This window comes from Gossypium hirsutum, chromosome D09 (assembly GCF_007990345.1).
Source record: "Gossypium hirsutum isolate 1008001.06 chromosome D09, Gossypium_hirsutum_v2.1, whole genome shotgun sequence".
Classification (NCBI taxonomy): Eukaryota; Viridiplantae; Streptophyta; class Magnoliopsida; order Malvales; family Malvaceae; genus Gossypium; species Gossypium hirsutum.
Window position 1 is genome coordinate 26,323,201 of NC_053445.1, and position 72,089 is coordinate 26,395,289.

The following is a 72,089-nucleotide window of genomic DNA, read 5'->3' on the forward strand; positions in this document are numbered from 1 at the left end:
TTAAAAGATGGAAACTATCGTAATGAAGGCCAGAGCCCAAGTTTATGCATTTAAATTTCAAAACACTAGTTTATGACAACTTAATTATTGTAATTAATTAAGACAATTATAATGGAGGAGGTTGGGGAGGAGTTTTCTTAATTTGAATTATTGCTCCCTAATGAACTCTAGCTGTGGGTTCTTGTAAAATAAAATATAAATTTATATCGTTGGCAGGGTTTGAAAAGGACCTTGTTTTTGACAAACATACATTTCAATCATTGGTTTGGTGATTTTCTAGCATATAATGGGATATTGAGAATATAATAGATTTATATGTAGCGTATATATCATAAGGAATCCACGTTGGGTAGGTTTCAACTTTGAATTCTAATTACCAACTAGAAGTTGGTAGTTTATTTTCTATTCAGAAAAGAAAATGGATTATATGCTTTTGTTAAAATTAAGGTTGAGTATTTTGATGTTTATACATTTTGTATAGGATTTACACACTATTACTATTGGTTTCAATATTCAATTTGACACCTTTGTTTGGTTTCAATCTTCATTTTGGTATTTAATATTTGAGTTTTATTTGGTTCTAATTAAGTATCTGAATTTGACTTCAATATTTAATTTGGTATCTAAGCATTTTTTGTTATCATAATTACCTTTTTTACTACAACACGTGTCAAACATTTATTGAACCACAAGATGTCATTTGGAATGGATACCAAATTGTACATTGAAGCCAAACTCAAGTTCCAAATTGAAAAAAACAAACACTCAAGTACCAAATTGAACATAGAAACTAAACTTAAGTACCAAATGGTATATTAACTCTTTTATATAAAAACATAAAAGACAAAAATGCCTAATAATAATTGTTATTTTTCAAAAAGAAAAGACTTTTAGTATTTTCCCAACTAAATTATTTTCTGATCAACTCATTAAATTAACTCAATCAAGCATTTAATAACAATATAAATTACTAGTTAATTTGGCGTTGTTTTAAAATTAGAAATATTACAAGCTCAAAAATAAAACAATAAAAAATATTAAAAAATAATTATTAAATTTAAGTTCTAAAATCTATTTTTTATATCATTTAAAATTGAGTATGAAATATTATTAAATTATTGTATAAATGAATATTTTTATTTTACAATTTTATCTTTTTAGCATTTCAAGATAATTTCAACAAAGTTAAATTTTAAATGTGAAGTCTTAAAATAATAATATAATGTTAAAAAAATAAAATAAATAGAAAAAGATTCACTCTTAAGGAATAAGTAGTTGTTATCTACTTATCATTTCAATTTTTTTTATAAAAAAACTTCTATCTCATAATTTTTTATTATAGATTATAAAAATTATTTAAAAAAATTAAACCATTGAAAATATTAATTTTGAGTTGATTTAAAATTTTAAGTGGATAGTGAAACAAGGTGAGTGTGGTTGGAAGAAGAATTTTAACATTTTTTAAAATTTTAAAATGCTAGCATTTCAATTCAAATGTTAGGATTTATAATTGATTTGTTTGGATAAATAATTGTTTTAGAAAAAATTAAGTTAATGGAATTTTACAAAATAAAAAATAATTATAAAAGAAGAATAATTATATTAAAAATAAGGGTAAATTACATAGATAGTCACCTAACTATAAAAATTTTCATTTTAGGCACCCAAAATAAAAAAAATACAATTTAAGCACTCATATTACATGGTTCGGTCACTCCCATTAAAATAAAAAACAACAACCTGACATGGCAGTTAAAAGAATCGGTATAATAATAAATTTAACCCTCAACTTTTATATATTATATCAATTTAATCTTAATTTTAAAAAATTGACCCTCAATATTTACATATTATCTCAAGTTGATCATAATTCTAAAAAATTCAAAGAAATATATAAAAATCCATAAATAATTTGAAAAAATATAATAGTAAATTTAAAATATATAAAAATGAAAAGATATTTTTTCACAAGAAATAATAATATACAAAAATAAATAAATGTTTATTAAAAGATATAATAATAAACTTTAACACACTTCTCTTCGTTTGTCAATAACCACTCTTCCGTCATGTCAGTCCGATGAAACTCCTATCAATTGCTGCCTTTTGTGTTTATCGTTTTCTTATTAATCTTTGTTATTTCTTTTAGAACCGTAAAAACAAGATCTAATATAAATTTAAAACTGTAAACCAGGATCTGTCATGTCAAATCATCAAGAACAAAATGATAACAGAACTAGATGTGGAAGCGTACCTGAATCCGTTAATTCCTTGAAGTTTTTCCGATCTTAAGGATTTGATATTCCAAATTAGTACACAAGAAATTCAGAGAATATTTGTTCTTTCTTTCCTAAGGAATGAATATTAGAAAAGTTATCTTGTGTGTAACTTAGGAACCATAACCCTAATATATATAACTTTGGCATACTAGCCCTAATTTCCAATTAGCCTATCATTAATTAGAAATTAGTTACTAGAGTATCTACACATATTTGACCCATACTTTATTTAATAATTAAAGCCTAATAAACCTTAATCAAATTAGATCACTTTTAATTTGGGCTAACCTATTATGATAGTAAATAATAACATGTAATTACTCTTATTGTATATGTGATGTCCATATGTTCCAACAATCTCCCACTTGGACCACATATATATACTAATTACTCTATAATTACATGTCATTATATAACCTTATGAGCTCAAAATTTTTCTATCATATCCAAAATGTATTCTGAACAATCTCTTCCATTAATTATGTTAACATAGGACCAAGGCGACTTTCGTTACATATATCGTAACTAAATCCATCACTGATCACGTATATTAACGCAACCAAATGACATAGATCAAGTATGAATGTGTAGAATGGAAATTAGATGCAATATGATCTAAACATGTCTATTTCCAACTGGTCCTCTTTAAACTTAAGTGAGGTCAATATCAAAATAACAGAATAGATTGAATAAATTGAATACTTCATTTCTGACCAGAAAATAACCAAATACATAATGTCTGAAACAAACATAAAGTGAATAAAATACAAACTCACACTAAATTATGATATCCTTAAATAATGTAACACCCATATTAGCGGTGTGCTCATGAAAGACCTTAGGTGGCAAACCTTTTGTTGTTGGAATGCAACAACGTTGACTTACTGTCACAAAATAATTTGAGTGGTCTTTCTACATTCTCTAAAATGCGTAACCCAGTGACAAATTTTTGCAATTATATTCCATAGTTTGATGCCTCATAGCATGCTACAAACTCTGCTGCCATAGTGGAAGAAGCTACAGGTGTCTATTTAACACTTTTCTAGGATATAGCTCTTCCAACTAACATGTAAATATAGCCTGATGTAGATTTCTTGCTATCTTGGCACCTAGCGAAATCAGAATCAGAATACCCTACGACCTCCAAATGATTTGATCTCTTATAAGTGAGCATATAATCTTTTATTTTTTTGAAAATACCTCATAACCCTCTTGGTTGCTACCTAATGGTCCATACTAGGGTTGCTTAAATATCTGCCTAACATCCCAACAATGTATGCAATATTTGGGCGTGTACATACTTGAGCATACATTAGACTCCTAACAGCTGATACATAGGGAATCTTTTGTAATTCTTGAATTTCAACGTTACTTTTAGGGTATTAAGTAAGACTAAATTTGTCTCCTTTAGCGACAGGGGTGCCACCTAGTTTACAACTTTACATGCCAAACCTTTTGAGTATTTTATCGATATAGCTCTTTTGTGACAATCTAAGAATACCCCGAGATCGGTCTCGATGTATTTGAATTCCTAAAACAAAAGAGGCGTCCTCAAGATCTTTCATCTTAAAATACATAGATAGAAACCTCTTGATTTCGTGCAATAAGCCTATATCATTAGCGACAAGAAAAATGTTATCGACATGTAGAACAAGAAATATGTACTTACTCCCACTGAATTTGTGATACACACAATTATCAACAATATTCATCTCAAAACCAAAGGAAACAATTACTTGATGAAATTTGTGGTATCATTGACTGAAAGCTTGTTTGAGTTCATAGGTGGATTTTGTCAATTTGCAAACCATATTCTTTGGGTCTTCCTACTCAAAGTTTTCTAGTTGCACCATGTAAATTGTTTCTTTAATGTCACCATTGAGAAACGCAGTCTTAACATCGATCTGATGTAAATGAAGATCAAATGAGCAACAAGCGCCATGATTATCCTGAAAGAGTTTTTCGATGAAACTAGAGAGAAAGTCTCTGTAAAATTAATACATTCTTTTTTAGTATATCCTTTAGCTACAAGACGTGTCTTATACCTCCCACTATACCATTTGCATCTCTCTTGGTTTTAAATATTCATTTACAACTAGTTAGTTTTACACCTTCAAGTAATAGGACAAGTTCCCAAACCTTATTGTATTGCATAGACTTATACTCATCTTTCATGGCATCAATCTATTTTTGAGAATTAGAACTTTTCATAGCCTAACGAAAGTTGATTGAATCATCTTCCATCATTCTATTATCATCCTCATGTTCTTGGAGAAATACAACATAATCGTCTGGAATATCATTTCTTCTTTCTCTTGTGGATCTCCTTAATGTCATTTGTTTTTGAGGTTGTTGAGGTTGTTCTTCTGGAACAATTACCTCATCTTGAATAGGGAGTTGTTCAACATTGTCTTGTTGAGGTTCTGGATTCACTTCTTGACCAATGATAGGTATGAGAACCTGAACATCATCAAAAGTGATAGTAAGAACAGAGTTAAAATTCAATTCCTCCTTAAAAGCAATGTCTCTATCCTTATTTCTCCCTCCAAACTCAACATCCTCAAAAAAATGTTTCATTTCCCGTCTAAAAAATATTCCTTATTATGGGATCATAAAACTTATATCCCCTAGATCACTCAGAATAACCAATAAAATAGTTGTTCACTGTTTTGAGGTCTAATTTCTTTTCATATGGCCTATAAGGCCTTGCCTCAATTGGACATCCCCAAATCTGAAAATGCTTTAAACTAGGGTTTTGACCTGTCCAAAGCTCATAAGGTGTTTTTGCAACTGCTTTAATGGGTACTCTATTCAGAATGTAAGTTGTTGTCTTTAATGCTTCTCCCCAGAGGGACTCAGGTAAGGTAGAATGAGTAACCATGCTCCTTACCATATCCTTAAAAGTCTTATTTTGTTATTTTGTCTTTCAACTACACCGTTTATACTAGGTGATCTTGGCATGGTGTACTGTGGGACAATATCGCGTTCTTCTAAGAATTTCACAAATGGTTTTGGACATTATTCACCTGAGCCATCATATCTACCGTAGTACTCACCATCATGATCAGATCTGACATTCTCAATCCTTTTTTTTAAGTTGATTCTCAACTTCAAATTTGTAGGCTTTGAACACATCCAAAGACTAAGATTTCTTATGAATGAGATATAGGTGTCCATAATGTGAGTAATCATCTATGAATGTTATGAAATATTGTTGATCATTCCAGGATGTCGTAGGGAATGTCCCACAATTATCTGTATAAATTAATTCTAAGATGTCTGAAGATCTTTTAACACCCAATCTCTTGGTTTTAGTCTGTTTTCCCTTAATGCAATCGACATAAACATCAATGTCTGTGAAGTCAAGGGACTGTAAAATACCATCAGAGATAAGACGTTCAACTCTAACTTTTGAGATACGACCTAAGTGCTTATGCCATAATGATGCTAAATTTTCCTTATTTAATTTACGTTTAATACCACGTGATTCCACATACAAGGTTTCATTATATGATGCAACCGTTTCTAGCAAATAAAGGTTGTCATAAGTATTTAAATAATCAGTTCTAACAACATTTGAATTTAAAGACAAACTAAATTTATTGTTTTCGAATGAACAATACTATCCAAATTTGTCCTACGAATAAACATAAACTAAATTCCATCTAAATGAGGGTACAATAAAAGTGTCTTTTAAATCCAAATAAAAACTAGTTCCTAATAACAAGCTAAAATGTCCAATTGCTTCCATTTCTACAGATTTTCCGTCATCGACGAAGATGTGTCTTTAACCATCACTTGGCTTTCCATAAATTAGGCAACCCTGCATAAAAACACTAATGTAGGTAGTAGCACCAGAATCTATCCACCAAGTGTTTCTAGGTACTGAAGCTAAAATAATCTCAGAACAGACCAAATTAAGAATTATACCTTTCTTTACACGCCAGACATGATATTTGGTATATTCTTTCTGCATATGTCCAGACTTGTTACAAAAGAAACAACTCTCTGTAGCTTGCTGTTGTTTCTTTTGAGCTGGACCCTAGTAGCTTCATTTTGATGTTTTCTTTTCTTGCCTTTATCTTTAGGGGCATTGGCCAAATAAGCATTTTCAGACTTACCACGCTTCAACCTGTCTTTCTCTTGCACACAATGAGAAATGAACTCATTTAGAGTCCATTTCTCCTTTCAAAAATTATAACTAATTTTAAATTGATTGAACTATGCAGGAAGCGATACAAAAACCATAAGAACAAGAAATTCCTCAGAAAGCTCGATCTTAAGTGCCTTACGTCTTAAAGCAACATGGAATATCTCCATAATGTACTCCCTCACGTTTTCTTGACCCTTATACTTCATAGACATCAAAAAAGTTAGAAGTGATGTCATCCCAACCTTATCGTTTTTAGCAAAACATTTCTCAATTTCGTTAAGGAAACCCTTGGCCTGAGTAATCTCTTCAGATTCTGTACCCTTAAAGGCTTCTAGAATATTGTGTTTCATTATCATTAGACTCATGCAATATGAATGATCCCATCTCTCAAAATCCCTTTCAACATCAGGGTTGTTGTCCGTAGTGAGAGGTGCAGGTTGTTCTTCCCTTAGTGCAAGGTCTATGTCCATACAACCAAGCACTATAAGTAAGTGCCTTTTCCATTCCTTAAAATTAGTCTCATTAAGCATGGGTATAGAATTTATATTAGCAGATATTATGGCAGTAGAAGAAGATCTAGCTGAATATAGAACAAATAAAAACAAGCTCACATCAATATTTATAAGTAAACAATAAATTCAAAATAATGGCAAATCCCATCTCACTATACCAAACATAACATTAATATCAAGTCTTTGGACATAATATTAACAGTAAGTGATACTCTTGTTGTAGAAATCAAACACTGATGATAAATTATGTCAAACAATTAATTAATCTTTGGACTAATTTATTGCTCACATAAAATACCTTATAATTGTCACACATTTATCACCACAGATGTCGTTGAAATTCTACCAAATATTAACTTATATTTGGTTCAATTAATAAACGCATGAATCACAAAAACATATAATAAAAAAATAATCTGTGCCGAGTCCTCCAGGTGCTGAGTCCGGGTCCTAACCTTGTGAGTTATTTGTAGATATGGAAAAAAAAGGGGCGAGTGAGCTTATGAAGTTTAGTGTAAGTCTGATCACAAGAAAATTAGTGTAAATAATAGAAAAACATGCGAAATAATAGTTTTTTAAAAATAATCACATTTGTATAGCAAGTCACAGTAACAGTTTTATTGATTAACACATCACAATAGCATTTTCGCATTCACAGTTTTGTATGCACATGTTTATGCATGGCAAGAAAATTTTAGTATATAAAAAAATAGGTCTTACCTAACTCTGCTACACACTTCACTAGGAATTCCCCTGAACTCAAACATCTTTATACACCGGGTTGTGGTTTAACCACCACTAGGTTGTAGATAAACTGCCACTGGGTTGTGGGTGCACAACATATTTGCAGATAAAAACTGCCATTGGGCTGTAGATGTATAGCAAATTCACAGATAAACTGCCACTGGGTTGTGGATACACAAAATATTTATAGATAAAAGCTGCCAGTAGGTTGTGGGTGCACAACATATTTACAGATAAACTATCACTGGGTTGTGAATGCTCATCAAATTTGCATATAAACTGCCACTCTTCCTCCGTACATATCGTCCCACCCCATGCGATGCAATATGTTATGCTTTGTAATAGAACAATTCAATATTAGCAGTAGACATGCTTAACATGTACTCAATTCATCACTAATAGTAGACATGTTTAACATGTACTCAATTGATCACTAATAGTAAACATGCTTAACATGTACTCAATAGGGCGGTAACAATATTATCACTAACAGTTTATTAGTTTCACTTTGACAGAAGGCATGTAATATTTACATACCATGCGATGTAACAATAGCACTTTAGGAATTAAATCATATATTCTAGAAATAACACAATATCAGGGAATTAATTAAGCGAATAGAAACTCTAAAAACAATTCAATGAATATACAAGGAGTAAACTGCATATAACATAAATTTTTGGGCAAAATTGTAAAACAGAGGTCACACAGCCGTGTGGCCAAGCTGTGTGAGAAGCTATAGGCCATGTGGAAGGGTTACACAGCCGTGTGGAAGAGCTGTAGCTGTGTGATTCACGAACTAACCTAGGTTTTATAGAGGCACATGATTGTGTGGTGGTCCTGTGGTCTACATGCAATATCGAAGATCGTGTGGCCCTAATCCTATGCACAACCACCATCTATTTTATTGGGAAAAGACACACTTTTCACTGGGATTTCAATCGACATTCCTCTCACCTGATTCTGGTTTGACTCACCTAAATCCGGTCCTTCAAACCAAACATATACACAATTAATGATTGACGTCAAGATTGGTGAGATTTGCAAAAGATTTATCAAGATTTCAAATAGATCAATTCATCGAATTAAATATTAAGGCTTGGAGATTCGTAGGATGAAGTTACTAATCGAATCACAGGAACGAGGTGACTTACTATTTCTCGGCAAGAATAGGGATGTTATTGATGGAAATTACTAAACCAGTAGAAGAATGATTGAATAAGGAATGATTTTGATTCGAGTAAGCAAAATAATGAACAACAAAAAGATAAAAGATATGATGCAAAGAAGAAGAAAGAAAAGAAAAATGAGAAGAAATGGAGAGAAGAAGGAAAAATTCTAATAGGAATTGTAAAGTAACAAAATGCCAAGTCTAATTAGGAAATGATGGTTACATACCTAGTGTTTGGAAACCTTAGGGGCGGCATGGTAAATATCCTAATTCTTCCAAAATTAGAAAAGAAATGGAAGGGAAGGGAAGAGAGTGGATCGAACTTAGGTCAATGGGGGAAAATATTAGCACTTTAACCTTTAGGACTAAAGCCTATTTATTGTTTAATCTCTATTCCCAACCATATATATTTTGGTGTGGCTTTTACCCTAGGTTGCTGAAAATTGAAGGAAAGGAAATGAGAGAAAGAAAGCTCGAACTTAGATCTCTGCGGAGGACTTCCTAACACTTAGCCTTTAAGCTTAATTCATTCATTGTCTATGCATTACTATTAACCCTTATGTTTTGGGGCATGAAAACTCTCCCCTCCTTAAATAAATTTCATCCTTGAAATTTACCTAGTTCAAACAAATAAGGATACTATTAACGAAATGTCTCTTTCGGTTCCCATGTGGGCTCCTCAGTGTTATGGCTCCTTCATAAAACCATAACAAGTGGGATCCATTTCCTTCTCAGAACCTTTACTTTACGATCTATAATTTGTATGGATTCCTCCTCAAAGGACAAATCTGGTCTCCCCTTAATCTCTTCTATTGGTACAATATGAGAAGGATCGGATTAGTATCATCTCAACATAAAGACATGGAAGATGTCATGGATATGGTCTAGTTCAGGAGGTAAGTCTAATTGGTATGCCACTAGACTGACTCTCTTGAAGATTTTGTAAGGTCTGATGAACTTAGGACTTAGCTTGCCCTTTTCTTCGAACCTCAACACTTTCTGCCATGGACACACTTTCAGGAAGACTTGATCTTCGATATAGTATTCTATATCCTTCCCTTTTGAGGTCTGCATACGAATTATACCTATCCATATCCGCTTTCAGTCTATCCTGAATTAATATAAATTTCCCCTTAGACTTTTGTACCACTTCGGGACCTAAAATTTTCCTTTTACCCAGTTTCGTCCAACATAGTGATGTTCGGAACTTATGACCATACAAGGTTTCATAGGATGCCATTTTATACTTGATTGAAAGCTATTATTATAGACAAATTCAGCTAGGGGCAATTGTTCTTCCCAACTACCTCGAAATTTGATAATACAACCCCTTAGCATATCTTCTAAGATTTCATAACCCGCTCAGATTGTCCATCGGTTTGTGGATGGAAGACAATACTAAAATCCAAATGAGTACCCAATGCCTCATATAGTTTTTTCACAAATCGAGATGTAAAATAGAGATCTCGATTTAAAATAATTGATACGGGTAATCAATGCAATCTTACAATCTTTGAAATATATAACTTAGCTAGCTTTTGTGAAGAGTAATATGTATGGACAAGTAAGAAATGAACTGACTTAGTTAATCGGTCTACTATCACCCATATTGAATCTTTCTTACTGGATGTTAAGGGTAACCCACAAACAAAGTCCATTGTTATACGCTCCCACTTTCATTGAGATATTTTAATCGGTTGTAGCAACCCAAAAGAAAACTAGTGTTTTGCTTTCACTTGTTGACACGTTAGACACTTGACTACAAAATCCATTACTTTTTGTTTCAATTTGGGCCACCAGTGTTGGAAAAATTAGGTTTAGAAAAACGCAGCGAAAGATAAATTTAGGGAAAGAAATTTTACCATTTCGATTCGTCTAGGACGAACGCTTTGACTGAGTAGTCTTCTCCGCTATCCTTAAGTTCACGTCTGCTGAGTGTGGGATCACTTCGAATTAGAAAATTTTCCACAAAATTATCAATGGGGCAATTTCAAAATTTTTCTAAACTTTTGGATCAAGTTGTAAATAAAAAATATCTCTAAAAATCTTCTAAAATAATTTCTTCTGAGAATTTTCTCTCTACAACTTTCTCTTGAATTCAAGTGTATGAAAAATAATGACTCATGGCTCTCTTTATAGAGGGAAAGTTTAAAGAGTTCAATGATGATTAAACTTAATCACTTTAATATTCAATTAATATAATACTTATTAAGATAAATATTAGATTAAATTTAATATTAAATATTATAAAATTAATAATATTTATCTACAAGATAAATATTAAATTTAATTTAATATTAAGATAATCACTTTAATATTAAATTAATAAAATACTCATATTATAAGTATTAAATTTAATTTGATATTAAAACTATTAAAATAATATTATTTTTGGAATAGTTAAATTGAAATAAAATTATCTAGTAGAGTCCCAATAGGAGTGTGATTCCTCCATTGCTCAATAGCCAAAATACCACTCACCAGTGACCGGAATGTTACCGCCGTTGTCGTCAGCACTATCATGTTCGATGGTGCCAACGCAAGTGCAACACCCCGAGCTGGTTCAATTCGGGCCAGTGACGGCCCAACCAGTCCGGTCCTGGCATCGATTGGATCGTCGGTCTAGGTTCACATACTAGGCTTGATTCGACTAATTTTTAGGTCTCAGTCTCGATTTTGGGTTCTTGGGCCCAATTCTCATTCTCAAGTCTAATTTTCAAGTTCAATTACCCATTAGGCCAATTGTTTGACTTGAAAAATAATTTTCAAAAATATCATATTAATTTTAATTAATTTGATTAATTTAATTTTACTTGATCAAAATTAATTTTTCCAAAAATCATTTAGATTTTCCAAATTAATTTTTTAAGAAGATTCTTTAATCAAATTCTTTAATCAAATCCTCTATTTGAACAATTCTCACGACCTCCTAATTTAATTCCATATCGAATAAATCAACTAAATTAAATTATTTCCAAAGTCGTCGAATTTTCTTCTGATTCAAATGCAGTCTGATCAAGATTTTGTTGAGCTAGCGGTGGGACCAATCAAACATATACAATTAAGCTCGATTAATTGCAATTATGTCCAGAAACATCGTTCTGATAATTTTCAATTTACTTAATCATGGAGTCAATCCACAAGTACCATGATTGAAAACTTATTATGGTATACTCTTTATAAGAGTAATTCAACCAACTGCTTTGTCCAATGATCTCGTCATGTGTGTGTTATCCTCATATGATATCTTTGATTCCTTTGAGTTGCACTCAATATAATCCTATTTTATCTCATTGTCACCATTGTGTCTTCTTAATGATTAATATGACCACTGTTAACAAATGACTATGATAAATTGCTCGTTCGAGAATAAACAACTTGTGGTCATGTTCCATATTTATCAATTCACACAATGTCAATGAGAGGATATCGTCAACTCTTTAATCGAGCTATGAATTCCATTGTTGATAGTAAAGCCATGTCATACACAAGTCATGTACCCAACATACCGGTTATGGGCTTGATCATCTTTAGAGCATAAGCCTTCACTTTTATCAAAGCACATGAGCTACATACGCATGGTCAGTGACTAACTCAGGATTTAGGTAAATCACATCATGAACATCATAAGTGAATTACTTCACAAACGAATTCAAAATTAATTCATCTTGGGTCCAGTCCAATGTATCATTCTTCCAATGAATACATCTATGTCCCTACCTGTGGAGTCAATTGCTCCGACAGCCAAGACTAGCCATCTCCCCAACTAGAATTGTAGATGACATAATAATCCTTCTAAGTATTTGAATCAAATGCTCACTTTGATTGTTTTACGAGATTACAGACTCGTTTAGATTATCTACTAAAGTAACTTGTCTTTCTCACAATGTAAATGTTCTTACAGTGCCACTTATCATCAGTTTGAACTTAGACAATCAATAAACTAATATTTTCTTGTCACAATTTCTCTATGCAAGCAAAACATGAAACAAAAAAAAACATAAAAGACATAATAGTGAAATGTGAAATTAATTTTATTTATTTATTCATCGTTCAAATACATAGAAAATAATTGCACCATGTTTGGTTAGCATGAATAACCAAACGATTCTTAGTTGATTCAGTGATAAACAGTTGTTCATTAGTTTGGTTCATCGGATCCTTTATTCGATGAAATCTCATTCATCTCGTATTCCACCTTCTCCTGTAATGGCCATTCCCCACCAAGCCCAAATAATAGCACTACATAGCCTTCACTAAATAAAGAAAAAAACATAACCTCATATTCTTGTCGTTTACCACTCTGCTTCAGCAAACACCTCAAGCGACCATATCCCCAGCCTTGTCTCCTCGTTCTTATTTGGTTATTCACATCTTACGATGAGCATTGACAAATATCTCGACATTGTATAAAGCTTCCCTAAAGTTGAGATGAGTAAGGTTATTATTACCCTCAATCTCACTTCCATTGTGAGAATTTCATCTCTTTGCTTTTCTGCTTGTATTTTGCTAGTAGGGAGCTACGAAAAAAAAATAAGTTTTCAAAAAACAATTTGGTCGATTGGTTGATCTGATTGTTTTAGGTCAATTTAGGGTTAAAAGTATAGGCTTGTTTTTTTAATTGCATTTGGTTTTTATGGACATTTCTGTTTATTGCAATGGATTTTAGGTTGCTTGTCTTAATAGTAAGGGATTTCAATTTCAGATTGAGATTTGTTGTTTGTGGTAAATAGGTAGTTAGGGTTTTCGATTTTGAGTTCTGAATCAGTTATAGAGTTTTTAAGCAAGAAAAAGAAAAAAGATAGAGACAAGAGAGATGAGAAAATCGTTCAAGGATTCTCTCAAGGCTTTTGAAGCTGATATTCATTTCACCAATACCCTATAATTTCTTCTTTCTTTTTCTCTCCCTTGATTTTCTATAGATGAGCATGGCAAGTACTGATTCATCATGATTTTTTTTTCTTTTTATTTGTAGATAGCTAGGGATTTCAATTTCAAGTTGGGATTTGTTGGGATTGTATCTGCAAAGACTACAATTTCTTCTATTCGCTAATTGCTCTATTAGTGCATTAGTGATTTCTCTTTGGATTCTTCTGTTGATTTAGGCTTTCCTTTTTTTTGGCAAGTTTAATTTTTTTGTTTTGGTTTCTTTTTTTTGGGTTTGAAGTTAAATTTTAATAGTAGTGAAGTTCATTACTTTGCTGCTTGAATTTGCTTGTTTGCATATTTGGTAGAACGTAAAATGTTTGATCATTTGCCTTAATGAAAATTGAACATTATTTAACTAGGTAATTTTTATATTCCTGTTAAACCAAAGTTCTTTTTTTAATTAATCTCAATTTTCTAAAATTTGAATATTTGATCATTGGTTTCTGGTTAAGTAAAGCCTTCTCTTTTGGAAAATATAAGTTTTAGTTTCCTATTTGTGTTGTTTATGTTACTCTGCCTTATGCTATAAGTTTTTTTAGTAGTTATAAATTAGAAGATTTAAAACCATAGTGGCATTGCTTGAAAGGGTTCAACACTTGAGGCTTTATAATATGCTTAATTCTCACTTCATGCAAGCATTTTCTTTTTTTCTTGTTATGTTGCGGATAATGGAACGGATAGGAAATGTGGTCATTGGCATACAATAATTTTATATGCAATTATAGATATTGGGATTCAAATCTGAGATCTACTGCCCTATGCATGATTTGAGATTGTCCAATTCTAAGATAGGAGAATAGGTGGAAATCTTGGGTTTTACAATATGAGATTTAACTGTGGTCGATCACACATCTTTCAACTATATTGTTTGCATAATATGAGTTATATACATACACATACTCACAAAAGAGATCATAGTGTAAGATAAGAGATTACATATACAAGGATTCAAACTTGAGATCTTTTGAATGTCATAATGTAAAACATGAATCAATTAAGTTAGAACACCGAATTTCACAATAAGATATTTAACTGCAATTCTTGATTATGCACCTCTCAACTCTTTGCTATGCATATTATTACTCATAAGCAACCTTTGCTTGACTTTGTTCCAAATTTTTGCAACAAATCCATTGGTAACTTCCTTTGTTCTCATGTTTCTTGCATTTATATTAGTGTTTAAGCATGTTAAGTGTGAATGTATATAGCAACATAAACAATATATTCCAATATACCCATTTTTTATATGCAATAATAAAATGGATAGGAAATGTAGTCATTGGCATACAACATAATAGAAGGTTAATTTGTTGATGTTATTTCATGTATCTAGTTTATGAAACTTTGGTGTTATTTGTATTGTCTTTATGTATCGTATTGGACTTGTTGAATCACAACTTTAATTTTTTTTCTTTTGATTCATCATGTTTCATAATTTTATTAAGTGTCTACCTTCTGATTCATAATATCTAACCTAATTTTAATTTGCATTTGTTCTTAAGATAGTTATGTCAGGCTTTTCACAATCAAATGCAACTTCTTCCCAAAATTCTCGAGGAACCAAAAGAAAATGGGTTCTAGAAGAAACTGTTGTGTTGGTTGCATGTATGGTCGACTTGCAATGTTAGAACTTTTAATGCAGATATGAGATTCAAGGCTGATTATTTAAATGAGTTGGAAAGAATGTTAAAAAAAGTTTGATCTCATGCTATGTTGAAGGCTAAACCTAATCTTGAATCGAGGATTAGGAAATTGAAAAAGGACTGGGCAATAGTTTAAGACATGCTCAGAGGAAAAGAAAATAGTGACTTTGGTTGGGACGAACATTGACAGATGGTTGTTGCTGAAGATACTGGGTGGAACTCATATATAAGTGTAAGAATTATTTCATGTATTTATTATCTTGTTTTTACCAAACTTATATCTAATATGGATTCTTTTTTTTATAGAGTTATAAAGAAACTAGTCAATTCAGACATTGCAATTTTCGTTATTATGACCAAATTTCTTTCATATACGCAAAAGATCTAGCCATTGGGAAAGATGCTCAAACAACTACTGATGTTGTTGAGGAAATAGATGTTGAGGATGTATCTAATATAAAGAATCCTGAAGAAGGAAACATTTACCATGGATGTGAAGCTGATGTTTCCTTGGATGAGATGGATGTCTCGGCTACACAATCGCAACTGTTGAAGCCAAACCAAGATGATTCCACATTTTCAAAGAAAAAAAAAGATTTCTGATGTAAGTGAATAATTTTATTCTACTTCACTTACTGATGTCTCGGCCACATACGGACTGTTGGCCTTGAATTAAGTAGGAGCGTTGCCTTCGAAGTGCTAATTCAAGAGAAGTCAGAAATCCTCATTCAAGAAAGTGCCCAAAAATTATATTTCGCTCTAGGTAAAGGAGAAGGGTTAGCTGAGGATGAACACTTTCTTGCGTTAAGCAAGATTTTAGACTATCCAATGCAAATGCTTGTTTCCTTAAGTTTACCTTCTTCTGTGTGATTGAAATGGGTTAGAAGATTCATTTCTACCCATTAAAAATCAAGGTTGTGTTAGTGATGTTTTGGTAACTTTTTGTATATGTAATATTTGAATGATATAATGACATGATAGAATGCCACAAACTGTTGTAACTTTTTGATGCTGTAAAATTTAACATATAGATTATGACATATAAGCTAATGACATCATGTAACTTTTTATTAATGTATGAACATTATGTTTGGATGTAAAATATAATTCTCAAGTTATTTATTACTTCATTATTTTACTTTTTAGTTTAGAGGATAATTACATTATTTGTTTCGCTAATGATATTCTAGCACATTAAATATGCATTAGAATTTAAAAATAATAAAGTAGGCTATTTATTATTTTTATAATATTATATATTATTTTTATTAATTTATATTTTAATAATAATTATATTAAGAATGTTATTAAATTATATATTTTTTATTTTTATTAAATTATATTTAATAATAATTATATTAAAATATGATTAAATTATTTATTTTTATTTTTATTTTTATTAAATTACATTTAATAATAATCCTATTAAAATTTAATAACAATAAAAATAACAATAATCATTTACCTAAAAAAATTCTGCTAAGGGTACTCTGGTCATTTCAACTTTTTTCCTTATGCTACTACAAAATCTACTCCATTTAACTAAACACAAGAATACTATTAAAGTTCTATTCCATTCTGGTCAACCAAATAGTTGAATTACTGATTACAACTTTATTCCATTACAACTGTATTTCAGTACAGCTCTTTCCAGTACAGTGAACCAAACATAGTGTTACATTTTTACTACAATATGGGCACATTTCTCACCAGTTAGAGCAAAAAAAATTGAAACCCTATATATTTAAAAAAATTTCAAACCAAAATAATAATAATAAATGATACATTAGTATGATAAATTTGAATCATTATTTAATTTATTTAAGTCCCCAAAATTATTATTTTAAATATTTTAACTTTCTTTATATATTCTTTAGATTTTTTTTTTAAAATTATTATAATTTTTTAAAAAAATTGGAATTTTTATAAATAATTTAATTTTTTTTTTGTAATTTTTGTTGAGAGAGAGACCAATTTGCTCATTTTCAAAATTGATAGGGACCAAAGGAATATTTACACCAATTTTTTATTCGAATTATTCAAATTATTTGAGTTATTCAAATTGTAAAGTTCAACACGACTCGAACTCGGATTACTTATTCGAGTTGACTCGAATAACTTGATCCAGTTAACTCGAAATTTGAAAAAAAAATTCGATTTTTTCGAATTGAATCGAGCTATTCTCACCCTTAATAATTATTATTTAATACACTAGAGGTGGAGTTTTTTAACTTCCCAAGTGAGGTTAAGATGCCTCCATGAGTCTCATTTATTTAATTTTTATTTTTTAAAAATATTAACATGTGGCGGTATCTTAGCCCCGCTTGTGGAGTTTAATTTTTTTTTACAATCAATGTACCAAATAATTATTCATTCTTTATTAAATTAATTGAAGGAAAAACATTTGATTCACTATCAGTCGAATTTAAAAATTCCACAAGTAAGGTTGGAGTGATAACAAATATATGTAAAGTATGGTAAAAAACTTTTAAAAAATAAATATATAAAAGAAACGAGACATGTGACAAATTTGTACCTCTGCTTATGAAGTTAAAACTGTGTAATGCTAGTATATCAAATACTCACTCTTAATTGAAATAAAATGAAATATACTAATGAGAATATCATCTATTTTTCATCATATTATAAAATTCACATTTAAAAATAATTATAATATTTAATTTAGAATTATTAGCTTAAAAAATTGAAATAAAATAGAAGCTGTGATAATTGTACATTTAAAAATAACTATAATTGTAACGCCCCAAAACTTAACTGTTTGATTGTTGATTTTTATTGTAATTAAATCTTTGTATTTGTGGCTATGTGTTTTTTGTATGTGTTTGAGGTTAAGGGTTTGAGTTGTGCCTTTATAAAGTTTTGCTATTTTATTTAAAAATTAGTTTCACCTTTGTTTCTCTTCTTCAGACTCTTTCTTTTCCTTTCTTTCCTTTATTTTACTTCCTTGTTCTTTTTCTTTTTGCTTGTTTTCGTAACTATTACAGGTCGAATTGAGAATTCTAGTTTGTCGTTGCATCGATCGAGAGGTAAATTCGTAAGTTTTGTGGTTGAAATTTTGTTAACTCTCGTTGTTATTCGTTTCTGTCAAATGTGGATTTTCTGATTATTTTGCCCGAATTCCTTGTCTATGTGTTCGATTATTGTTCGTTAGGAGAAGATCTTGTGGATAACATTTCTCTCAATGCCCGCAACTCGTGATTTGGTTGTCTTGTGCGAAGGCTTTGAGAGTTTCAGAATTGCCCTTGCACCGATGCTACGTCAAGTGGGTACCAAAAACCCCTTCTTCTTTGAGTTTTATTCGTTGAAAAACGGGACTGTCGACGCCACACGGCTGTGTGTGGGAATGTTTAATGTAGGTTTCACATGAGCCAATGACATAAGCGTGTGTGTAAATCGTGTGGAATCATAAGGGCCAGCTATCTAGACCGTGTGAAACCACACGGGCGTATGGACCAATGTTTGGAATTTTTCCCTCGGACCACAAGCGTCGTTTGAAATTAATGCAGTCCTTCTGTGGGGTCCGTATGAACTGAGTTAAACTGTATAAACTGTCATTCTGTGATCTGAAACTGAGTGCTGAAAATTTGTGTGCGTATTGCGTATGGAAATTGATAATGATATTGATTTATTCTGTACGAGTATGAATTGTATATGAATGGTCGCATAGGCCTCTATATTAATTGTTATTTGAATTTGCATCTACATTGGGTGGGAACTGATTATAGGAGGAAGTATTCTGTTCTGAAACAGTGGCTAAACCATTAGTATCTGTAATCTAATATGGCAATTAGTTTGCAATTACTGAAACGTGTCATACAGACACTATGTGGTAGTAGGGCTGGATGAGTAATAAATACTCAAATTAGTGTGTGGGGTTGGTCGAAGATGGTGTGTAGTGGATGAGGGTAGGAAAATTGCATCTGTTTTATATCTGACAATGATTCAATTAATTAGTTGTGTGATCTAACCTGATTTGTTAAATTGAACGAATTGTCTCTAAATCTGACTCACCTTCTGAATTTGGAAACCTACTGGGTTACTCAAAACTCTATTCGAATGCATAATTAGTCCCTTTATTGGAGTATTAATTCATTTTATTTGTTGAATGAGTTATAGGTAATCCACAACTTGAGCAGGTCGGCGGATCAGGAGCTCGGTCATGCTGTTTTATCACGTTTAGTATTATTAGTTAATTTCCGTATTTTCAACTTTGTAAGATGTTAAACTTTGAATTGCATTTTATGTTTTCTTTTAAATCCTTTGTGACTCTGAAGATTTTAAAAGCTAAGTTTTGAAAGTTATGTTGAGAAATGTTCAATGGGACTCTCCAGACTTGGCCTTGTCGTCTAGGCTAGGTATGAGGTGTTACAATAATTTAATATAAATTATGATAATTATAAAATTAAAATAATTAAATTTTAAATTACAATTATTAGTTTAAAAAAGTTGCGCTAATTTTAAAATAGAGTTATTATTTAAATAGAAGTCTAAGCATAAAATATACAAAAAAAAAGTTGTGATAATTATAATTATAATTTACAATTATTAATTTAAAAAATTGTGCCAATATTATTGATATAGAATAGAATTATTATTTTAATATAATTCTAAGCATTTTAATTATCACTTAATTAATGTTTGAGTTAATTATGTGAATTAGTTATTATTTAAAATTATGTTACTTTACATTAATTACATAAAATAAAATTATATGGTTGGTTGAATATGTTATGTTAAAAATGCTTTAATTATTATTTAAAAAGTTTCTATTATAGTATTTGGATTGATAAATTAATATATTTTAATTATATTCAATAATTCAAATAAAATATTATTTTAGGTTAATTATTATAATATTTAAAAATTAATTAAATATGAAATAAGCTAGTTAATTAATAAAACACAAGAAACATAAAATTCCATCAACTGGTAGGATGAGTCCATCCAGAACTATCATTAAATATTCCAAATTCGTAGTTTTGTAAGAATGGGACGTTTCAACAATGTCTTATTTTTGTTGGAAAACATGTATGATATGGTTGTTGATTCAACAATATATTTGTTTATAGTAATAAAATCATGCTAAACAGATATTAATAAGATTTTGGAATATATTTCAATATATAAAACATGTTTGAAATTGATTGGTTGGGGGAGCAAGTGGTTGTAACATGTATTTCTTCTTCATTCTAATGCACTTACCTAATTAATGTCTAATAATAGCATTATTTCATGGGTTTCATCTTCTCAATCCACATTAGTTTTTCTTTTATATTATTTCAACAACATATGTTATCATTTATTTATTCCATCAAATTTGGTAAAAGTCTTGCACAAAACCTCGATTTAATATATGCTTTTTCACTTTCCTTTTTCTATTATTTTTAGTTAATAATATTTTCTATATTTGAGTTTGCTCTTTAAACTTGATAAATGTTTACAACTTAGTTCTGAACAGTAAAATAGTTTATTGATTTAATCTTATTTTTGAATAATTCATCTTATTATGTTTGGGTGGATTTTTTTTGGACGACACTTTTCTTTTGATTAGTATTCTTTAATATCGTAATCCTTTTTCTGGGGCCTTTTATTAATATAAAATCTTTATTGGCTTACCAAGAAATTTCTTTAATAACAAATTGGAATATACATACTTGAGAAAAGAAAGGTAATCAACAAGAAGAACAAAATTTACTGATGTAAGAGCTCAAGTGCTCTTAACAAAGTGGCTCTAAACCTATCCACATCAAGGTTCACATTCTGTTTCTGCAAATATATGGACTTGAATTCATACCAACCCCGTTTCTGTACGGCATAGGGATCGTTCAATACCTCATGATCCGGTGGATATTGTTGTATCAAGCTACTCTCCTCCGTTTTAATTTTATATCCAATGTATCTTAGGTTCATGTCCTTGGATGGCTCTCCGAAGTCGGTTTTAGCCAACCATTCGAACCCTCCGATGGGAATAACTTGTATCAAAATTGCATTCTCAGGGAGAAAAACCATGTTGGTCAACCCAGCTCCATGGACTCCCATCATTACGTCACACGAATTCACCATTTCTGCAACTCTTGCTACGTGCGAATCCACCTCCGTTACCACTACTTCGTAGCCTAACCTTGTTGCCATCCCAGAAATGGCGTTGGTATTTGTAAATGCTCGAGTACTCTTTCTTGAAACAATGAGAAGCCTAGGCCTTTTCTTCCCACCATTATCCTTCATGTTGATGGCGTTTTCTTTTTTCAAGGAATAAGCACTTCTCAAAAACTGCCTGAACTCTTTCATAGAATAAGGTGATTTTGATGGATCAATCTTCAGCTCTTTAGGATAACGCTTTAGGCCAACTATCACACTTGTGAAACAATGAACGTTTACTTCTTTATCAATGTCGACCAACTCATATCTAGAAAGCTTCTGTAGTATATTTCGGAACTTTTCAATCCACCATGGATTTTTATCAGTAATGAGAAACTTCACTTCTCCATCAAACTGTCGAGAAGTTAAATATAGAGGAAGCACGATGTCGGTGTAGTCATGGAAATTGTTTCCTGCATATCCTCCGGTGGAGAAAATGATGGCTGGAACATTATGCCTTTGATCGCATTGAGGTGCTTCTTCATAGGCATCGACACCTGATTTTATAGACCATTTGGTTATACGTTTAAATGCCTCTTCGTCTCCTCTTCGAGCATAAGGGCCGATAACCCACGAGCTATTTGCTACCATGGTATCAACAGCCATGAAAACTGTAGAAGATTTTCCATCAACTCTTATATCTCCATTCATCTCACAAAATTCTGTGCTTTCTTCTACATGGCAAACTGTCTTCATCTCCTTTTGCTGACTGCTGTTTTTATTATTGATCACCGTGGTGCCATTGCTTATTGTTTCGTTAGTGCCGGTTGTATTACTTTCCTCCACCATTTCAATCTCAGAACTGCTTGTTTCGGTCACAATTGTTGTCATGGAACTGCTTATATCACCACCCCTTAGCTTCTCAGAGCTGAATGAATCCATAATCCGTAACATGTTGAGACCAACATCCATTGACATCCTCATATTTACTGCAATAAAACAAACATGCTACATTAACTAAATAACATAAAAAAGATTAAAAAACTAACGTAGAAAAATCAGAACAAATGAACTACTTACGAACTGGAAGAGGACCCAAATAAGGCTTGAAGACAATGCAGAAGCTCAACGCAATGAGCAAACAACCAAGAAATGCTCCATATCCTAACTTCTTTTGGTCATAGCGGCTAAAGCTTCTAGCAAAAATGGTCTCATACGTTATTTTCTCACCCATTTCTTTTCCTTTGAATAAAACTACATGCATTCAACTTAAGTTGATATAATTGTCATTTATATATATGAAAATGCAAGGAAATGAAGATTATAGTTTTAAATTTGAAATGTCGGAACACTTTCGTTGAAGTAGCCTGTGACATTTCAACAAACAGGGAATCAATGGGAGGGTTTTGGGATACTCTATCTTTTGCGTAGGACAATTGGAGGAAGATAGGAAGCGTTTATCTTTGAATTATTGGTGCCCACGATTTTGTTTATAGTTTATCTTGTGGGTTTTCTAAATTCAAGGGAGGGTTTTGACAAGGACTTTTGCGGTTGACTGTTGGGACAAACACTACATATATATGATTGGGTTGTTGAGTTTTTGCGAAAGAATAGCCGGCTTTTGAATCCACCATTGATAGGTATCAACCAACGCCAAGGCTTTTCTTTCTTTTTCTTAATGAAAGGAATTTTATTAGAAAATAAAGTAGAACCCTCTTGGTACATCAACAACCCGTCCATGCTAAAATTTATATTCTAAAATAGTGAATTATTTATAAATATATATAATCCTCTTTCATATTTATAAAAATAAAGAAAGATCACAATGTGAATTATCCATATTCTCAAATTTATTGATTATGTATTCAAAATATTTGTATTGGAAACATGTATACTGAATGAAACAAATTTGATGGGTAAAAAGAAATTTGTATAATCAATTTGTTCAGAAAAGTGGACGACTCTTTAGATATGCAGCGTGAGTAGCTTAGTGCTGAATTTTGTGCCTAAACTATACCTGTTTTTCTATTTTGGTATTAAAGGTGTTCTTTTTTTTTTTAGATTAGTACTTAAATTATCATTCCATTATCTAGTTCAATCCTTTATTTTATTGGTGCCAATTAAAATGTGTAACGTGAAACCTTTCAACCAATCGAAATATGTTATGTGGCACTTAGGTTATTTAAAATAAAAATTTTGATCAACCATTGACTAGATGTTGATTGACATTAACTATTGTTGATCGAAGTTGACCATCCACATGATGTTATTAGAACATGTCACATCACCTTTTTTTAATATTATACATAATATATTATTTAATTTTTTAAAAATCATATATAATATATAAATAATTCAAAAAAATTAAAAATATAAAAACATATAATTATAAATTTTAAAAAATCAAAACATTATATAAAAAATATTTTCTTAAAAAATTATTTAAAAATCAAAATATTATATAAAAATTTTAAAAATATAAATATAAATTTAAAAATATTATATAAAAATTGAATTTTTTTTTCATAATTTTTATTTTTTCAGAAACTATAAATTCTAAAAATTCAAAATATATATTTCTAAATTTCCAAAATAGACAAAGTTCATAATATATATATAAAGTTTTAATTTTTTTTACAAATTTAGATATTGTTATGAAATAAAAAAGATAGAAAGTAAAGAATAAAGAGAATGAGAGAGCAAAAAGAGTGCTTATTTTATTGATCAATCGGAATATTTATACTGTTTCTCCAAAGTCTCTATTTATAGGAATAAGAAGTATAAATGAAGTAGAGATATACTTCTAATGACTATTAGAATTTAAAGTACATCAAAACTTATCTTGATCTTGTTGGACATCCACTTAATAAAATATTCATAACATATATATTTTTTTGAATTTTTAGAATTTAGAGTTTTTGAAAACAAATAAAATTTGACATTTTTTCAATTTTATAGAATATTTTGATTTTTTAAAATTTATACATATATATTTTTAATTTTTTAAAATTTTTTATATAATATTTTTATTTTTTAAAAATTTTAATTATATATTTTTTATTTTTTCATTTTTAAATTTTTTTAACTATTTATATATTATATATGATTTTTTACATTTCTAAACAATATATTATATATAATATTAAAAAAAAAGAAGGGTGACGTTGTGTATTCTAATAGCGCCACATGGATGGTCAACTTGGTCAATGTCGGTAACATCTTGTGGTAGCGCCACATTTTGATTGGGACCACATGATAATCAGTTTTTTTAGCAAAAAAAAAAAGCTAAACCGAGTAGCGGAATGATAGTTTAAATATCAATATGAGATAAAAAAAAGTTTAAATACCAAAATAAAAAATATATATGTGTAATTCAGGGCCAAATTAAGCATTAAGCCTAAAATCTAATTGTCTTTTAACATTATTTTTTTATTTAAATCTTACTTAGCAATTTTATTGACTATAGTAATGGTTTGTTAACCATCAATTGTCAACCGAAACTTAGCTCATTGCTAGTGGTTGGGTTCGAATGTATTAAAGCGCTTTTTTTTATTTAAGAATTGAGAGAAGTTATAAGTAATTCTAAATATTGTATAAAAAAATTATAATATCAAATTAATTAAATATATTTTATTGAAACAAAATGTTTATATTTAAATATTCAATTAACATTAATTCTAAATTCCAGTCCTTGAATAATCCGGATACGTATCCAGCTACCCCATACAAAAGAAAAATAATTAAATGTTTAAATATTAATATTGATGTTAATATGTTTCTCAGAATTAAAAGTTTTAATATTGATGTGTATATGTTTAAGTGAGAAAACTCGCATCTTTACGTCGTTTGCATCCAAATGGACCAAATGTAAAAGACATTGAAAGTTCAAAGAAATTGGAAAATAATTAGTAGAATTATCATCCCACAAATCTATAGTTATATATAACGAGCTCGTTTATATATGTACCCTTTTTATTTAAATAAATAGTAATATATAAAGTTTTCTGTTAATGCTGTTAGAAAAAACTTAAAAATATATTTTATGTGATTATAAAAAGAAGACAGTGTCTAATTTTGATAATTTATAGGTTGTTTGAAAGGTATTTTTTTCAAAACAAATAAAAAATGATAAGGTCTAATTTTGTAATTTTAATAAAGAAAATTCTTAATCTTTGAAATGTTGGGAACATACAATATCGACTTAAATGGTGATATTCAGCGCCTTTAAATAATTTAACAAAACATGGTAAACAACACAATTGCCTCATATCAATAAATTAAATGAGATCTAAGACTTTGTAATATATAATACTAGTTTTTTTATCAAACGATGCATAAATTTGTTTGTACCTACTGTCGAAACCGTTTTTTGAAAACAAAAATTTTAGTTGTCGACTTTAAAAACAAAACTGGAGTCGTCACCGATCCTTTATTAAGGTGTGATCGGCCCACCTTAAAAATAATTTTGGTCTGCGAAATTTGAGAAAACAGGTTCGGGAATCAGCTACGCACGAGGAAGGATTAGCACCCTCGCCGCAATTTTTATTTGTTTTTCAATTTAGCCCACTACTGCGCAGCGTTTTTGAAATTCATCGAAAAATAACCGCAATCACTACACCAAAACAGGTTTTTAGCGGCCTTTTTTTTGGCCCAGAAAACGCCGCTAAAGGTCATGACTTTTAGCGGCGCTTTTTAATAAACGCCGCTAAAGACCATGACCTTTAGCGACGCTGTTCCCACAAACGCCACTAAAAGCCAAGACCTTTAGCGGCACTTTTCTTACAAACACCGCTAAAGGTCAGGACCTTTAGCGACGCTTTTATTACAAACGCCGCTAAAAGATCATGACTTTAGCGGCGCTTTTCCCATAAACGCCTCTAAAGATCATGACCTTTTGCGGCGCTTCTACCAAAAACGCCACTAATGACCTTTGGCGACGCTTTTTCACAAATGCCGCTAAAAACATGACTTTAAAAAAATTTAATTAAATAATATTTATTTTTGAAATTTCTATTAAAATTTTAACTTAAAGCTAAATATAAAATTAATGAATTTAAATTAAGAAAATTAAAACAAGATACATTCTATATTAGAATTACATAAGAAAATTGTTTACATTCTATATTAGAATTACATAAGTTTTGTGACCGCATTTAGTATAGTTCCTTAATCTTAAAGATATTTCAAAATACAACAATTTCGCAAAAAAGGGTACAATATTTAATATAAGTGCAACAACAAGAACATTATTTATCATAAACTTCTCCAGGCTCTATACATCCTCCAAGCTGGAAATCCATCTCAATTCTGAAATCTTAAACGTCAAAACTGGTCATCAGCATGCAAACAACGTGGCTGTATAACTTCAGCAATAAGTTATGCTGTCATCAAACTATGCCTCAAATCAAAGATATAGGTTACCCATCCACATAGAGAAATGCATGTATCTCATTCTACCAAATACATTAGACAATTTGTGGAGAGGAGAAACCAAAAAACAATCATAAATTGTAAGAACAGATTATGCCTGGACTATATGCTTCTATGCCACCTTAACTAGAAACTATTTCACAGGATTGATTGCCAAATACTCAAGCATACACTTAGACATCAAGTTTTGAACCAAAAAAATTGGAGCCAAGAGAATAGGAACAATAACAAATCACGCAACTCATCGAGACAACAGAAGCAACATATAAGTTTACACACTGACCGAGTTCTGCTCCAATGGAAGGACTTCGAGAAATAAATCAAGAATGTCGCTATTTTCAGAATCATTTACAAATCGTGAAAGTGCCCGGACTGCAAGCGTACGAATTAACGGAACCTTGTCCACCACCCGAAATTTCATTAACTCTATCACCTCATCCCATAGTTCATCGCTCACTTCTGAGTCATCGGGCAACCGTAATATTATCTGTTTATATATATATAATTCCTAAAATTCAAAACGCTAAAAAAGATATAAAAATCAAAACGCTCACTTCTGACCAATTTTCTTGGCAAAATAAACTATCATTTATCAAAAATTTTAACATCATGCACTCGCAAGTCAAACTTTTTTATTCATATATGCCGACTAAATTTTAATTCAATTGATGTTAGTATAATTGTCAATCTATGACTAAATTTTAACATCATGCCCTCGCAAGTCCCATTACATCTACCATAAACATAAAACAGTAAAAGGAAGAAACAAAATATTCTTTTCTTATCCTGATAAATCATAAACAAAAGTTACCAGAAATGAACATTCAAAGTCCAAATAAGCAAAAGGAAACTAATGCAGACCATAGCATACCAAAACTTCATTTTTCCAATTTATCAAAACATTGCCTTATTTTCTAAAAAAAACTTTGTTGCTGGGTCGTAACTAAGGCGGGAAATGAAAGGCTGACATTACATGACTCAAGCTCAATGCAAAATTGTAATTTTGAATTTTATTTTTAAATTCTAATTTTAAATCAAAATAAAAGTTAAAATTTCTCAAGTTTACTTCATTAAACTCATAGCTAATTTTAATTAGCTGAAGTTCAATTCCCAATCTCAAATTCAACTTTTTAATACTTAATTTTAATTTAAATTAAAATTTTTAAATAATAAAATTATAAATATAAACAAAAAGTAGCTCAATCATATTCATAATTTCCCAAATCAAGTATTAAAATACTTAAATATAACTCACTTAATATATTTAAAATAATACAAAAAATTGAAGCAACTTAATCCAAACCGTCCGATGTCCACATGTATTCCATCTATTGAATTGAGAGCAAAATTTTTATGATAAAAAACCAAACAATATCTTAATCATTAGGTCGGGAGTTCACTTCTTGCTAATAAGAATAAAACAGTTTTTATGACTATCCATTTACCTTTTTAGAGAATATTTATTATAAAAGAATAAATTACTGCAGAAACTCTAATTTCAAAAGAAAAAAAAAAAAACCAAACAATTCTATAAGATGTAGTAACATAACTTGCTACTCTTGAACACTCCAACATCGTCTTCAATGTCATGACATGCAACATTGCACACAAAAAGAAGAATTAAACATCAAAAGATAAGCTTTCATACATGATTATTAAGTTGAACAAAAAGTATGTGTGACATGGGTGTCCCATAAGTATATTTATTTAAAAAACAAGAAACAAAGTCATAAAACTTCACCACTTGCCAAACTAATATTTTGAATAAAGCCAGTAACTTAAGATATGAAATAAGAAATTAAGTGCAACAACTAAAACCAAGAAATACTTGCTTACAAACATCAATCAATGGATGAAAACTTGAAAAAGCCAAAATAAGAAACATCGACCCTGAATCCATCAATGATTAAAAGGAACACAGACTGACGATGGACATGCATATATGCATATAAGCAAGCATAGAAATTGAAGCAAATGAAAAATAGCATCCACATTTACAGGCAAATCAAGAATAACTTATTACTTTTAAGGCATCAAAACTGGACAGTTCACATTTTCTTCATATTTGCACATGCATCCTTTTCTTTGTTATTATTATTTCCATGAGCAACGTACTACTTAAGCATTAGGATAACACAGAATTACATACCATGGCCAAGAAGATGAGCCAGATAATCTTCTGGTTTCTGCAGATACGCTTGCAAAAGACAAGGCAGCGCCCACCTTAATTCAAGGATATGGACATCCTTAACTGCCTCTAACCTGTAAAGTTTACCAGCTCTCCAGACAGGACCTTCCACCTTAAACTCTGGCTTTCCTTGAGAACCTTGTCTGACGTCAGAAAATAATTCAACAACCCAGTGCTGAAGTACATCCAAAGACTCTGCACCATCAAGAAGTATTATCATGATTATGCTATTAAAGATGTAAACAAATAATTTAGATAACAATTACACCATAATTTTCTTCCAACTGACATATGTACAATAAGCACTGAAATTCCTTCAAAAAATTAGAATAAAATGCTTAAGTATGTTTAAGCTTTTCATGGAAAAGTTATAAACTTAAAAAAATTAGTTAAAAATCAGCTGTCTAAACAAGGTAAAATGGATATGAAAAATAAAAAAAATTTGGACAGAAATGGAGGAAAAAAGAGGCAGTGAAAATAAATGCCATCCAAGTTAAAAGCACTGTTGCCCTCAGAGACTAGAAAGAGAGAGTAAACAATGGCCACAAATCTAGAGAATCACAACAAAGTAACTTACCACCACCAATTACCACTAACTTCATCAGTCCGCCATGGTAATAATCATTATACAGTTCTAGTATTTGTTTGCATAGATCAATCCCTTTCTCAATAGCATCAACCAGGCTCTTCTTGTTTCCTTCCATTTAAGACAAGGAAAATTCCCATTTTCATGCTAGTAGACATAAATGAGTTAAAAGTGAACAAATATCAATTGGATGCAGAAACTAGTAGTTAATGGAATAAGCAGATTACCATGTCAACATTGAATCGTTCAATCCCAGCCAGAATCTGTGGTGCTAGAAACAGATCTGCCTGCAAACAAAGTCAACAGGCCATATTTATGTATTATTCAGAACATTTCAAATAAATAGTTTCAGATATTTCTTATTCTACAGTACATTAGGAGTGAACTTCTAAAAGGGTTTCATAACAAGCAACAGAAGATGATATTAGCTAAGTCAAACAGAACTTAGATCTATGGCTAACTCATTAATTCATCTAAATCCAAAGGCATATATAGTTCAGGGGCAGAATGGCATCTAGATGATACCTGATTTACATTTTCTTAATCACATATTGCTGCAGGAAGCACCCCCTCAATAAAAATAAAAATAAAATAAAATCAAACCACATTAATTCAAAGGCATGTATAAACAGGAGAGAATGAAACTAACCATGGAAACTTCATCTCCAGTCGCATATTTTCCAGCATGATCTTTTAACAGCTTCTCAAGCGCTGAAACAAAGAAGCTTAATCAAATCGATATGCTAGATCTATTAGAGGAAACAATAATCCTGATGACATTTAATCTTAGTAAAAGAGTAAAAGTAGAAAACTATGAGACCCAAGAATAACTTGAAAATTGTAGAACAAAACAAAAAGAAAACGAAAAGAAAAATGAGGAAAATAACATTCTATCTTTACCCTTTGTTTGGTTAGTAGGAAAATGTGAAACAAAAAGAAAATCAACGAAGCAAAACTCAAAACTTTCAACTACTTTTTTCCTACACTTCCCACTTGATTCCATTTTAGGGGGAATTTTGGGATTTTTTTCGTTTAGGGGGGAAATCTGGGGAAAAATCAACGCCAATTTTTTTTAAGTATAAAATGGGGCTATTGTTTTAAAGTAAATTTTTTTGTGGCGTTTTTTTATAAAAACGCCGCTATTGCTTACATTTTGCGTAAAATTTATTTAATTCGAAATAAAACAACATTGTTTTATTATATAAAATGGTGCTATTTTTTTAAAGTAAAATTATTTTTTGTGGCATTTTTTAGAAAAACGCCGCTATTGCTTACATTTTGCGGCGTTTTTTATAAAAACGCCGCAAAAAATTATTTCATTTGGAATAAAACGACACTGTTTTGCTATGCTAAAAAATTTTATTTTCTCAGCTAAAAATTATTAGTTAAGTAATTTTATAAAACATTTATTATTACTCTTTTTTATAAATTGATTTTTTATAAAATAAAAAAAACTAAGTACTCTCAAAATAAATATTTTATATTTTAATAAGAAAACAAATGATAAAATGACTGTAATTAATTATTAAGTTAGAATTATCTGATGTAAGCAATCGATCTCTCACATATCGAATTTCTATTAAAGATTTAGACTTTAATCATGATTTTAAATTATTCTTTTCCGATCTAATCTCTATTTTATTAGAGATATTTTTTTCTAACTAAAATAATTACTATTATTTTGCTTTTATTTATTTATTTATTAATAAATAGTTACCTATCCATATCAATCTGTTACTTTTATTTATTTATTTATCAATGTTTTTTCTTAAATCTAATATTTAAATATATAAATTAAAAAACACCAATTAATCTAACCCCTAATCCCTATCTCCTAAACCCTAAATCATAAAACATAAACTCTAAACCCCTAACCCCTCTTTTACAATTATATAAGAACTTAATTGATATATAAATTACAAAAAATACTAATTAATCTAAACCTTAAACCTTATCCCGACCCTGAACCTCTAAACCCTAAATCACTAACTTTTAACCTCTAACCCCTAACTACTAACCCCCCAACCCCCAACCCCTAACCCTTAACCCATAAACATTATTAAATATAAATTAAAACACACTAATTCATCTAAACCCTAAACCCTAACCTAACATCGAATCCATAAACCCTAAATTAATCCTTAACTCTTAATCTCTAACCCCTAACCCCTACCTCTAAATCACAACCCTTAAACCAGAATCCCTAATCCATAATCCCTAATCCCATAATCTATAAACCTTAAAATTGTAACTCCTAAACCGACCTTAAATCCTAAATTAACCATATATATACACTAAACCATATATCCTAAACCATATATATTAAACCCTAAACTATAATGATAATTAATTAAATATTTTAAAATTAATACTATCGTATCTTTTACAATTATATATGAAATTATTTAATATATAAATTAAAAATCAATCAGTCATGTACCCAAAAAATTTTAAAATTATTTTAAATTATAGTATTTTAATTTTTCCATTTTTAACAAATATTTTTCTATGTTTCTTATAAATAAACAAATTATTTCTACGTGTCATTATTTCAAATTTATCCATTTTTAACAAATATTCAATTAAAAATAAATTGAATGTTAATTAATATAAATAAACAAATTAAATAGTAAATAGACATATAAAATGTTTTTGCGGCGCTTTTTCAAAAACGCCGCTAGATCCCGAGCATTAGCGGCGCTTTTCCAAAAACGCCGCTAAAGCTCTGAGCATTAGCGGCGCTTTTCCAAGAAAGCCGCTAAATCCCCGAAAGGTCAAAAAACGATGTCGTTGGGCTTAGGTTTTTTGCGGCGCTTTTCTAAAAAGCGCCGCTAATGCTCGATCTTTAGCGGCGTTTTTTGAAAAGCGCCGCTAATGCTCGATTTTTAGCGGCGTTTTTTTAGCGGCGTTTTTTTATCCAAACGCCGCTAAAAATGCCGCTAAAAGCCTATTTTGGTGTAGTGAATCTAGTAAGTTAGGACACGATCTTTCTCAAGAATCATGAATGCCAAATATCTCGAAAATTTATGAAATATCATGATTTTAATACTTTGACAAAACCAAAATGCACATTTTTTAAAAAAAGGATATACTAAAAAGGGATAATGCATAACATGAGATCAATATTCTAATTTCAAGCATATATGAATAAACATTTACAAATATATACAAGTAGGTATAATATAAAAATAAATTTACAAATATGCGTAAGCATATATTTAATGCATACATATAAGTGTACATATACATATTTACAAAAGTAAAAAAAAAAGATTTTTGAAATTAAAATATAATATATATGTATATATAGAAGTTTTTAAAAAAAAGGAAAAAAGAAAAAGAATATATGTATAAAGTATAGGTAGACGTGTAACCTAAAACATGCATATATAAATATATATATTATATAAGAAAACATTATGTGAATACTATAAATATATATATTATATATTAAAAACCATGCAAGTATACTAAAAACGTGCGTATGTATATGTATTATATAAACAATGCATGTATGTTATAAAATAATAATAATAATAATAATAATAATAATAATAATAATAATAATAAAAATCATAGCACAACATAATTTGAAAAAAAAATGAATAAAATAAAAAAAAGGTTAAATTGAACTAAAAAAGGAAAAAAAAGGAAAAAAAACTAAATTCGAAGTAAATCTGAAAATAGGACCACATTGAATGCCGTGCAAGAGTGGAGGATCAAAAGGGAGATTATTCCCTCCCTCCAAAAACGCTGCGCAGTAGTGGGCTAAATTGAAAAACAAATAAAAATTGCGGCTCAATTTAAAAAGAAACAAAGCAGGTTTAATTGCAACGCGCCACGAACAGGAGGGACTCAATGCGCAATTTACCCTTTAAAGCCCAACACGCGGATCCTCCCCTCTTGGTCGGGTCACCGTGCGGGTCACGGCCCAATACGGAGCCGTTTTGCAGCCGTTATAAAACCTAAAAATTTCTCTTCAAAATTCATTTTTCCCCTTTCAATTCTAAATAGCAAAGAAACCCTCTGCTAAGGTTTCATTATTCCATGCCGTCGCCACCGCCAATCCTGCGCCAAGTCTCCGACCGTGACGGAGGTGGCGCCGATTCGACGACTCCGGCGATTAGGTAAGTTTCCCTTCTTCCTTTTTATATTTTAAGCGAAAAAAATAAAATGAAAATGAAAAACGAATCACCAAGAATGATGAACCAAAAAGAAATAAAAAAGACCTTTTTATTCCAAAAATTTTCGGATTTGTTCTCTTCCCCCTATTTTCGTATGCTTTTTACACTGAAATCCCCCCTATTTACAGATTTTCCTCGGCTTTATATAGCCGAAAAATGAAGAAAAAATCAAAGAAATAACACAACACCTTTGTATTTCCGTTATTCTCTCCTTTTTTGCGTTTTTCTCTTTCGTTTACTTGTTCTTTGCGTCTGTTTTGCCGTTTGTTGCGCAGATTCGGCCAACTGGGGATGTACGTGGGACACGTACGTGCGCAAAGGGTGGTGGTGCAGGGCTGATGTGCGGCGGCTAGGGTTGAAGGTTGTATGCTGCTAGGGTTGCTGCTGGAATTTAGTTAGTGGGCTGTTTAGTTTGGGTCAGGTGTTGGGCCATTCTAGGTTTAGTTGGGCCCGGGCATTATTGGGTTTGTACACCTACCAATTAAAATATATTTAAATTATTTTATAATTTTGCATAAGTTTAATTTCATGATTTCATTTATATATTTTGTAATTTTATATTCTATTTGATAAAAGTAATGTATTAAATTATTACGTGTCTATGATACATATAATTTCCTAGATTAAACATAGATGAAAAATTATTTATGGAATCAATTAATTTGTTATTTATGAAATCTATTTATAATAAATGTCTTCAATATTTTTAATTTTTTAGAAACTCATTCCAATTATAATCAAATCGAATTAGCATAAAAATTTTAACATAATAATAAAGAGACTAAATTCTAAATATACAACAAGTATATAAATTTGAAGCTTATTTTAACATTGTATTAAATATATATACTATTATCAAAGTCGATGGTTTATTTTTTTATAAAAAACCCAAGGTTTTAAATTATATTTTATATTATTTTTAAATTTTAAATAACTTGTTTATTAGATTAAAAGTGTATTATATTAACAAAATTTTTAAATTCTTATATTTGAAGTATGTTATGTTTTTCTTAAAAAAATTGTTTTAATATGTTTTTAAGTTTTTAAAATTATTTCAATACATATTTTTTGGTTCCATTTTACGTAATATGTTAAGTTAGTGATTTTTGAAGGAAATTTAATATTCATTAAAGCAATCAATGGTTATATCTTACTAATTAGGTTAAAATATGTTCCAAGTTTGGAATTTAATCCCTACACTATTCAAATTTTAAATTTCAGGTTCAATTGTTAACACTACCTTAAATTTATTTTATTAATTTTACTAGTGTGACATTTTAAAATTAAAAAAAAACTCACTTGATAGTCATATAACAAAAAAAATAAAGTATCAATGAACTTGAATTTAATAAAAAAAATTAACAGTGTTAATAATTGAACTTGTATTTTTAAATCTAATGTAGAGGAATTAAATTCATTGAAATAAAAGTAAGGAGACTTAATTCCAAATATAAGAAACCTACTCATTAATTTTATATATTTATGAGATTTGTATAACAATTTTTATTTTATTTTTAAACATTTTAAATAATATATATTTTTTGAACTTATCACATATATTAAAAATTACTTATTATATTTGAAAATTTACTTTCTTTTTAAAACAAACTCACAAAACATTTTTGAGTTGCACCAAACAAATAAAATATAGATAAAAAAAGACATATATCAAAAAAGCCCTTAAGAAAATACAAAAAAACAAAAAAAAAAGCTCATGTATTAAATTCAGACCCAATTAAGTCCTATCATTAACTAAAATAATCAACTAAGCCCTTCCGTTAAAGGTTTTCGACATTGACCACGTTGAGCGTTAAAATAAATTGATGAACCAATCAGATGGTGACACATGACAGCTTCTGGTTTAATATAATATTTTTCCCATACAAATATTTAGAAAATATAAAAATATGGAAAAAAAGTTACAAAAATAAGAAATATTAAATATTAAAAAATTGATACAAAATTATTAAAAGGAAAAAATTATAAAATCTTACAAATATTATATAAAATCTAATAAATTATAAAAAATATAAAATTAATAAAACTTATTTAAAATATTTAAAATTAAGATAAACATATTGGAATTCTTAAAAATAATAAAAAATATTTAAAATATTAAAATTGATATAAACTTATAAAAATTTAAAAAAAATCATAAAAACTTGAATTGGACCAGTTAGCCTAAAATCGAAAAAGGTACTAGTCCTAGTAAAGCCATTAGACCGGTTGACCAAGGAACCGGTTGATTGAATCGATTTTTTATTTTTTAATATTTTTATCAAACCAAAATTTCTTAATCCAATTATTAGCATATGTTAGAATCAAATATTCTAAACAAGATTTTCAAAACCGGATTAAAATTTTTAATTTTATTTAAGATTGAAATAGAAAATGAAAATTTAAGTAAGTTAGAATTTTCTGTTTATAATTGTTCTCGAAGTCAAAAATGTTCCTTTTGTTACTAAATAGTGCCTTCTAAAAGGGTTTTTGCTTCCTCAGTGAATATCTTGGTAGAAGATCTGATTTCTTGGAATTGAGGTTTATTCGTTTTTAAGTAAGTACGTAACTCAATGAGAAATTTCCTTACTTGTTCAATTTCTACTGAATCAAGATAACCATTTGTTTCGGTATAAATAGTACTTATTTTTTATTCCACCATGAGAGGAGCTGATTAGGATTGTTTAAGTAACTCACAATCGTTTTACCTCATGCCAATTGATTCTGAGTAGCTTTATCGAGATCAGAAGCAAATTGCGCAAAGGCTTCTAATTCGGCGAATTGGGCCAATTCTAATTTTGATTTAATAGCGACTTATTCCATAGCTTTAATTTGAGCCACGAATCCTACTTTAGAGATGGAAATCCCCACATGTCACATCCCAAAAATAGGCTTAAAAGAAATAGAAAAAAATGTAGACTTTTATTTATTTTCTAAAGCAAAGGGTAAGAGAGTTAGAATGTCTTAAAAATTATTTGTGTTAAAAGTCAGCAAGAATGAGTTTGCTGGTTCATTGGTAAGGCCCATAGGTCCAAAGTTTGAATCCTTTAAGTGCCAAATTTTCAAAATAGCCTAGCCAAAAATAATTTTTTTCAATTTAGTCCTTACTTTCAAATAGTCCTAATTCTGCATGAATTCCTAAAATCTATTTCAATTCGGGAAAAAGATATTTTAAAATAACCAAATTTTGATCAAACCCGAGAATTTTATCTAAAGGATTTTTCAAGAGAAACACCCTCAATTTCTTCCCTTCCCAAATCAATTTCAAGAAAAAGAATCCAAGGTTTCAAAATCGTCCTTCTCTCATTGAGTAGATCGTCAATCTCCTTATCCGATTAAGGTTTTTATGTTTTCAAAATCAAGCGTGGTATCTAAACTTAAAAAATTATGTATAATTAATTGTAGTGTTAGGAAATAAGAAGGCTATTATGTGAACCCCCAGGTTATGCAACCCCTTATATAGTGTGAACGCCTTGCATGCGAACCCCCTTACATATGTGAACTCTAGGTAATATGTATGACATGCGAGCTGTAGGTAATATGTGAACCCTGTATTACGTGTGAACCCGTGTGTGAACCACCTGTATGGGCAAGCCCGTGTACAAACCCTCTGTATGTGTGAGCCTGTGCACAAACACCCTTGTAGGTGAGCCCTTAGTGCGAGCCCCTACGTATGAGCCCTATGCGCGAGCCCCTATGTGCAAACACCTTAGTGCGAACCCTTGGTATTATGTGAGCTATGTTTATCATGCGAACCTTAGGTAAACGTGCAAACCCTTATATGTGTTATCATGCGAGCTCTAGTGAATATGTGCGAACCCCACATGATGTTACATGCGAAACTAATTTGTTATGGCTTGCGAACCTATTTGTATGTAGGTGTTAGCCTTACTAGCATCATAAATCACATGAAGATATTGTAAAAATGAAATTGTTTTAGCTCACTTAAATTAAATATTTATGTGAAATTGATATTGAATGTACTTGACAAGCATAACATCGATTGACATTAAATGTTAGTATGAGATATTGAAAGTGCTTGACTAAATGTAACACCCCAGACCTGACCTAGACATTATGGTCAAATCCAACGTGTCACATTGAAGTGTGTACGAAAATAGAACCCGTTGGTAAAATTCATTTTCAAATTTAAAAACACCCTTTTATTAGTGTTTAACAAACATCTAGTCAAAACGTGTGCCTTGTTATCTGCTATTTTTATAAAAGGTTGATCTTAAATCGCGGAAGCTTTTGAAAACTCTAATGTTTAAGTTTCACGGCTTTTCAAACAATTATTATTTTGAAAATTCATCTCTTACTAATCTAGCAGTTTAAAATAAGTAAGCAAAAGTCCAATTAAAAATTTTAAAGAAACATAAAAGGCCTTAATACAAAAAAAAAACCCAACATAAACTTTAAATTTATTTAAAAGCAATGTAGATCAGCTACAGTTGTGTGGCCACCTCCAAGTTCCTCACAACACCAAACTGCCTACGGCTGAGGATTACCTGTTCAGTAAAAAGGAAAGGGTGAGTTTACGAAAACTCAGTGTGTAATCCCCTACCAAACAGTCAACGTACAACATGCAGTAACAGCTTGGGCCTGAGCCCTATCCAATAACAGTACAGTGTGGGCCTTAGCCCGATACAGTAACAGTGTGGGCTTTAACCCAATACAATATCAGTACAATGCAATAATGCAACCCATCCCAATCCAGCCAACACACTTCTCTGTACCACTAACGCATCATGTGGGGATAAAATCGACCCACCCAGCCAACACACCAATATCGCAACAAAGCTGCCAGTAATAGTATTGTAGCAAAACTACCAGTAATAGTATCCTTCCTCCATAACAGTATCCCAACCCTATGCAGTATGACATGTCATAAATTATACGTGTATGCAGAATATCATACTAAATCATAGTCATACATATCATAGAGCAAATCAGTCATACATAACATAAGGACATAATAGTAATTTCATCTTCTAAGGGTATTTCGGTCATTTTACCCTATGGGGGTATTTCGATCATTTTATCCTATGACGATATTTCGGTCATTTTACCCTATAGGGGTATTTCGATCATATATTGACCTCTCGAAAGGTTTGCAATCGCCTCAAGCGACTCAGGTATCCTAATGTTCAAAATAGTGTAAATGGGCTCCAAGTGGGCCCACAAGTTCGTACGGCCCATTCAGCCCAGAATTTGCCACGGTTATTGGATCTATATTGCCCAGTCCAATATTTGCCACAATTCATGGATTTCATTCGAGTGGGGCCCACGAGCCAGTTGAGCCCACACGGCCCATTTTGGCCCAACGTGGCCCATTACAGCCTAAGCCCATGAAAATGCTCATGGAGGCCTCTACAGTCTATTTCCCATATTTCACATGTTGGGCTTACCACACGAGCGATCGCATGCCTGTGTGGTCTCAAACATCGTATTTTCGGCTTTTTGTCATTCTATGATTGCAATGGGGTGTTTACACACCTATTTACGAGAAGATGCGCAGACAGTCCTCGAGCACTTCCGAACCTATGTTCACTCATAACACTTGGTTAATCACATATCAATTGAATTTAAAAAGAATCCTATTCATTACACATAGCTTCTTGATTGACAGTCACTTACTTTGATTGAACAACCAAATCCCTAAGCACTTCACTCACCGGAAAAACGTTGGTCACTAGATCTCGGGGTTATTACCTGCAATCCAGTTGAACCCCTTAATATCGATTATATATTAGAATAATTTAAGTCAAAATGTATACCAACTTACCGAAAGTATAAAATCATAGAATAAGAATGGTATACAAAATCGACAGAGAGCAAGGAAAAAGTCGGCACAAAGAGGGTAGAAAAAAGAAGAGTAAATCAGCAAGAAGAGAGCAGAATGGTTTAGGGGACGAAAAGGTTTCGGTAGAGGGTAAAGAAAGAAATAATGCAAAAAGATAGAAGGTAGATTAGCCACCAGTAGAATTACTTAGAAAAGAAAGAAAAAGAGATAATTGAGAGAGGCAATATTCGGTCAAAGAGAGGTTGCCAACAAAAAAAAATGAGAAAGAAAAAGAATATGCAAAAACCCCTTACCACATCGGCCTTCAAGCAAAAAAAGTGAAAACACCACACAAAACCGAAATAAAAGTACACCAAAAGTGAGCAATCTCCCCTCTGGCCGAATTTTCCTGGCTACAAAGTCCAATTTCGGTACACCTCTCCTCTCCCCTCACTTCCCTTGATTTTCTTCTAAAATCTCTCCCCTTATCCCTCATTGAATCCCTCCACCGATTTCTCCTTCACTCCCCTAACAACTCCATTCAAATTCTATTCAAACTCCTCTTAGCTTTGTTTCAGTCCAACTCCACTACCTACACAGCTCAAGCAGCAAAATAAATACTCTATAGCACAACCTAAGACTTGAACTTCAGACCTCACAGTTACACCACATGTCACCTTGCCACTAGACCACAAGCTCTTTTTGTGTTATAAAACAAACACTATTATTTAACAGGCCCATCTGCCAATGTCCAGATTCATTTAAGAACAAAACTAAAAATTATGCAGAAGCTAAGACTTGAACCCAGGCTTCTCAAACACTCCCATACACACCCAAATAACTTAGCCATTAAGGCAACGAGTAATTTGTGTCATATCATGCAAAGTAATTAAAGACCTAAATTTTTAGGGTGTTACAACTCTACCCCCTTAACAAAATTTTAGCCTCAAAATTTACCTTGTCAAAATAGATGAGGGTATTGTTGTCCTATTACCTCTTCGGGCTCCCACGTGGCCTCTTCTGAACTGTGATTATGCCAAAGCACTTTGACTAGTGGAATAGATTTCTTCCTCAGTACCTTAACCCCATGGTCCAATATCTGCACTGGCTCCTCCTCGAAGGTCAGATTTGGCCTAACCTCGATCTCCTCGATTGATACTATGTGTGTGGGATTAGAGCGATAACGCCTCAATATAGAGACGTGGAACACATCATGAATTTGTTCTAATTCTAAAGGCAACTCAAGTTGATATGCGACCGGTCCCACACGTTTCAGTATACGGTAAGGCCCAATCAACCTAGGGCTAAGCTTACCCTTCCTCCTCAGTATCTTTTTCCATAGGGAGACCTTGAAAAACATGAAGTCCCCTACAGAATACTCAATCTCTCGAAGTTTAAGATCCATGTAAGATTTCTGCCTATCAGATGCTTCCTTCAATCAATCTCGAATCAGTTTTACTTTCTCTTCAATATCAGAAACTAACTCTGGCCCCAAAACTCGCCGCTCGCCTAACTCAGTCCAACAGGTAGGAGTACGACACCTACGACCATATAACGCCTCGTACGATGCCATTTGAATACTGGATTGGTAGCTATTATTATACGCGAACTCTGCTAGCGGCAAATAGTCTTCCCAACTGCCTCAAAAATTCATTACACAATACCTTAACATATCCTCCAGTATTTGAATCACCCTTTTCGATTGACCATCTGTTTGTGGATGAAAAGCAGTACTAAAGTCCAGTCTTGAACCCAAAGCCTCGTGTAACTTCTTTCAGACTTGAGAAGTGAAGCAAGGATTTCTATCTGATATTACAGAAATCGGTACCCCATGCAGTCTTACAATCTCAGCTACATACAGTTTAGCCAACTTCTGTAAGGAGTAATCAGTACGAACTAGTATGAAATGGGCAGATTTAGTCAGTCGATCTATAATGACCCATACCGAATCCTTCTTAGTAGGCTTTAAGGGTAGCCCACTCACAAAATCCATGGTTACTCTCTCCCACTTCCAAAGTAAAATTTTAACTGGCTGTAGCAACCTTGAAGATAACTGATGTTCAGCCTTCACCTATTGGCAAGTTAAACACTTACTTACAAAATCAGTAACTTCACACTTAATACCAGGCCACCAATATAACTCATGAAGGTCACGGTACATTTTATTCCCGCCAGGATGCATAGCATAAGGACTAATATGCGCCTCTCGCAGTATAGACTGCCTCAAATCATTATCTCTCGGGACACAGACTCTTCCACAGAAACACAGTACTCCTTCACTATTCAACCCAAAATCTGAAGTTTCCCCATGCTCAACCTGTCGAAGACGAGGAACCAGTGACTCATCCAACAACTGTTTGCCCTTAATCTGTTCAGTCCACTTTGGTCTAACTTGTAGCTCAGCCAATAAGCTACCATCATTAAATAAGTTGAGACGAGCAACCATTGCTCTCAAATCAGATATAGCCCTACGGCTCAGTGCGTCAGCTACCACATTAGCCTTACCAGGGTGGTACTCAATCGAGCAATCATAATCCTTAAGCAGCTGTATCCATATTCGCTTCCTAAGATTTAGCTCCTTCTGAGTGAGGAGGTACTTAAGGCTCTTGTGATCTATGTAGATAATACACTTCTGACCGTATAAATAGCACCTCTAATTTTTTAGTACGAATACCATCGCGGCTAACTCCAAGTCATGAGTAGGATAATTTGCCTCATGAGGCTTAAGCTGACGAGATGCATAAGCAACCACCTTACCCTTCTGCATCAGCATACAACGCAGACCAACGTGTGATGCATCACTGTAGACAGTGAATTCTTTTCCAAACTCTAGCTGTATTAAGACAGCGGCCTCAGTCAGAACTTTCTTCAATTCTTCAAACTTTCTTGTTTCCTATTAGTCCAGTTAAACGATACCCCTTTATGCAACAACTTAGTCAAAGGTGCAGCAATCAAGGAAAACCCCTTAACAAAACGTCTGTAATACCCTGCTAGACCCAGAAAGCTTCGAATCTCAGATATGGTCTTAGGTGGTTTCCAATCTAGTACGGCTTCAATTTTTTGAGGATCTACCTAATCCCGTCGGCAAATACCACAAGACCCAAAAATGTCACTTCTCGCAACCAGAACTCACAATTGCTAAACTTAGCGTACAACTGTTTCTCCCTTAAAATCTGTAGAACAATTCGAGGATGAGCATCATGTTCATCCTCGGTTCTTGAATACACCAAGATATCGTCTATAAAAACCATCACAAACCGATCTAGGTAGAGCTGGAATACTCGGTTCATCAGGTCCATGAAGGTAGTTGGTGCATTTGTCAGCCCAAACGACATCACTAGGAACTCGTAATGACCAAAATGAGTCCTAAACGCAGTCTTATACACGTTAGCCTCTTTAACTCTCAGCTGATGGTACCCAGAATGAAGATTTATTTTAGAGAAAACTGAAACTCCTCGTAGCTGATCAAATAAATCATCTATCATCGGCAAAGGATACCTATTCTTGATAGTTAGTTTATTCAATTGTCGATAGTCAATGCACATGCACATGGACCTATCCTTCTTCTTTACGAACAACATTAGTGCTCGCCCTGGAGAAACGCTGGGTCGAATGAATCCTCGATCCAAAAATTCTTGGATTTGAGCTTTTAACTCCATCAGCTCCTTCGGTGCCATCCTATAAGAGGCGATGGACACTGGAGTTGTTCCTAGCGGGAGCTCAATACCAAATTCAATTGCGCAACTCGGAGGCAACCGAGGGAGCTCATCAGGAAATACATCAGAAAAATCTTTAGCAGCTCTAATATCTCCAATAGAAGGACCCATAGAATCAAATACACCAATATAGGCCAGAAACGTCTCACAACCCTTGCAAACTAGTTTTTCGGCCCTTAATGCAGATATCACATTAGACAGGAAGTCCCTTCGCTCCCCAATCACAACCACCTCCTCATCCTCAATAGTCTTTAACACCATACGCTTAGCAGTATAATCCAAACTTGCACGATGTTTAACCAACCAATCCATCCTCAAGATTAGGTCGAATTCACCAAACGGTAGCTTCATTAAATCCACTAAAAATATAACTCATTGAACTTCTAAGGTTACATCTCTAAACAGCTTGTCTACCCTTACTGGCTGTCCCAATGGACTTAACACTATCATCTTATTACCAGTACTCTCATACATGATGGCTAAGGTGCCAGACACAGTACATGCAATGTATGAACACGTAGATCCTATATCAATTAAAGCAGTGTAAGGCACGTTATGAATTAAGAACATACCAGTTATAACATCTAGAGTGTCACAATCCTCTCAAAGATGAGCAGCATAGACCAGTGATGGCTACCTTTCCTAAATATTACCAACATCTCTGCCTGGCACTCCATGACCTCGTCCCATACCATTTCCACCTCTGGCTTGCCCACGGCCTCTCGGTGGCTGCTGACCACCTTTCGCTGGCTGAACATAACCCTAACATGTAACTTGCATCTGAACAAGCCTCTGAGGACAATTCCTGACTTGATGCTCCTTAGACCCACATCTAAAACATGCCCCAACCTTTTTCCAGCACTCACCAGATGATGTCTCCCACAATTAGCACAAGGCTATAGTCTCGCAAAAGGAACCCTAGCTCGGACTGGCCCATCAAACTTAGCCTTCTTTTTAGGCCTTCTAGAAGAACTCGAGGGCTTCGGATCTCTCTTATATCTGCCCCTATCCTTTTCACGGTTCTGGCACTCATAGCGCTTCACATCCTCGGTGATTTTCGCCTTTTCCATTAGGGTAACACAATCTCGCTCCCTCTGTAGAGCTATCAAGACCCGTAACTCATCTTAGAGGCCATCTTCGAATCACACACAACATTCATATTCAGTCGCCACTATCTCACGAGCATAGCGACTAAGTCGTAGGAACTTTGCCTCATATTTTGCCACAGTTTTATTCCCCTAGGTCAAGCTCAAAAATTCCCTTCTTCAGGCGTCCACAAAACTAGTGCCCACATACTTTTCTTAGAATGCCGCCTTAAAAAAAATCCCACGTTAACCGGTCGGCCTGAGTACCCTCTCTCACGGTAAGCCACCACTAATAGGCTTCATCTCGCAGTAAAGACACTGCACTTTTTAGTTTTTGCTCAGAAGTACAGTCGAGGTCATCCATTATTCTCTCTGTGGCTTCCAACCAGTATTCAGTCACATTAGGAGCTACTCAAGAAATACCCCTGAAGATTTTCACTCCATTCGACTGAAGTCGTTTTGAAATCGACCCACGGCCCACAGAACCAGTACTGGTCCCTAAGACCTTTTCCAGAATGTGAAACATAGCTTGGGATAGTGCATCATCCCCAGCTGCTCGACCGTATGATCCTGTCTCAGTCATCAGTGAAGCTAGTGCCTCCTTTGCCCCAACATTGGGCATGTGGCCTGATGCCGAAGACCCAGCCCTAGCACTTTCTTAGTCTCTACCGCGACCTCGTGTACCCCTTCCGCGAGTACCTCTAGTGCTCCTATCAAGTAACGTATTATCTGTTTACAAAGTTTTATGCATTATTTTGTAGTTCCAGTAATTAATAACATATGTCTTATGAAAAGCAGTAATCATAGTTTTATATTCACAAATCAAAGTTTCCCTACAGTTTCCAGTTTCCTACAGTCTCAGTTCATTCTAACTGAAGAGTTTCAGTACAGTCCTATTATCTATAATAATCTCTCAGTATATTTCAGTTCAAGCAGTCTACAGTATAAAGAAAACTTACGGATTCAGTGCTGGAGACTCGGTGTGCCACACTTGTAAACCTTCTAAAACACTTCAAAAATAGTCTTCCAGAAATTTCAAATATATTCAAAACCCATTCCACAGCCGAGTTTTGTAACCTGGCTCTGATACCATTAAATGTAACACCCCAGACCCGACCTAGACTTTATGGTCGAATCTGACGTGTCACATTGAAGTATCTACAAAAATAGAACCCGTTGGTAAAATTCATTTCTAAACTTCAAAAAAAAACCCTTTATTAGTGTTTAACAAACATCTAGTCAAAACGTGTGCCTTGTTATCTACTATTGTTATAAAAGGTTGATCTTAAATCGCGGAAGCTTTTTAAAACTCTAATGTTTAAGTTTCATGGCTTTGCAAACAGTTATTATTTTGAAAACTCGTCTCCCACTAATCTAGCAGTTTAAAATAAGTAAGCAAAAGCCAAATTAAAAATTTTAAACAAACATAACAGGCCTTAATACAAAAACAAAACTAACATAAAATTTAAATTTATTTAAAAGCAATGTAGATCAGCTACAGTTGTGTGGCCACCTCCGAGTCCCTCGCAGCACCAAACCGCCTATGGCTGAGGATTACCTGTTCAGTAAAAAAGAAAGGGTGAGTTTACAAAAACTCAGTGTGTAATCCTCTACTAAGCAGTCAACGTACAACATGCAGTAAAAATCTAGGCCTAAGCCCTATCCAGTAATAGTACACTGTGGGCCTTAGCCCGATACAGTAATAGTATAGGCCTTAACCCAACACAATATCAATACAGTGCAATAATGCAACCCATCTCAATCCAGCCAACACACCTCTCCGTACCACCAACACACTATGTGGGGATAAAATCGACCCACCCAGCCAACACACCAATATCGCAGCAAAGCTACCAATAATAATATCGCAGCAAAGCTGCTAGTAACATTATGCTTTCTCCATAACAGTATCACAACACCATGCAGTATGACATGTCATAAATCATACGTGTATGCAGAATGTCATACTCAATCATAGTCATACATATCATAGAGCAAATCAGTCATACATAACATAAGGCCATAACAGTCATTTCATCTCCTAAGGGTATTTCGATTATTTACCCTATGGGGGTATTTCGGTCATTTTACCCTATGGGGGCATTTCAATCATATATTGACCTCTAAAAGGTCTGCAGTCACCTCGAGCGACTCAGGTACCTAATGGTCAAAATAGTATAAATGGGCCCAAGTGGGCCCATATGTTCATGCAGCCCGTTTAGACCAGAATTCACCACGACTATGGGATCTATATCGCCCAGTCTAGTGTTTTCCACAATTCGTGGATTTCATTCGTGTGGGGTCCACGAGCCCATTGAGCCCACATGGCTCATTTTGGCCGAACGTGGCCCATTACGGCCTATGCCCATGAAAATGCTCATGGAGGCCTCTACAGTCTATTGCCCATGTTTCGCGGATAGGGCTTACCACACGAGCGATTGCACGTCTGTGTGGTCTCAAACATCGTATTTTTAACTTTTCGACTTTTTTCTGTCCTATGATTGCAATGGGGTGTTTCCACACCTGTTTACGAGAAGATGCGCAGACAGTCCTCAAACATTTCCGAACCTATGTTCACCTATAACACTCGATTAATCACATATCAATTGAATTTAAAAAGAATCCTATTCATTACAAATAACTTCTTGATTGACAGTCACTTACCTTGATTGAACAACCAAATCCCTAATCACTTCATTCACCGGAACAACGTTGGTCACTAAATCTCGGGGGTATTACTTGCAATCTAGTTGAACCCCTTAATATCAATTATCTATTAGAACAATTTAAGTCAAAATGAACACCAACTTACTGAAAGTATAAAACCGTAGAATAATAATGGTATACAAAATCGACAGAGAGCAAGGAAAAAATTGACACAGAGAGGGTAGAAAAAAGAACAGCAAATCGGTAAAAAGGGAGGAGAATGGTTTAGGGGACGAAGAGGTTTCGGTAGAGGGTAAAGAAAGAAAAAATGCAAAAGGAGAGAAAATAGATTAGCCACCAGTAGAATTTCTTGGAAAAGAAAGAAATGAGACAATTGAGAGAGGCAATGTTCGGCCAAAGAGAGGTTGGCAACACTAAAAAAAAAGGAGACAGAAGAATATGTAGAATCCCTTTACCACATCGGCCTTCAAGCAAAAAGAGTGAAAACACCACAAAAAACTGAAATGAAAGTATACCAAAAGTGAGCAATCTCCCCTCTGGCAGAATTTTCCTGGGTACAAAGTCCAATTTCAGCACACCTCTCTTCTCCTCTCACTTCCCTTGATTTTCTCCTACAATCTCTCTCTTTATCTCTCTTCCCTCCACCAATTTCTCCTCCACTCCCTCAACAACTCTATTCAAATTCCATTCAAACTCCCCTTAGCTGTGTTTTAGTCCAACTCCACTACCTACGCAGCTCAAGTAGCAAAATAAACACTCCATTGCGCAACCTAGGACTTGAACCTCAGATCTCATAGTTACACCACACGCCACCTTGCCACTAGACCACAAACTCTTTTTATGTCATAAAACAAACACTCTTATTTAAAAGGCCTATCTGCCAATGTCCAGATTCATTTAAGAACAAAACTAAAAATTCTGCAGAAGCTAAGACTTGAACCCAGGCTTCTCAAACACTCCCATACACACTCAAATCACTTAGCCATTATGGCAACAATAAATTTGTGTCATATCATACAAAGTAATTAAATACCTAAATTTTTGGGGCGTTACACCATCCTCACTGGAAATCAAACTCGGGATGATAAGTTTTTGATATGTTTTTTTTGTGTGTCGAGTAATGCTCGAGGGCGGATAAGATGGATAGGTGGGGAATTTTAATTTGCATTGCATCATAAATATATTTTGTATATGCTTTGATTTATTATATGTTCATTATATTATGCTTAAATTATTATTATGCTATAAATTAAATGATGTACTGTTTGATGATTATATATACTAGTTTAAAATTAGTTTCACACTAAGCCGTTGTAAGCTCATTCCCCCCCTTTTTTTTACCTCACAGGTAGTGCAAAAAACTAGGACTCGAAATGACATCAGAGGAACCTCTGATTAGCAGCTCGTTTTCCTTTATTGTTATTTTAAAATTTTCATTAAAATTTTCCTTAATTATTTATCTTGGGATTGTAATTATTAAGTATTTTCTTTCTTTTATAACTTAAGTTTGAAATTGATTTATTTATTTTAAGCATGAGGTTTAGTTAAAATCTGATATTTGCATGCTTTTCGGTGTAGAAAACCATTACCTTAAATATTTTCCGTTGCTTTATAAACACTTAATGTTTTGATAAAAACTCCTTAAAACTTAATTGTTTTCTCTAAATTACACCTCAATAATATTGTAATTGAATTGTTAAGTAAAGAAGGTTTAAATTAATGAATATTTTTCCTAAAAACAAAAGAGCGATTTTCATACAAATCCCTCAAGTAAAAAGAATGGCTTTACAAGATCATTTCGGTGATCAATGTAACACCTTCGACTTAATCGAAACTCCTAGGCTGAGTGGGGGTGTTACACCACATTAATAGCAGGTCTGATTCCAACATTGAATAGATTGGAAGATAAGAATATTTGTTCATCTGTAATGGAGATCACATTAGTAGGAATATACGTCGAAACGTCTCCTGACTAGGTCTCTTTCTAAAATGCGTGAATGCAAATAAAAAAACATCTCCTGGATAAGCTTCACGATATGGAGGTCTTAGTAATATAAGAGACATTTGGCGATAAGCCTGTGCTTGCTTGAAAATATCGTCACTAATGATTAAGGTGTGCCGTTCACAATACATAAAATATATAGCCAAAATAATTCTTGTATAAGGAGCAAGGTATTGTACTGTAGTTGGGGAATCCACTGTTTTTGCTACATCCTCAAACCAATCAGATTAGCGGTTTGCCAGTTTGATTGATCTGTCTAATTTAATTAAATTAAACATTAAAAAAACAAAAACAAAAAATATTAGAAAGATAAGTTCAATCGTCCCAAGTCAACCGGTCTAATGACTTTCTCCGGACTAATACCCTTACCGATTTAGGTTTAATTGGTCCAACCGATTGATCAGGTCCAGTTCAAGTTTTTATGATTTTTTTTTAAATTTTTCAAGTTTATATCAATTTTAATACTTTTTAATACTTTTATGGATTTTTAGAGAATTTTAAATATGTTTTTATAAAATTTTAAATATGTTTTATTAATTTTATAATTTATTAGATTTTTTTTATATTTTTATAATTTTTATAAGTCCATATCAATTTTCATATTTTTTAACATTTTTAATGTTTAATAATTTAAATGATTTTTTATATTTTATATTTTATATTTTTATAAATTTTATGATTTTTTATTCATTATGATTTTTTTTGATTTTAGTTTTTTATGATCTTTTAATCATTTTTATGGGAAAAATATTAGATTAAACCAAAAATTGCCATGTGTCACCATCTGATTGGCAGTCAATTTTTTTAACAGTCAATGTGGTTAATGAAAAAAATCGTTAACCTGGGGTAGGGGAAGGAGGGGCACTTAATTAATTTTTGTTTATTTTCTTAAGGGTTTTTTTTGATATATAATCCATAAAAAATAAATGATTTTAAGAATGCTTGTGTAATGGTTTAGTTTTCAATGATATCAGAAAATGTGATTTCTGTAACACCCTTCACCCGACCCGATCTTCTGGTCCGAGTTATAGGATGCCACATTCGTTTTTAGAGCAACAATGGACAGGTTCACGATAAAATAATTATTTCCACTAGTATTCAAACATCAAACACAATCATTTTGGGTTTAACAATAAACCTCGAGTCTTAATTGAGCTTACAAAAGCTCTTTTGATAATCGTAGCACGTAATAGGACAAAATTGTAAAGTTTCAAAATTTTAGGGTCGATGTCATCACATCATCACTTCCACGTTGTGACATTGCCAAGCAATTTGTCACATCACGACATCAAGCCACTTGACGCCGCGGCGTCACTTACAGTCAACCGGCATTGCAACGAGGAAGAATGACCATTGGTACGGGGACAAAGTATTAACTTCACCTGATACAAAACATGCCAAAATCATACCAAACATGCTTCATTCTCATATTCAACTATTCTACAAAGTATTCACTCTTAAAACATTAATCTAACTTAAGCATTTTCATCTCATTAAAACAACCTAATCATTCTAACATCAATTCTTACCTATACCAAACCATCTTAATTCATGTCATTCAAGTCCCAAGCATTTTTCAAATATGTCAACCATAATATGACATTTCAACTATGTATCAACCCTTGCCAAATCATGCATTTCAAACCATACATCAATACAACATCAAATTCACATGCACCAAGTTCATTACCATATTCACATCATAAAGACTTATATACATCAAGACACCTATATACATGCCACAATCCCTAGGGCTAAACATGATGAAACATCTACCAATTCAGTGATAGGATAATGTGAGCTTTAGGGGGATCCAGCTTGACACATTTTGCAATATGATGATCTATAAGGGAAAAGGAAAAATAAACTGGGTAAGCATTTACGATGCTTTGTAAGTTCATAGGCATTATACAAAAACTTACCTTATCATTTAATCAAATAAAATATGCTAACTTAATTTGGCATGATTAGCTAGACATGACAAAACACAATATCAATAAGGTGAGTTTAACATATAATCCAACCATATGATATCTCAGACATATATAAATCCAATTCATTTTAAAAACCAATGTTTCAATACCATGATCATGTTCATTTCAACATTTATCCATTTAAATATCAAACTCATATCATACATAGCTATCTTCGGTACACCAATTGCTCGTCCGAGCTGAATATATGTACATGTTAGGTTACTCGTCAATGCTAAACTTTTAAAATGACATCAGGTTACTAGTCCAAGCTAAACTTGCATCGCATGTATCTTTTATACACCAATTGCTCGTCTGAGCTGAATATGTATGTAACATCTCAAACCTGGCTTAAACATTATGACTAGATCTGGAGAAATTACCGCAGTTCATTTGAAATCCAGAACCCCTTTGAGACTTGTAAAACAAATAGTGTTAGGTTTGATAAATTAAATTCCAATTAATTTCGGGAAAATTCTTCCTCCCAATTAATTCATTAAATTTCTCGACTATATGTTTATAAAACGCTTAATTTGCATAGGAATTTTTTTTGTTGAATTTAGTTTTGAAAAACATGGTTTGTTATTGGGAATTTAGCAATTTTGCAGATAAAATTTAATATCATCTAAAAATGTTAAAACTATTTTAAACAAAAAGTAAAATCCCAAAATTTAAAAACAGACCCAAAAGTCTAAAAACAGTCCATGAGCAAAATGAATTTAATCTGAATAATTAAAAGAAACACAATATCAATAAGTAACCAAGCTTCTGTTGCACCGATTCATCCTAAGTCTGTGGATTACTTGAGAGCAAACAAACAAAAAGTGAGCTTACAAGCTCAGTGTGTGAAATAACTCTATCATTAAATTTGATACATGAATTTAATATATTCCTTATTAACATATTAGCTACAGAATCATTTTCAGAGTCAGAAACATAATAAGATGCATACATATAAACATCCTACCCCCATCCACTACACACCATCTCCATCCATCCCTATACACCAAATACAGTATCAAGTACCCATCCAACCCAACACACCAATAAGTGACTGTACGTCACTTTACAGAATTACCGCAGTCAAGCTACCAAATACAATATGCTATAACCCGCCTGATTTAGATGTATGTGGCTAGGCCACCAGATAAAACAGATAAATTAAACTACCATCACTTCCTCCGTCATATCATAACCCGATGCAAATAATTATACGAACAGATAAACAAAATGCAGATGTATGCATGGTTTACAAAAATAGTCATTTTTTTCAATATTAGCAATACATATATCATACATATAACTCATATATCGATCATATCAACATATACCATATTTCGAGTCTTAATTAAGAAAAATGGACCCCAATAAGGGTCTAATTACGAATTATAGATTAGATCAACCCTAAATGAAAATTCTTTAAAAAGTTGGCCACACAACCGTGTGTCCCACACGGTTTATTTGAATTGCCCGTGTAATTGCACATGCTCGTGTGCACCTACACGACAAGCCACATGGTTGTGTGATACATATGGTCTACCACACGACCGTGTGGTGAATTGCAAATTTGAATTTGCTTGTATTTTTTTCCCAGATTTTTTAGATTTCTCATGGTATTTTCGAGTTAGAAACACACACCTGGACCTAAAATCGTTTATACCCGAACCTAAAATCGACATTTAAAATGTTCAATCAGCAGAAATTTTCCTGAAATTAAACCTTTTTCGCAACCATAAACTCCAACAATTAAACCCAAGCTCACTAATTAACTTCAAACCCAGTATCAATTACTTACCCAAAACGAATCAGCACCTTCCACTTCCACAGAAAGCTAACTCGCTGGAGGATCATTAGTATCAAAATCCTCACCTAAATACAAAATATTTCACAATTAATAAAACCCCATCACAAAAAAAAACAAAAAAGATAAAAACAAATACCTATTTCATCCTCAAAACCTTCTATAACTCAGTATAGAACACTTACACGTATTGATCAAAAAATTATGGCATGAAAAAACTTAGAATAACAGGAGTGGAGGGGAGTAACAGGGTAAAATTAACAAGTAAAAGATATGGAAAGAAGGAAGGGAAAATTGAAGCAAAAAGAACAACAAAAAAGGAAAGAGAAAGTGAAAAAGAAAAGCTTGATGGGCAACATAGTATTCAAAATTTTAGGAAAAAATAGTTTAAATAAATCCAATAATAAAATTTTAAAACAAAATAACTTACCTACTAATACAACTACCCAAAAAATCAGATACACACCTTTAGTAAGCCAATCCTATCCAAACTCTTCCACCAAAACAACACAACCAAACCAAAAGCAAAAGTAATATCATTGGCTCACGCAGGGATTAAAACATAGGGCCAAAGGGCAAAGTGAAGCCGTACCACTAAACCAACAGGCTCATTGTTGACACAAGTTAAAGGAAAATAAAATTTAAGTCAAATGTATAGAGATAGGGATAGGAACAAAAATAACAAAAATTTCCAAAGTGAGATTTGAACCCATGACCTCCAACACACGTCCAAAGCGTTAAACCCCTAAACTATTTCAGTTACTTGACAAAATTGACAAAATTAAAAATTCAAATTTTTAGAGTGTTACAACTCTCCCTCTTAAAAAGAAAGTTTTAGCCTCGAAATTTACTTGATTCAAGCAGATATGGGTACTGTTGTCGAATCAATTCCTCATGTTTCCAAGTGGCTTCCTCTGTACCATGATTCTACCACAGAACTTTGACCAACATAATGGTTTTCCTCCTCAAGACCTTAGTATCTTGATCGAGAATCTAAATTGGCTTCTCCTCAAAAATCAAATCCGGTCTTACCTCAATCTCTTCAACAGATACAATATGAGAAGGGCCAGACTGATATCGTCTCAACATAGAGACGTGGAACATATCACAAATACAATCTAACTTCGGAGGCAGCTCCAACTGATAGGCGACTAGCCCAACATGTTTCAAAATCCAATAGGGCCCAATGAACATAGGGCTCAACTTGCCTTTACGTCCAAACTGAAGACTTTTTTCCACGAAGATACCTTAAGAAAAACTTGATCACCCACAGAAATCTCTCCTCTTCATATTCGAATAAGACTTCTGTGTATCAGAAGTTGCCTTAAAACAATCTTAAATCAGTCTAACCTTATCTTCAGTCTTAGAAACCAACTTAGGACCCATAATCGGCCACTCACCCAACTTAGTCCAACACAAAGGGGTACGACACTTACGACCATACAAAGCCTCGTAAGCTGTCATCTGAATACTGGACTGAAAGCTATTATTATAAGCGAACTCAGCCAGTGACAAAAATTCCTCCCAACTACCACGAAAGTCAATTACACAACTCCGTAGCATATCCTCTAGATTTTTAATCACTTTATCAAATTTCCTGTTAGTTTGAGGATGAAACACAGTACTGAAGTCTAACCAAATACCTAGAGCCTCATGAAGTTTCTTACAAAACTGAAAAGTGAAATGAGGGTCCCTATCAGAGATAATAAAAACCAAAACCCTATGAATTCTAAAAAAGTGAGTAGACTTGGTCAAACGATCCACGATGACCCAAACAGAATCTTTCTTAGTGGGTCTCAAGGCAACCCACTAACAAAGTTCATAATCATACACTCACATTTCCAAAGGGGAATCTTAACGGGTTTAAACAAACCTAAAGGTAGTTGGTGCTCAGCCTTAACCTACCGGTACGTTAGACAACGAGAGACGAAATCAGTTACCTCCCATTTCAAATCGGGCCATCAGTATAACTTTTGAAGATTTGGATACATGTATTTTCACTGAGATGCATAATAGAAGGGCTACTATGCATTTCTCACAAAATAGATTACCTCAACTTAGCTTCGTTAGGCACACAAACCCGACCTCTGAAAACACAGAAGCCCATCACTATTGAGCCCAAAATTAGAAGCCCTACCTTCTTCAACCTATCAAAACCGCAGAATCAAAGAATCATCGACTAACTGCTTAACCCGAATCTGATCAATCCAAGTTTGCTTAACTTGCAACTTGGCTAACAAAGTACCATAAAAAACAAACTTAGGTGAGTAAAAATCGCCCTCAAATCAGACATCGGTCTACGACTAAGAGCATCAGCCATAACATTGGCCTTACCAGGATGATACTAAATGGTGTAGTCATAGTTCTTAAGCAACTCAATCCATCTATGATACAGAAGATACTTGAGGCTTTTGTGATCAGTGTAGATGATACACCTCTCACTGTACAGATAGTGCATCTAAAATTTTAAGGTGAAGACAATCGCAGCCAACTCAAGATCATGTGTCGGATAGTTGCCTTTGTGTTACTTAAGCTGTCGAGACACGTAAGCCACTACCTTACCATATTGCATCGTTGTACACAACAAACTCTTTACCAGGTTTAGGCTGTATCAGAACGAGTGCCTAAGTTAAAATAGATTTGAGCTTCTCAAAGCTTGATTGTTGCTCATTGGTCCACACGAAAGGTGTGTCATTACGTAACAACTTTTTTAGGGGAGCTGCAATAAGCGAGAACCCCTCAACAAATCTTTGGTAATAACCCACTAAATTGAGAAAAATTTGGATCTCAGACACATTCTTAGGTTATTTCTACTCAAGTACAACCTCAATCTTCTTAGGGTCTACAAGGATACCCTCAGTAGATCCCGCATGAACTAGAAATTTGACCTCTCTTAACCAAAACTCACACTTGCTTAACTTAGCCAAAAGCTTTTTCTTGCTGAGTATTTGCAGAACCACTCTAAGATGCTCATATGATCGCCCTCAGACTTAGAATACAACAGAATATTGTCAATGAAAACCACGACGAACTGATCCAAATACGGCTAGAACACCCAATTCATGAGATCCATAAATGTAGTTGAAGCATTCGTCAAACTAAATGGCATGACTAGGAACTCCTAGTACCCATAATGAGTCATAAAGGCAGTCTTATGTACATCAACCTTCTTAACTTTTAATTGATGATACCCAGAATAAAGATCAATTTTTGAGAATACAGATGCCTAACAAAATTGATCGAATAATTCGTCAATCCTTGGGAGTGGGTAATTATTCTTTACCGTGAATTTGTTCAACTGTTGGTAGTCCACTCACATCATAATAGTACCATCTTTCTTCTTTACGAAAAGAACTGGTGCTCCCCACGGGAACACATAAAGTCTGATGAACCTTCAATCAAGAAGTTCCTGAAGCTGATCTTTTAATTCCATAAGCCCTTCAGTGCTATGCGTTAGGGAGCAATGGACACTTGAGTTGTACCAGGCAAAATCGTAATACCGAACTCAACCTCCCTATCTAGAGGCAACCCCGACAATTTTTTGGGAAAAACTTCCAAAAATATCTAACTTTTTAAATATCCCTAACAAAAGATTTGATGAAACTCGAGTAATGAACATAAGCCAAAATTGCTTCACACCTTTTTCGAACTAACTTTCCAACTACTAGAGCAAAGATCCCATTGGAGATGTAATCTCGATGCTTAATGACCATAACAATCTCCATATAATCCTTAGATCTCATAGTTATCCTCTTAGTAGCACAATCTAAACTGACTTGATGCTCCATGATCTAGTCCATTCCCAGTATCATATCAAACTCCCCAAACGGTAGCTCTACCAAATTAGTCGAAAACATAACACCTTGTATCTCCAGCGGACACCTCCTATAAATATTATTAACACGTACCAGCTGACCCAGTAGACTAATTTCAAAAACCTCACCATAAGTACTCTCAACAGTAATTCCCAGATTTACAAAAATAGTACTAGCTATATAAGAGTGCATCAAACCAATGTCTATTAGTGCAAAATATGGAACAAAATTAATATAGAATGTATTGGCTATCACATTAGTGGCATCTCTGTCCTCATGGTGCCTTGCCAGATACACCAAAGTATGCTGCCTAGCCTCAGTTTGATTAGCACCTCTTCCTGGTGCTCTTTGACCCCTACCCAAACCATTACCACCTCTGGGCTACACACGACCCCGAGATGGTTGCTAAATTGCCCTCTGAGGCTGAACCAAACCTGTAGCTGGAGCTTGCACCTGATTAGAATGAAGCGGACAATCCCTAATGCGGTGGTCCATAGACTCACATTATAGACAAGTTCCCAATCTCCTCCAACATTCACCCGGATGGCGCCTACCTCAATCCCCACAAAACTAAATCTCAGAAGTAGCAACTGGTGCCTCAATCCTCGGAGGCCCATCAAACCTGGCATATTTCTTAAGCCGTTGAGCAGAGCTAGAAGAACCCGAATCCCTCTTATTTTTACTCTGGCCCCTCTCTTTATCTCACCTTTTGCGTTCTGCACGCTTGATATCCTTAGTAATCTTAGCCTTCTTCACTAGAGTTTCGAAAACTCGCTCCCTTTGTGAAGCCACTAATACCTTTATATCGTATCTCAACCCCTCCTCAAATTGGATACTCTTCTCATAGTCAGTCGATACTAAACCATGAGCATATTTACTCAGCCTCAAAAATTCGACCTCATACTCGACCACAATCTTATCTCCATGAATTAGCCTTATAAAATCGCATCTATAGGTCTCAACATAACTCGTCCCCATGTACTTTTTTTAGAAGACATTTCGAAAATAATCCCAAGTTATTCGCTTAGGTTGGGTGGCCTCCTCAATAGTTAGCCACCACTGATAGGCTTTATTGCAAAGAAAAGACACTACACCCTTCATTCATAATCCTTTTTATGGCCACTAACCAATACTCGACCACAGTTGGGTCGACCCCAACGTTGCCCCTAAATAACTCTGCTCCATTGGGCTGGAGTCGTTCACTTACCGACCCTCGACTTCTAAATCTAGAATAGGTCCCAACGATCCTTTCAAGAACATTTAACATGGCTTGGGACAATGCGTCGTCCTTAGCCATTTGAGTCTGAGACCTTGTCTCAGTAGTAGGCGTACCCATAGCGTATCTAGATTGGGCATGCTACCCATCGAGGATGGCTTAGCTTGAGCCTCTCTTTGGCGCCAACCGCGACCACGGGTACCTTGTCCACGAGTTCCACGTGTACTCATTGTAAATTATCTACATTTCCCAGAAATTTATGAATCAAATTAAAGTTTGTTATCAGATATCTTATGTAAAAAATTTTATCAAAAGCTTTTACAAAGTTGTTATAGTCTTTAACTACAACAGAGTAACTCTAATATCATAGTATTTTTCTAAACTAAAATTTTAGCTAAGGTAAAAGTACTTACAGGATCAACGCTGGAGACTCGGGATTTTCATAAATTCATTTTCAGAATTATTTAAAAATACAATTCATTCAAAACATTTTCATAAAAATGTGAACCCAAAAATCACACTCCAAGTTTTGAACCTAACACTGATATCTTAGTGCTTTTCTAAACTAAAAGTTTAGCTAAGGCAGAAGTACTTACAGGACCGGCACCGGGGACTCATGATTTTCATAAACTCATTTTTTAGAATTACTCAGCAATACAATTCATTTAAAACATTTTTATAAAAATGTGAACCCAAAATCTGATACCACCAAACGTAACAACCCAAACCCGGCTTAGACATTATGACCAGATCTGGAGAAATTATCACAGTTCATTTGAAATCTAGAATGCCTTTGAGACTTGTAAAACAAATAGTGCTATTTTTACTAAATAAAATTCCAATTCATTTGGGGAAAATTCTTCCTCTTAACTAATTCATTAAATTTATCGATTATATGTTTATAAAACGCTTAAATTTTACGACGTAATTTCTTTGTTGAATTTAGTTTTGAAAAATGCGATTTGTTATTGGAAATTTAGCAATTTTGCAATAAAAGTTAATATCAGCTAAAAACGTTAAAACTACTTTAAATAGAAAGTGAAATCCAAAATTTAAAAACAGTCCTAAAAGTCCAAAAATAGTCCATGAGCAAAATGAATTTAATCTGACTAATTAAAAAAACACAATATCAATAAGTAATCGAGCTCTCGTTGCACCGATCCATCCTTAGTCTGTGGATTACCTAAAATCCAATAAACAAAAAGTGAGCTTAAAAGCTCAATGTGTGAAATAACTCTATCAATAAATCAGATGCACAAATTTCACAAGAAACACATAAGATTATGCTCGGTTACAAATTTCAGATATTCCTTATTAACATATCAATTACAGAATCATTTTCAGAGTCCGAAACATAATCAGATGCATACATATAAATATCCTACCCCCATCCGCTACACACTATCTCCGTCCATCCCTACACACCAGTTAGGGTATCAAGTACCCATCCAACCCCACACACCAATAAGTGAGCGTACGTCACTTTACAGAATTAGCGCAGTCAAGCTGCCAGATCCAAAAGGTGGTAAACCGCCAGATTCAAATGTATATGGCTAAGCCACTAGATAAGGCAGATAAATTAAACTGCCATCACTTCCTCCATCATATCATAACTGAACCCAATGCAAATAATCATAGGAATAGATAAAAAGAATAAGAATGCCATGCATGTTTTACAAAAATAGTCATGCTATTCAATATTATCAATACATATATCATACATATAACTCGTATACCGAGCATATCAACGTATACCACATTTCGAGTCTTACTTAAGAAACATAGACCCCAATGAGGGTCTAATTATGAATTATAGATTAGATTGGCCCTGAATGAAAATTCACAAAAAATAGGCCATACGGCCCAGATGTTCGACCCGTGTGGCTGACATAGGCTACCTATCCTGCCCTTATGATTCTACATACCCGTGTGTCCTACACGATCTATCTGAATTGCTCATGTAATCGCACACGCTCGTGTGCACCCACACTCTCTAACACACGACAAGCCAAACGACCGTGTGGAACACATAGTTTGTCACACGGCCAACCACACGGTCATGTGACGAACTACAAATTTGAATTTGCTTGTATTTTTTCCCAGATTTTCCAAATTTCTCATGGTGTTTTCGAGTTAGAAACACACACTTGGACATTTCCCAGTACAAAACCAACGTCATATATACCCGAACCTAAAATCAAAATTTAAAACGTTCAATCAATAGAAACTTTCCTGAAATTAAACCTTTATCACAACCACAAACTCTAACCATTAAACTTGAGCTCACCAATTAACTTCAAACCCAGTATCAATTACATACCCAAAACGAATCAGCAGCTTCCACTTCCACAGAAAACTAACTCATCGAAAGATCATTAGTCTCAAAATCCTCACCTAAATCCAAATGATTTCACAATTAATAAAACCCCATCACACAAAACAACAAAAAAGATAAAACAAATACCTATTTCATCCTCAAAACCTTCCATAACTCAGTACAGAACACTTACACGTATTGATCGAAAGATTATGGCATGACAAAAGTTAGAATAACAAGAGTGGAGGGGAGTAACAAGGTAAAATTAACAAGAAAAAGATATAGAAAGAAGGAAGGGAAAATTGAAGCAAAAAGAACAACAGAAAAGGAAAGAGAACGTGAAAAAGAAAAGCTTGAGGGGCAACATAGTAGTTAAAATTTTAGGAAAAAATAGTTTAGATAAATCCAATAATAAAATTTTAAAACAAAATAACTTACCTACTAATACAACTACCCATAAAATCAGATAGACACCTTTAGTAAGCCAATCCTATCCAAACTCTTCCACCCAAACAACACAACCAAACCAAAAGTAAAAATAATATCATTTGCTTATTCAGGGATTCAAACACAATACCAAAGGGCAAGGTGAAGTCGTACCAGTAAACCAACAGGCTCATTATTGACACAAGTTGAATGAAAAAAACTTAAGTCAAATGTGTAGAGATAGGGATAGGAACAAAAATAACAAAAATTTCAAAGAGTGAGATTCGAACCCATGAGCTCCTACACACATCCAAAACACTAAACCACTAAACTAATTCACTTACTTAACAAAATTTAACAAATCAAAAACTCAAAATTATAGGGCGTTACAATGTATTTGTGTCAATTTTCTATTCTAGGCTAAACCTTTATAACGACACATATAATTGCTTGTACAAAATGAATATATATACATTTCAGGTTACCTGTCTAGGCTACACTTTTAAAACGACATCAGGTTATTTCTCCAGGCTAAACCTGTGTCACATGTATCTTCGAGTTTGCAAAAAATGCAGAATCTTGGAAACATCTGTCATCAATTCGTGCATGTGTTCACAAGACCCTATTGACATGTTGTAACATCCCGATTTCGGGCTTAGTCGAAATAGTGGTTTTGGGACCACAAATTTGAAGTGATAAAATTTATTTTTATTATATTTTTATGGTCTACAATTTCACAAAATTATTTTGAGAAAATTTTGTTCAAAAATTTCGACGTTTGGGCACTCAATTTAGTCAAAAGGACTAAATTGTAAAAAGTGCAAAAGTTGAGTTCTACATGTTAGAGGTGTCCAATTGTTATGAAATTTTAAATTGGAGGTCCTTATATGTTAATTAGACCATTTTTTAAGTTTGTGGACAAAAATGGACATGGTTAGGCATGTTTCTAAATTTTTTCATTAAGGGCATTTTGGTTATTTAGTTATTAAAATGAATTAAAAACAGAATTAAAAGCCAATTTTTGTCCATCTTCAAGCTATGGTAGAATTTAACAAGGGGGGAAGCCATATTTAGGGTTTTCAAGCTTCCAAGCTCTATAGTAAGTGATTCCAAGCCCCGTTTTTGGAGTCTCGATAACTTGATTTAGCTTATTCTAGCAATAATTTAACCTAGGGTTCATATTTGGAAAATACCCATAGGTGAAATGTTTTTATTTTTATGTTTTATGGTATAATATGAAGCTTGTAATTATGTTAAACAACTTTTGCTAGCTGATTTTAAGTGAAAACGAGTAAAACGACATAATCGGTAAAAATACCTAATGTTCATAAGTAAGTGTTAGAGTGGGAATTTCATGTTGCCATAGAAGGGAAAAATGTTCAGCATGTCATAAAACATAAGAATAAAGGATGAATTTTAATTTCTGAGCTTTGGGGCAAAAGTGTAAATATGCAAAAGTTTAGGGGCAAAATTGTAATTTTTCCAAAGTTCGATTCAAGGATTTTTTTGATGAATGTGAGTATTAAATAAGCTAATTTTACTATTATAGATCAAGAAAAATGAAATCCGAAGTTAGACTGGGGAAAGAAAAAGATAGAGGACTAAGTTGCTAGATTTGGTCAAGTTTTGTACCGAGGTAAGTTTACGGTGGTAAATAAATGCAATATTTTGATAATTATTATTAATTCTATTTTTTTCAGCAATTATCTATTTATTTCATGAAAATATCTAATGTTGACTTAAGTATGAGATGATAGAGAATCAGTGATAAAATCCCTATTGAAATATTGGGAATGTATCGGATACAAATGTCATGACATTAAGGGAATGAGATCCCATGTAAGACCATGTCTGGGACATGGCATTGGCACCGAGATGTGAGGTAAACCATCCTATGTAAAACCATGTCTGGGACATGGCTTTGGCATGTTATTATTAGATAAGAGACCCAAGTATCCTTAGTATCCCAAGTGGTTCAACGAGCTAGTGAAAAGACTATGTTACATGAGAGTTCAGGTAAAAGCATGATAAATAGACTTAGGTGAGTTATAAGAGTTAAGAACATCTTAGTTATCATTTACGAAAGAATTCAGTAAGGGAGGAGTAAGTTATAATCATGAGTTATTTAAGTAAGCAAGTAAGTAAAGAAGTAAGAGAGTAAGTAAAGAAGAAAGTAAAGATCATGAGACTTGATGATAATTTATGAATACAATTATTTGTGATAAATGTTTTTATTTATTTGCTTGTAAACTTACTAAGTTTTATGCTTACTTCCTTTATTTTCCTCATTTTTATAGTATCGCCAAGTCAGTTCGAGGATCACAAGGATGTCGGAGTTCGTCTCACACTATCTACAAATATCTCGGTATTATGTGATTTCGAAACGTGTAAAGCTATGGCATGTATAGAGACTTAGTCGTTTTGAGTGTGTTTATATGATATGGCTAATGGTTGGCTATTGAAATGGCTAATTAAGAACATGTTTGGTGTTATGGATGCCTAAATGATAGTAAATACAAAGAAATTATAAAAGAGTAAAAATTTGCAATGGAATAGTTTTTGGACAGCAGGAGTGACGTGATTTTGAAAAATCACCAAGGATAGTAGAAATGGAATTATAGAGTTAATGAGATATATAATTAAATATTATCGAGTCTATTTTCGCATAAAAGAAACGGTGTAGGCAAAGGAATTTTATATTATGAGATATTTGAATTTTAGTGAGACAGGGTCAGAGTTGTTTTTGAAGTCTCCTATTCTGACTTTAGAAAATAATTAAACATTGTACAGAAAGAATTATGAGTTGTAATTTATATTTATAGAATCATTAGTGAGTCTATTTTCAAAAGAAACAAACTATAACATTATATGAATTTTGTACAATTAGATAACTAATTTTTAGTACAGAGAGGTCAAAACTATTGAGTAGAGAAACAGGGGAGACTTTAACTAATAAACTGTACTAATTGGCTAACCCAAAAATTCTTTAAATTTTATAATAATAAGATATTTGAGTCTAGTTTTAGGGAAAATTTACGTATCTAAATTTTGAGTTTTTTAACTCGAGTTATAATTAAATTAGTGACTATCGCGCGAGTGGACAGCTTTAATGTGAGTAGTGATATAAGTTATTTTTAATTTGTTTAAGTATTCGGAAAATTTTTAGTGTTTCTGGTTTGGACCCAAATCATTTTCGTTGCATGTTTTAGGGTCTCGAGGGTAATTTTTAGGGACATATTGATTGAACGTGAGTGAATTAATTTTAATTGTAAATTTTTATGCTCCAAACTGGTAAGTTAAATCAGATAATGCCTCGTGCTTGACTCCAGCAACGGTCTCGAATAAGGGGTGTTACACATGTCAATAGCATTCTAACCTTTATTAAGTTCACCCTAGAATTTTTAACACATGTATACATTTCTTTACAATTTAGTTCAACTCTCACCTTTATATTAATTTACCACAATCAAGAATATATACACAATTCAAATACATAACAATTTAAAAACATTCCATATGAATTTACCTGGAAAAAACAACAAACAAGTTGAATATTCAAGGCTTGATTATCTCCAGTTTGATTCAATTCTTGATCTAAATAATTATTTTAGACAATTCATCATACCAAATATTTTTATATCATTTCAGGATAGCATGAACCTATAATTTTTTTCCTGAAAACCCTAAAGTTTTGCATTTTATTCAATTAGTCTCTAAAATCAAAATAAAAATAACTTCCAATTTTGAGCTTTGGATTTAAAACAGATCTCAATTACATCCCTGAAGGACCCTTTACTATCTATTATTAAAAAACTTTCACATCAAATTCACAATTTATTCACTTCAGTCCTTTTGAACAAAACTAACAATTAAATCTTACAATCTAGTTCTTTTTCACATCTAAGCAATTTAATTAAGGTAATTAAGGTACATGGACTAAATTAAAAGTTTTGAAAGTTTTAATTGTTGATTTCTTGAAGAAATTATTCCTAAATCAAGCTCCCATGACCTAAAAAATATCAAAATTACAAGAAAATTACTTAATTAAGCTTACCAAATAGTTGCCAAAAGTTCAAAGCTTCTAAGAGTTTCTTTCTTTCAATTTAAGTAAGGAAGAAGAAGAAGAAAATAATTTTTTTTCTTTTTTTTCCCACTAACACAATATATATAGCCTAATTAAGCTTAAATAAGCCAAATTAATTAACTTAATCAAGTCTAGTTTTCTTAATATAATAATTGTTTAATCTTAAAGGAAGAATGCATCATAATCCACTATCACATAACATAAATTGATTTTATTTCCATTTTAGACTTTTAGCTAATTGCAATTTACGTCCTTAAGCCTTTGGTCAATTAAAATTTTGTAGCGATAAAATTTTACAATTTAGTCCATGTACCTTAATTAAGCAATTAATAGGAAAATTTAAGAAACAACTTTAATACTCTAATATAAAAACTCAATAAATATTTAATTTAATATTTACGGACCTAGTTTATAGAAATGAGGTTCTGAAACCACTTTTTTGGTATCACCAAAATTCAGATTATTACAGTTTTAGAACCCCATTTCCGTAAACTGAGTCCTTAAAAATTAAAAAATTAAATATTTACGGAGGTAATAAAAGATATAAAATATTGGTCAATTAATTTTTCCTAATTAAAATTTAATTTTGGCTCAGGGACTAAATTGTAAAAGTTTAATTATTATAGAATTTTAATTGAAAAAAGGCTTGGGGACTTAAATTTCAATTATACTAAGGTCTAAACTCGTAAATAAATCATTTTAAGTTATGGGATAGTGGGAGATGATGAAATATTCCACCAAAATATGATTAAGGATTAAAGAATGTTAATTAAATCATGATTAGGTTAATTAAGCTAAATTAATTAAACCTTAATCATGCTATATAAGTTTAGTTAGTGGATTTGTGTCATCTTATTCAACTATTTTCTTCCTATTGCGGTCCCAAAGAAGGAGAAAACCTAAAGAAATTTCCTTACCATTCAATCATTATTTGGTAAACAATTTTAAGCTTTTTTTTTGTAATTTTTATAGATTTGAGGTCATAGGAGCTTGATTTAGCTAGCGCATGTTTCAAATTGTGAAACCGTTAAAGTTTTAGAAAATTACCATTATTGATTCCTTGAAGAATCATGCTTCAAATTGATAGATTTTAAGCTCGGATTATGAAAATGACTAGATTGTAAAATTATTTGGCTTTTTAGTTAACTTTGTTACATTACGGACCAAATAGAATAAATGTGAAACTTGTCATGCAATTATGTTAGAAATAGAAAATATGAAGTCCCTAATGAGATTATATGAAATTGGATTTTAATTCGAAGTTAGGAATTGAAAGTTATGCTTATCCTAAGTTCAGAGACTAAATTGAATAAAATGTAAAATGTGAGGGAAATCGAAAACTAAATTCATATAGGTTCATGCATATCATAAAATTGTATGAGAATGTTTAGTATTGATTGATGATATTAAACAATTGTATAGATTAAGACTTGGACCACAGTGGAGCGAATAGGGGAAAAGCTAAAATTTTGCATTAGTCCTTGAAGTATCCACTCTTTTCAAATTTTGAATAGGTAAGTTCATATGGAACTTACTATCATACTTTATTTTATGTGTTGTTTTATGATTGATTTCATATGAATGTAAGTTTGAACATAATTGGAACATTAGTGAATTTGACATATATAGCTAGAATGTATTTAATTGAAATGTTATGTGATATTTGACTCTAATGAAATAGTACGGAGTACAAATGTGAAAGTCTGAATGTGTATAGGACATGTAATTGAAACATGCAATTATATACAGGGTACAAAATGAAATATAGATAATTATAGGGATGATATTGGAAATGTGAAATTGATGCTTGTGTGAACTTAGTAAAAGGGTAGATATGGTTGGCATGCCAATAGGGTCTTTTGCACGCTTGTATATCGAGTATCACTTATTTTAATGGGACACAAGTTTAGCTCGAGTGAGTAACCTGCTGTGTCATGATATAGGTTTAGCTTGGACGGGTAACCTGATACATATATATATTCAGCTCTAACAAGCAACTTGGTGTGGTGTAGTTTACCCATGTATCCGAGTCTATTTTACTAGGGTTCCGTCAGTTTGAAATGGTATAAATGGTTTTGGAAATACGATGAAATTTACTTGATATCCAATATGAATTGTTATTGGATGGATTGAATTTCAAATGATATATCCTTAAGATTGATTATAGCTAAACTGCTTGAATTGAATCATGTGAATCGTTGATTGAAAATATCATTGTGGTAGATTATATAATAGTAATATGAATTGGTATGCTTAAGTTACTTGTAGTTTTTGAGGATTAAGGATGTGACGATATGCTAACCTTGTGATATTTTGAATGTCATATTTTATTTAAGGGCGATAGATTGTAGAAAGCTTCAGCATAATGCCCAACCTCTTTAACAGTTCCTGCCAATAAGAAATGATGAATATCTTGTCTCTTTTAGAGATAATTGATTTAGGGAATCCATGAAGCTTATAAAATTTGTTTAGATACTCTTGAGCTATAGTTAGAGTTGTATAAATGTGGGATAAAGCTGCAAAATGACCATATTTGGTCAACTAATCAACGACTAACAAATAGAGCCCTTAACTTTGGAAGTAGAAAGGCCCTCCAAAAAATCTATGTTGAATTCGACCCTAGCTCGATTAGTAATGGGTAAGGGTTGCAACAAGCCCGGTTTAGTAATATTATCACTTTTACATCTTTGGTAGACCACACATTCCCTCTCCTATTGTTTAACATCATATGACAACCCTATACAATAAAGCAAACTAGCCAAATGTCTCCTAGTGGCATGGACCCTAGAGTGTCCCCATAGTACAGTGGTATGAAAGTATTTAAATATTTCTTTTCTCAATTCTTCACTTGCCCCCACTACTATTTTCCCTTTCCTCCTAAGAAACCTGCCATCCCAAAAATACTTAATAATGAAAGGAAGTATTTTCCTAGACTTCAATATATACATTATTCAATCTTGAATCATGTTTCCAAGACTCTTGGACCTTGGAGAGCAACTCAGACACCACAAAAATGACACTCAACTATAATAGTTAGCTTGAATGTTCTGCTAGTCTTATTGAAAGAGCATTTGTCGATGCATTATAAAACCCTTCCTATAGACAATCTCATAGTCATATCCCAACATCTTAGCTACCATTCTTTGTTGGAAGAGGGTGATTTCTTGATTCTTAGATATCTCAAGCTTGATGACCAATTTTGATTTTGAAATGCCTACCAATTAGATAAGGACTCCACTTCTTGATTGCCAAAAACATAACCAACATCTCATTGTCATAGATTGATAGAGCTTTGTGTCTTGGCCCAAAGCATTGTTGAAGAAAGATACAGGTTTCCTTATTTGATGCAACACATCTCCAACCCTATATCCATATGCATCTATGTCAATGAAAAATTTAGATTGAAAATTAGGAAGGGAGATCATATGATTAGTGCACACAACTTCCTTTAATTGTTGAAAGGCCAAAGTAGCATGATCACACCAATTCCATTCATTTTTCTTCAGCAAGTTAGTTAATGGTGTAGCAATGGATCCATAATTCTTAAAAAATGCCTATAATACACTAACAGCGTGTTTGGTTCGCCGTATTACCCAATCCATTACGCCCCGATTATGCGCGTATTACATTACGCCCCTAATCCGGCGTTTGGTTCGCTGTATTAGCCATTACGCGCGTATTACATTACGCCCCTAATCCCCAAATTCTCGTGTTTTACAATCCGTTCCCAAATCGTTGTATTAGCCATTACGCCCGGCCTCCCTCCCCATCTCTCTGTTTTACCCTCCCTCCCTACCTGACCCTCTCCTCTTCCGTCCTAATCATTTTCTCCTCCCATTTCCCACTGATTCCGTTGATTAATCTGTCGTCATCGTTTCTTCTCGTCTCGGCATCAAATTTCCCTTCCCCATTTCCTCCCAACACTATCTGCTCCGCACACCAAAACCCTCTCTTTTTCTCTTCAATATATTCACAAAATTGGAAATTCTAGCTTAATCCATTGAAAAAAGAGTGAAGCATTTTTCGGGTCATCACGTAGGATCCAATATCGGGTGAGTTTTAAATTCTGACCTAAATTAATCTGCCAATTCTGACCTAAATTAATCTGCCAATGTTTTTCCCAATTGTAAATAACCCCTCTGCATGCTTTTCTCTTTACTTTTTTAAGCCTAATCGTCACCTGTTTTAGTTCCTACAAGTTATTTATGTATTGGTTATGCTTTCCATGTATATAATATCAAATCATGAATCCTCTCTGGCTTTGGCATTAATTTGATGATGTTATGCAAGGGAAATCTTGTGTAAATTTCGAACTACTGACTCTGGGGTAGTATTGGGAACTCTATTAGACTACATCATGTGAAGCTGGTTGCGTTGTTGTTTTTAAGCCTTTTTGGTAGCAGTAGTTTCTGTTTTAGAAGGGAATGAGACCTTGGTTGTGTTAGCAAGGCATTGAGCGCCCATGTTCTAGTCGCCGTGTTGATAATTATGCTTGGGATAGTTCAATTTAGAGCTCTTAATGATTGATTTTGCTTGGAAGTATTAACTGTTGGATTGTTGGTACGGGGTTGTGACCGATTAATTTCTGTTGAAATTGCTATTTTATTTTATTCATTGTTGCTTATTTCATCCAGATTATTGTGTATATTGATCTTTGGTATGAGTTGGAGAAAGAATAAACAGGAAACTGTTTGCAGATTTTGCTTTTCTTTTTCTGTACAGTATAGGGGCTTGGTTTTTTCCGTATTCCATTTTTGTTATTTATGATCTCAAGTTTCATTATTTGTCCAACAAGCTCTTTGTTCGAACGGTCTTTGCCTTTGCATTATTTGCTTCATAAAATTAAGAAATTGAGTGCATGCCTATGATTTTCTGATGATACATATGACTGGATTGTGTTGTTTGCTAATGGGGATGAATTGAAGGAGAAATAGAGGCCAGTGGTTTGTTATGTATTAACTGATTGCAACTTACTACATGTATGATGTTAGGCACTGAATTTACTTAATATGGTTGGTTTTATGGATGTGCCATGACTGCTTCCAGCATTATTGAAAAACAAAAGAAAAAGGGTTTAAGCTTAGGCAGATTGTAATGAAAAGAGGACACTTGCTGGTTTATAACTCTTTTTGCGTTCTTAATTGCTGCTTTGCTTTTAAATTATACTGCTACAATTAAATTTGAAAGTTGTTAATTGATGGATTGCTTGTTGAGTGTTCTGTGTGTTGTACTCTTGGGATTTGGTGTTTATGTTTTTTGAGGGAATAGTGAGAGGTTTGATATGGCTCATGTATGATGATTGGTGTATGGTTGTGATGTGCTTTGATATACATCATTTAGCTATAGCATAATTATTTTTTTTTTAAAAAGGTTGATCCGAGCAGTTTTCCCATTACAGGTTCTTTGTTCCAACTCTTCCACATCGCAGTCGTCCCTGATTTGCTCATTACAGGTTAGTTTTCCATTGGTATTCATGGTTTTGCTTGTATGTTTTCCCTGATTCCATGTCTGTATTGCTGTAGCAGCTTCTGTTGTTTCCCAAATGAATATGGTTTTGGTTATTGCTGTAGCAGCTTCTGTAGCAGCTTCTGTTTTTTGTATGTTTGTAATGCTCATTAAAGCTTTTTTTTTATGGTTATGGTTATTGCTGCATAATTTTATTGTTCTTTTTTGAATTTAAATTAGGTTATATGTTTTTAAATAGCATTATGCCTACAAATAATGGGCTTCAAATCACAGTTATTTGTACATGTAAATACAATACTGTTAATAATAAATTTGTACATGTAAATGAGATTAAAGTTATATATTTTTTACAAAATGAAATTACCATTTAAAATGGTATAAAAGTTTATTAAACTTAAATCTTCAATCTTCATTTTATTTATTTTGAAATTAGAAAACCTTAACTAAACTAATCATAAATTAAAATTTTAATCAATGATCAAACTTAGAACATGCTTTATTAGATCTTAAATTTCATTATACGAAATTGTATTTAAATTTAAATTTAAATGTCCAAACTATAATGTTCAAACATTGAACATGCTTTAAGTAACTAATCAATATATTTATACGATATCATTTTAGGTCAATTAATTTGGATGATTTTAATTAACTAATCAATATATTTACGTCAATTATACATAATATATTAAATTTTAATATAAGTTTTATTAAAATAAAATTTAAATTGTTATAATTAAGATTTTATGTACGCAATACATGTTATTTAAAACAAATGTTAATTGATTCAAAACATGACTTTTCCCCTATAATAGAAATAAGGTTATCTTAATTATAAAACAAATCTTGTATATCATTTTAATATTATGGTTAATATGTTTTTTTTCCATATAATGAAAATAATGTTGTCTAAATTATAAAAGATTAATTAGGCTGAAATTTATTACCTAATTCTATCTTAAATTTTAAGTTGATTACATAATACATAAAGCTTTTCTCATTCATAATATGATTTCCTTTTAATACATGTAACATGAATGTGAGCTACAACAAATAAGAAAAACCAAGTTAATTTCTTGTGGATACATGAGTGTGAAGCCTTTGAATTAAATGGAATAAGTACAAGCCGGTGAAAAAGATTTTAATATTAACTATGAATTAGTTTAAAGTTATATATTTTTTTCTTCGTGTGTTCTAAATTTGTGCTGTTTTTTTTTTGATAATGTGTAATTGCAAATTCAATTCTTTGATAGTGTGTTGACCTTATAAAGTGTTGACCTTTTGAATCATGATATTAAAATAGTAATTAATATAATTTGTTTTTTTTGTTCTTAAGATCATTATGTCAGGTGTTCCAGAATCAAATGCTCAAGCTTCTCGAGGAAGCAAAAGAAAATGGGTTCCCGAGGAAGATGCAGCATTAGTTTCCAGCATGGTGGACCTGCACAATGTTGGAACATTTAATGCTGATACCGGGTTCAGCAGAAGTCAGAACAACATATGGAAGAGAGAGCTTCAAATTTATATTCAGCCTTATGGTCAATTGAAGGTTTAACCGACGATCAGCGGTATGATGCATTGAGTAAACTTCCCGACCATCCAACTCAAATGATCGTTTTCTTTAGTTTACCTTCAGTTGCCCGATTGGAATGGGTTAGGAGATTTCTTTCTTACCATTAAATATCAATGTTCAAACTTTTTGATGTTGTAAAACTATATAACATATGGATTTTAATGTACAATTTCATTTTCATCTAACCTTTTCTTAATATAAGTTAATTATGTTTATGCATAATATAATTCTCAAGTTATATATTGATTTTA

The 72,089-nt window shown here is 32.6% G+C and overlaps 3 protein-coding genes and 1 long non-coding RNA gene across 26 annotated transcripts in view; 1 reads left to right on the forward strand and 3 right to left on the reverse strand.

Annotated features, from left to right (window-relative positions):
• The window catches only part of LOC107891977 (alpha-1,3-arabinosyltransferase XAT3), a 1,750-nt gene extending 1,672 nt beyond the window's left edge, over window positions 1-78 (reverse strand). Inside the window, exon 1 of the mRNA XM_016816918.2 lies at window positions 1-78. This exon is cut by the window's left edge and continues 214 nt beyond it. The gene's annotated coding sequence lies outside the window, so the exon portion shown is untranslated.
• Window positions 79-18,333: 18,255 nt separating this feature from the next.
• On the forward strand, window positions 18,334-19,708 carry LOC121221157 (uncharacterized). Of its 2 annotated transcripts, XR_005918613.1 has the most exons (3): window positions 18,334-18,478; window positions 18,604-18,714; window positions 19,569-19,708. It is a non-coding gene; the product is annotated as an uncharacterized lncRNA (long non-coding RNA). The 2 variants fall into 2 exon arrangements; XR_005918612.1 differs by having other exon boundaries at window positions 18,604-19,708.
• A 1,336-nt stretch (window positions 19,709-21,044) lies between these two features.
• On the reverse strand, window positions 21,045-22,889 carry LOC107891975 (beta-1,2-xylosyltransferase XYXT1). The gene is made up of 2 exons (XM_016816908.2): window positions 22,611-22,889; window positions 21,045-22,519 (listed from the first exon to the last, which is right to left on the reverse strand). Exons 1-2 carry the CDS (start codon window positions 22,792-22,794, stop codon window positions 21,144-21,146), a joined length of 1,560 nt encoding a protein of 519 aa, XP_016672397.1. The 5' UTR covers window positions 22,795-22,889; the 3' UTR covers window positions 21,045-21,143.
• Window positions 22,890-26,597: 3,708 nt separating this feature from the next.
• On the reverse strand, window positions 26,598-30,802 carry LOC121203066 (nardilysin-like). 22 transcript variants are annotated; one of them, XR_005918619.1, is made up of 7 exons: window positions 30,635-30,802; window positions 30,384-30,445; window positions 29,962-30,021; window positions 29,726-29,845; window positions 29,110-29,343; window positions 27,244-27,447; window positions 26,598-26,837 (listed from the first exon to the last, which is right to left on the reverse strand). XR_005918619.1 is itself a non-coding variant. In XM_041101737.1 (7 exons), the coding sequence occupies exons 5-7, from the start codon at window positions 29,850-29,852 to the stop codon at window positions 26,777-26,779; spliced, it is 429 nt and encodes a 142-aa protein (XP_040957671.1). In that variant the 5' UTR covers window positions 29,853-29,881; window positions 29,962-30,021; window positions 30,260-30,288; window positions 30,384-30,445; window positions 30,635-30,802; the 3' UTR covers window positions 26,598-26,776. The 22 variants fall into 22 exon arrangements, 9 of the variants coding, with proteins under 9 accessions (XP_040957671.1, XP_040957672.1, XP_040957678.1 ...); XR_005918616.1 differs by having other exon boundaries at window positions 26,598-26,844; XR_005918617.1 differs by having other exon boundaries at window positions 29,726-29,881.
• Window positions 30,803-72,089: the final 41,287 nt, after the last annotated feature.

Bases quoted from the DNA above. Each gene is read 5' to 3' on its own strand.
- LOC107891975 (XM_016816908.2), bottom strand. From the start codon at position 22,794: ATGCATGTAGTTTTATTCAAAGGAAAAGAAATGGGTGAGAAAATAACG. The intron at 22,520-22,610 runs GTAAGTAGTTCA...GTTTTATTGCAG, and splicing joins TTTGGGTCCTCTTCCAGTTC to TAAATATGAGGATGTCAATG.
- LOC121203066 (XM_041101736.1), bottom strand. From the start codon at position 29,852: ATGGAAGGAAACAAGAAGAGCCTGGTTGATGCTATTGAGAAAGGGATT. The intron at 29,344-29,725 runs GTAAGTTACTTT...TTGATGGTGCAG, and splicing joins GTTAGTGGTAATTGGTGGTG to AGTCTTTGGATGTACTTCAG. The intron at 26,845-29,109 runs GTATGTAATTCT...TTGACGTTTAAG, and splicing joins GGCTCATCTTCTTGGCCATG to ATTTCAGAATTGAGATGGAT.